At 39.9% G+C, this 72,089-nt stretch overlaps 1 protein-coding gene across 1 annotated transcript; it reads right to left on the bottom strand.

The window, feature by feature from the left end:
* Nucleotides 1–15,629: 15,629 nt before the first annotated feature.
* Nucleotides 15,630–38,399, bottom strand: gabra1 (gamma-aminobutyric acid type A receptor subunit alpha1). Its single transcript, XM_040150563.1, has 9 exons — nt 38,309–38,399; nt 34,194–34,306; nt 33,028–33,095; nt 31,228–31,448; nt 29,515–29,597; nt 28,210–28,353; nt 27,111–27,263; nt 16,726–16,928; nt 15,630–15,950 (listed from the first exon to the last, which is right to left on the bottom strand). Exons 1-9 carry the CDS (start codon nt 38,386–38,388, stop codon nt 15,630–15,632), a joined length of 1,386 nt encoding a protein of 461 aa, XP_040006497.1. The 5' UTR covers nt 38,389–38,399.
* Nucleotides 38,400–72,089: the final 33,690 nt, after the last annotated feature.

Raw genomic sequence — 72,089 nt, forward strand, 5'->3', positions numbered from 1 at the left:
AATGCCGCCAGTAGCTTGCAAAACAAGGCTGACAGCAGAATTCTCTATGACAGCATAATAGGTTTGTCTGACTTCCAAATAAATAGTCTCTGACATGGTCAGTTGTCCTTATAGGGGAATCTCTATTTTAGCTTAATATCCCACAGTATAAAAGAAAAAGGAAGACTATGTTTGGTCGCTTGTCCTCACGTCATATGTTTGCTTGTTTTTTAAGAATTCTAAACACACGGATGCCGGTACTTTTCCCACAAACCTTGTGTTCACCTGTGTTTGAGTCAAAATCATTGGATCACACACAAAAAAAGCAGACAATTGTCTCGGGGCCCCAGACTCTCAAGGTGGTCCCAAGGCTTCAGGTTCAACCTGTGTCTATTAGTTCGTAGTAATTTGATCGATTGTTAATTTTATTATTATTATTGAATTCCCCAAAAAAGCACAACAAAGATGAAAAGAATAAAAAAAAAACCCTTTCTGGATCCAGGATATAAAAACTCTGTTACACTTTGGAGACACATAAGAGGTCATTGTGACAGTGAACAGAATCACAAACTTTCTAGTATTGATTTGATATGTGATAATGGCCAACTACTGAATGCAACACTCACATTGTGTGAGACAGAGAGATACTCTCTTTGTGTTTGGTTCATCCCAATATTCTGCGCTGTCTCTCTCTCTTTCTCTCTCTCTCTCTCTCTCTCTCTCTCTCTCTCTCTCTCTCTCCCCCTCTCTCTCTCCATCTCCCTCGCTCTCTTGCCCCTTCTCTCTGTGCCACTCTCCCTGTCCTCAAGACAGACAAAATGTCAGAACCTCACGGGAGAGGAGACATTTCATGGTTTTGAACAGCTCTTTCACCAACCCGCTCCGCATGTACCTTTTCTCCAGCCCAGTGTGTCGGACTTGAGCACAAAAATAGGGTAGAGAGAGAGAGAGAGAAAGAGATATATACACTGTGGACAGATAAAGAGAGAGAAAGAAGTGAAAAGACACATATTGTCTAGTTGATATCAAAGAACCCTCTTAAGAACCCTGTGGATTTTTGTGTATCTCCGTTTAGTGAATATTTTTCAAATGTGGAGAGATAAGTTGCATATATATATGTAACTCTGAATGTGATTATGTAGTTAGTTGGGTGTTTGCATCAGACAGCCAGAAAAACCAACCAAATATTGCAACACCTCCCCCTGCTGGATCTACTGCAGTGAGATGAGCATATGAATAATGGAGGCGCTCGCTCTCTCTATTTCTCCCAATCTCATTTTTTCAGTCCCTTACTCTCTTACCCTCCTAAGCTTACTCATTTTTCTCACTTGGATATCTCTTCTTTTTCTCCAGGTGTTTTTAACTGCACCACCGCTCCACTTTCTATCTATCTATCTATCTATCATCTATCTATCTATCTATCTATAAATAACCCCATCCCTGTTGTTATTTACATAGTGGGCGGGATCAGGATGCCAGATGACACAATGTGAAACAATAATGGGTGGATGACGAGGGAAAATGCATTGCCTGAGGGTGGAACAAATGTCAATAATAACAAATTACATCAGCAAAAGTGTGTGTGTGTGTGTGTGTGTGTGTGTGTGTGTGTGTGTGTGTGTGTGTGTGTGTGTGTGTGTGTGTGTGTGTGTGTGTTTGCTTTTGTGTGTGTGAGAGTGAAGTGGTTACACACAAAAAAACACTAATTGTTCCTTAATGAGTTTGAAAGACGTGGCAGTGTTTATGGTAACCACACAATTATATACTAGATCAAATTATGATAGATATTGGTTTTATTGGTCCTCAAGGAGTCTGTCTGTGTGTGTTTGAGGTACTATGGGTCCATGTGCAGTATGTACAGTGTACATGCAAAGAGCACAGTTTGGTATGGATGCTGTCTTGTTTCTCTGCTTTCCAAAACGAGCAGAGAAAGAATACAATCATTTGAAATCATACAGCTCTTCAGTGTTTGAGGATGAAATCTGTGGGGATTTTATGAGAGAGAGCACCCCGGGCATATCCTCATGTAATAAATTGTTAGCCAAAAACAATAGTACTACATCTCTATTTGATAAAAGGACGACATGTTCCCCCAATTTTTTTCCTCTATAGCTCACTGTATCTTGAAATCTCAGAATCTCAGAACAACTTCAAACAGTGTAGTTGCCCAGGAGAGCTGATCTAAAAAAAGAATCAGATGTAGCTAATGATATGACTTGCCCCTGTATGATTGGGGCAAGTCTCAAGACCTTGAGGGTAAGTCCAAGTAAAGTCACTAGTCTTCAATGTTGACCATTAAAATGGCATGCCATTATAACATTGTCCTGTCAAGCCTGTGACGATAGTGCTTTCATATAGTTGAGACCAGTCATGGCGGAAGATTGTGGCTGGGGGAGTTAAGGGAGAGCTTCATAAAATACAATGAAATAAAGTAATAATATGATACAATAATGGTAAATGTATTTAAATTATAATGCATGTTGTACTAGCATAAAAGGTGGGCAAAGCTACACCAAGCATTTTCAAATGCATCATAAAACACAACACATTACATTAGGTTCACCATTAACACTATTTTCCTTGTAGTTATAGTGCAGGATCAGGAACTGCACAGCTTTCACTACACAGCAATCATATTCAGTGCAACGGATCCAACCCTGGACAATGCACACTGGATTCTGCTGGACTACTGCCACAGCTGCAAGACTGGGTCACACTGCGCTGACTAACTGTCGTCATAGTTCAGAATTATAACCAATGGTCAAAAAAGAAAACATACCAGAACACTGATCTGGCACACACATATATAATAACAATGCACAGGAATGATCACATCATTTTTTACTTGGAAGAGCATGTGGTTACAAAGTTCCTCGTGCTGACAACTGACTGCTAACAGTTAGTTAATAGAAATGTGTAGTCACTGCTCACAAGATGACAATCTCCCTGATTTGTGATTAGCTGTAAAATGGTCTGTAACCGTGCAGTGTTCAGCCCTTCAGTTCTCTCACCCTCACCCTGGTTTTATTGGGACAACAAATCCAACTGTTCAGACAAACCACAGCCACACCTCCGGTTGACAGCTAAAACGTCTTTCTCACCAACCATATCTGTTAATGCTTAGCCAATACTACCCATCTCTCTCTACAGAACATGGGGTCATCTGGGGTTCTTTTTCAATAAAACGCATTTATACAATTACAATATTTATATATGTTTAACACAAATTAACCTTGTTAGACTCAACATAAATACATACAATGTTCCTGTTCAAACAAGGTTCATGTCAAGTTGAGTCTTTAGGCAGTCAAACGTCAAGTCAGTCAAGTCTCACAGCATTCAAGTCCGAGTCAAGTCTCAGGTTTTTGTGACTTCAAGCCCAAGTCTGAAATCTACAGCTCGGATTATGTTTTTTCACATTTATCTTTTTTAAGTCCTTGGTGACAAGCTGCAATTTTTAGCTGCAGCTCAATATCTTTTGATCAAACCATATTACAACTGCTATTTGGCCTGTTAAGAAGCATGCTGGTGGAGAGCACCATAGGTTTTGTGTTGCTTGTAGTCTGACCATTTGCCTTCCCCACAAATTGTGTTTAACCTACTAACTGTTGATGGATGCTTTAGAGTCCCATGAATCTGTGAGATATGTGTCGATTCAGAGTACACAGTCTGTCAAGATTTGATTTATGGCACAACACAGTGTAATATGTGCTGCCTACCGTACACAGAGCAGAAGATTGAGAGCCAACACATACATCTAAAGATAAAAGAAATAGAAAATAGAAAAGAATAGTGGAAAGGTAAGCGGAAAAGCATGGTAAATCTGGTTTTCTGGACATGATTCTTGTCATAATTGCATTGCAGAAGCATGATGTATCTTAACTATACATCCAATTAATGTTTCACACTGTGCCTACTTGGTCAAACACTGTGTTATTCTCTAAGTTCTTTATTAATGTATGCTCTTGAGAATGGCAATGGGCTTAAGGGGAAATTATATTTTGTACCTGTACAAGCCAATACATCTGTTAAGGCTGTAGCCAGCACTGTGTCATACTTTTAGGAAGTCAATTTTGCAGGGCTATCCCCAGTGGAAAACAGGGTAAACCTCCTTTTGAAAGTCCAGATTGAAAATATCTGGAAAAAGAAAATGTGATAGAAAAAATGTCATGCTCTTGTGATTGAGTTTGATACAGCTTTTGCCCTCTGAGTGGCTATTTATCCTTTACTGAATAGATGGTTTCAAAGGGACATGTCATGGTAACAAGACACGATTGAATGACAATGTGTGGCTGAGCAGAAGTCAGCTTCATAGCCTTTTGAACTGCAGAGCTTGTTAGAAAAATGCATAGCAGCTATTGGCTTTGACAAAGAACATCTGGAAAGCCTTGGAGAGAGAAGGAAAACTGGAATGGCAACAGATGGAGAGAAAGGAAAAGATAAAAGGGGGACGAAAGAATATTACAAGAGAAAGATGAACACAAGTGATCCCTTCAGAATCCCTGAAGGGTGAAACAGTGCTAAGGATGAACAGGGCACAAGACAAAGAAGAACCGTATCCAGGTTATGCTTGTGCTGACTGTGGTAAATGTCGGTTTACGCTGTGATTTATGGGGCGGGGAAGGAGAGGAACACAGCTTTAGGCGGAACACACACCATCCCAGAACACATGAACATAGTATGTAAACAATGGCATTCATACACAATAAACACACAACATAGATACAAAATCATACCATGTAACTGGCCAAGGTGAAGTTGTAAATCCGTTATGTTTATCACCTTTGTAGCTACCTGTGGGCAAATGTGTGTGTGCCTGGTGCTCAGCCGGCCTTCTAGCAGTGACAGGTGCAGTACTGTAGCTGTATTGGGTCAATACTATACAAGCCTGCCGGAGCTTACATTAATACAAGACAGCTGACAGCACACACATTCTGATAATACCCTGCAAATAGAGTAATTTCCAAACAAAAAATGGTTCCAAATAGCCCCGCACTGAACCAAGCAAACATATTGTCCATATTGGATCCAAGAGTATTTATGCTTTGACCTTCAAGAATTAGGCAGTGTTTACTGACTGTGTAGCCAACTAGCTTACTGCAGCAAAACTAAAGCCGGGGCCATTGTTTGGAATAAAAGATTTCAAAACCACAAACAGGTCAAATTTGTTCCGCATAAATCTAGTCGTATCACTACAAAAAGTGGATTGTATGATGCAGATGGGGTCATTGAATCCACACGCACTTCCATACAGCTGTACAAAAGGAGAAAGTGCAGTGCCAATAGAAGTGTTACAATTTGTAATTTTAATGAGTGTACCTATTTAGTTGGTGCAGCTTGAAGGGTTCTGCATACCACAGTTACGGTATGGAATTATTAAAGTTCCATTATTTCACAAGAGCAAAACTAATTTTATTCTAGCACTGGTAAAAAAAAAAATAACAAGGGGCTCCATATGACTCTATATGATATGTCTGTGACCCTTATTAACTGGTGGGGTTGAAGTGCTGTTTCTGTAAGCAGTCAGAAAACTAGTTAATTCATAAAATGCCCTCACTTGCAAATGAATGGAACAGGATGCATTTGGTGATGTACTGTAAGCCAAATAAATTACCCCTCTGTTGTCTGCTATTAAATATAACCATGGATTGCAACAAGCTTAAGGCATCTCTTGATTCAGGATGCTTGGCTGGCTAGTGGAACATGCAAATGTAATCCAATGATGGTAAAACAGCAACTTTTAATTATGTTACATAACTTCCATTATATAAAATAACCCTACAAACAAATTGATTGTGTATCCCACAAAAAAGGAAAGCAATTTTGTAGATTACAAAGCCCCTTTTGTCTCATTAAAGTCCATTGTGCATATTCAGAGGTGGAGGAGGAGGATGTAGTTTGTGATTTGGAAGAAGCAGATATGTAATTAAAACATTTAAAAAATAGGAAGTAGGCAGTTGAGAAGAAAAAGTTTAGGGAAGTCTATGAAGGCAGGTGAGATGAAAGCAAATGTGAACAGTCAACAGGGCAAAGCTGATTAGAGACTAGCTCAGACCATGATCAAACATCAAAAATAATTACAATATATTTTTCAGAAGAGCTTCTTTCAGTGTTTTATTTTCAGGTGCCTTACAGTTTTATCATACTGGATGTAATACAAGTGGCTTTATACTCTATTACATCTCTGCTCTCTTTTCTCCAACCCCTAATTAATTTGTGGGGTTTTCTGTGCCCTTCCCTCGACTCATTTTCAGTGTCATCTTTTTCTCCTTCCCGGATGATTTTTTTCTCTCTACTGACTCCTCCCATATAACTATATCCCCACGCACTGTCCCTCTTCTACTTTACTTTCCACTTTAATTAACCTTGCATTTTCCATTTGCCTCCTATTGTCTTTTTGCCTCCCATTTTCCTCATTCTTACCTTCTTCTCTGACATTTTCTGCCTCTGGACCTTGACTCAGCCTTGTCGATATTTTCTTCCTTTTCATCAATTTATCATCTCACATGCCCCTGCATTACCAGCTTCAAAACAACATGAGAGACAAGGACAAAACTGTGGACATAATGCATAAGAGTCTCTCTAGTCCAAGAAAGTAAATTTAAATATGAAGATAGAAAGGGAGAAGACAAAAGAAGAGGTTTGTGTTCTAATGAGAGCTGCGGGAGGAAAGACAATACGCTGATGATATCATGATGGCCTAGAGAAAATGCCCCATTCTTAGGCCAACCATCACCCAGTCTTTCCTCTGGACTGACGAGTCCTGCCTTTGGCTGCTTCCACCATCATTAGCAGATGCCTACTGTTCTGCAGCATTCAACCATGACTTAATGACGAACTCATTTAGATAAACCTGTCACTTTAGAGGCTCTGCAAATGTTATGTTATATGACTAACATTATCTTTATTGCAAAGAAAAACAGCTTATGGGCTAAAGTCTGCATCGCTTTGCCTAGAGAAGAATTTTTAGAAGTTTAGAAAGTCATTTTCTTTGTTCTATGCAACATTATGGCTGCAAATGGTAACATCCCCCAAGAGGGACTTCATTTTTGTGGTATTTGCATTGAATCACATTTAAGGTTGATACTGTCGTCATATGTGGCTGCTTTGTTTCTTGGTAATTTGTGGAAATCTCATGCAGTGCGACAGAGCTCCTCAGGGAAACTGGGCCATTGTCCAGTGAGGCTGAAATGAACAAAGCAGAGTTCTGGAGTTCAGTTTGGGGTTGAATGTCAAGAACAGAAAACACAGCACAGGAAGTCAAATCAGGAACATTTGATGGATGTGATAATTTCACTTCTCACGCTGTAGAAATGTTGCTTTTCCTTGGTGAAGTAGTTTTTTTTTTTTATAGTAACACCAGCCAGGAGTTTTCCATCCTCATGGAGTACAGTCAGTGATAGAAAATTCTCCCTGCAGCAATACGGAAAAGCATTTATTTGGGTATCATATGTCCTAGTATTTGAAAAAAGAACAAATTACAGACTTGCAAGAAGTATCATAAGAAGTTTTCAGACCCTTTGCTTAAATATTTACGAAACAATATTTTTCTATTAAAAATTGATCAATTGGCCATGTGTAATTGGAGGAATCACTCAAAGTAATGAACCCAAAGAGAATTATCAACTCTGCTCTGCAGTTCCCATTGGCTCTACAAAGTATTTTAGTGCCTTTCAGCTCATGTTTTGGTTGTAGAGCCTAGAGCTTCACTTTTATGGTTGACTCCCACTGCTTTCATCAACCCGAGTTCCAGCCGGCAGATGTTTTCAGTGAAAGGGCTCTGATAAAACCACTGCACACTACAAAGTTACTAACAAGCTGGTAGTGGAGAATTTTGCAGATAAAGAGCCAGACATTTGCCTCAACAAGTGGTGGAAAACAAAACTGAGCTAAAAGGAGAGTAAATATTGGACTTGTACTCATTGGGTGGAAAGAAACAGGACTCCAAATGAATGGTAATGCTTGCCCTGTGTCTGCTGGATGTGGTGAAATTTTTGTCACAACAACTTTGTAAGATGATAATACCTGGCAAAAAAAACAAAACAAAAAACAAAAACATACTCTATATATGTAACTACATTGTTACTAACATAAAAATGAAACGCCTCAAGTACCTCAAAATTCTACTTAAGTACAGTACTTGACTTAATGTACTTTGTTACATTCCATCTCTGTAAAGTTACAACACATGGAAAGACAAACCAAAAATCTGTAAAGAGTTCCTCCTTATACCAGCCTGTCTCACTGAGTCACCATAAAAAGGTCACTAAAACGGCCTGTTGTGTCATAATACTACCTCACATTACTGCCTAACATTTTGCTGTTATGAACTGAACATTTAATTTTTATCCTAGACTCTATTCAGGAAGAGCTTTTGACGGTGGCTGGAATTCACAGTGCAATAGGCTGCCTTTATTCCAACCTAATATGGACTCCTTAAGCTCTGTTGAGAAAAAGAGATAACTGATTTTAATTATTATAAAATAACCACCCTGAGGAAAAAAAAAAAAAAACCTATTAGGGTGAGGGAGTTTCTATTTTACATAAACATTTTGCGGCACATGTGCACATAAAAAATTTTGTAAAAAAATAAAAAACAATGCTGTCCTTGGGCACAGAACCTTTATAACTGAAGCATTTACTTTCAGTGGATGCAGAACGTAAAGTAATTATCTTTTGCTTGAAATTGTGTTTTCCTCACTGTTTACGTATTCATTTATTCATTTCAACTGAATGAGAAAAACAAATCACAGATCCTGATACCTGGCCAAGTAATCTGCAGAGTCTTCCAAAGGGTAATTGGGGAAAGAGAGACAGCAGGCAATGGAAGAGAGTGAGATGCTGAAGCAAAGAGACAGAAAAACGAGCAACCAGGGAGAGAACTAATAGAAATCTCAGGAGATGTGTGTCCCTGATGTGGCTAGAGCTTGAGAATTTAGAGCCTGGAGAATTGGATGTGGCACAAGGTACCTGGAATGTGTGTTAGAAAGACAGAGTAACTCCTCGCTCCCCTTTGGCCGATCTGAAGCCTCTGTGTGGAGAATGTTAACTTACATGAGACAGAGATTTACATGAGAAATTTCACAATTATGTTTATATTATTTATTTTGTTTGCAGTACTAGGCTAAAGGCAACACTCATTTCCCCCTCTTAATCAACAAAATTCCATGAAGGAATCACGTAACGTGCTAATTGCCTGTAGGGTGGCTCTGAAAAGTTTGTAGCTTGGTCCTTCATAGAAGTCACTGCTTTTATTCAGCTTTGTTTAACTATAGATTCCAAAGTAAAATATAACCCCCCCCCAAAAAAAAGCTTCTCCACTGTGGTGCATGTGATTAATATCTCACAAACGACTGTCACTTCCCTAGCTAGCTGTCAGCTAGCGAGCCCATCATTATTGGATTGGGTGGTCATTATTTTTTGGCTTTTTCGTAGCCATTAACAAAAAGCTTCAGGTCAGTTACCACCACCTACTGGACCAGAGTAGAGCCTACTCAGATTTGCATTAAGCCATGGGAAAGCAAGAGATCAGTGCAATCAGATTTGTGATCAGGCCACCAGAGATGCATATATATGTGGCTAAAACTAAACAAAAGTGTAATAAATTGCATTTGCATTCTACCTGGATAGGAGAAATGATGAGTGTTAACTGGGCCTACAGTATGAAAATCTGCATGAGAAACCTACCAAGTCCCTTTTACATTACAACCATTGGAAGCTGCTTTATTTAAGATGTTGTTTTTTAATCTGAGCATGTATCAGCATTCTGAGTTGGATTATTTTATGTTAAAAAGTGTGACCACTGGTAAGCATTTTTCTGATTTCCTTTTTTTTTGTGCAGCTATCGCTACATTTTGACGGAATTGTAATCTCATGTGTATAATGAAAGGATTGGTTGAATTTACATTCATTCCTGCAAAAACATGATTCATGGAAAGACTTTCAATGCCCCTCTGAATGGAGTTTCAAGGTAAAGTAGGAGACGAGGAGAAAGACTCTCGCCTTAAAAGGGGAAGGTGTGTTTGCACTAGTTACAATAGTCAGCCACACAATGCTTTTATGAAATTCAAATATGCCAAAAATTGCATATCAAGAGAAAAACATCTACTGCATATATATTTGAGGCAGAAACTATTGGAATACAATTTGTCCTGTCCCTAAGACTGAATCGGACATGCCCCCCCACTCCCCACCCAATCCAAATCAATGCCCATGAGGGAATAAGTGAGACAGAGGGAGGAGGAGGAGGAGATCCAGGCAGAGAGAAAGAGAAAAAGCCTCCGCTCTCTGCTCTTCTGCCAGCGAGAAGCAGCTTTATTACATAACGGTCTCAGGGCTTGGCAGCTCACATGCTTTTAAGGAAGAAGCGCACGTTCCCCTGCACCTGAAGTCTCATGGCGGGGTGGCAGGGGATGAGACGGGGATGAGGTGGAGGCCTTAGAGCCGAGGCGGCAAGAAAAGAGGGGTATGAGTGAGGAGAAAAGTGATGAGGAACAAAATACAGATGTCAGTTCAGAGATGGTTGGACTGCCTTTTTCGTGGCTTGAAGACAGGAATCAGCCAATTACTGTAATTGAAACCAATGACTACGACTCTGACTGCCACTAATGATAATAATTATAATAATAAAGCTTTGATATGTTCTGCTTTTTTTAATGCATGTTCTGTATTGGCTGGAACTTTTTGGCAGAAAATTACTGGTGCATAGGAAATAACATTTTTACAACAAATGCCTGCGACAGGGAGCTGCAACAGCAATTTAAAAAAATAAAAATAAAAAAGGCCTTACAATACTGTTTGACTGCCGAGCAATCTCTGGAAGTTTGAAACAAGAACTACCCAATAATGCTTAGTTTGGAGAAAATAAAAACAGATCAAAAGAAAGCAAATACTTAGTGTGACTGACTTACAGAAAAAAAACAAAACACTGATGTAGCATAATGCATTAGAATGTAGTCGGAAAACCAACTGCACTGATTTTTAAAAAATTGGTTGTTTCACTAATACTGGGTGTGGCCCAGTAGCCTAACTGTGAAGGCACAAACCACATAACCGCAATGTCCGCAATTTGACTCCGAGCCGTTGCACGTCATACCCTTCTCTCTCTCCCCCAGTGTTTCCTGTCTGTGTATCTTGACTCCTGCTGTCAAATAAAGGAAGAAAAAAAAAAAATCTTTAAAAATTTGGATGGAGGAAATGCTGCTAGGCTTAGGGGTGTGGGGTTAACGTTTAAAGTCTGGAACGTTGTCCTGTGTATTCGTGAGTATCAACAACAAGGGCTCTGACATGTGCAGTACATCTAACCCAACATCCATGGGGGCAGACTTCAGACTTTAGACTGTACTTTGACTCACTGTTACTTCAGGCTTAATGCTAACGTCAGCAGGCTAGCATGCTAAAAATGACAAGACTGTACATGTTGATGTTAAGCAGGTATGATGTTTACCATGTTCGCCGTATTAGTTTAGTGTGTTAGCATGCTAGCATTTGCTAATTAGTAATACACACAGAGTACAGCAGAGGCTGATGGGAATATCATTAGTTATTCAGGTATTTAGTCATTAACCAATGATGACACCAGATGAAAACTTAAGTGATTACAGTTCATCCTGAGGGGGAGATCAGTACCAAATTTCAAAAAATATGGTGTCCTGTCTTAAAAACACAAAAGTGACACACGTTCTAAAGAATGACACTTTTTTTAAACACTTCATATTACATATGATTTCAACTTTTGCTACTTGTGATGTAAACTTCAACCAGACCCAACAAAGATCTGTGCCTTTGTCTTTGTCTGGTAATCCACAGCACAGGGACAGAGGGATAGCCATGGTTTTCATTTGTTTTCTTTTTATTTAAAGACTAATGCAGAGAATCAGATTCTACAGGGCCATATCATAACCAAAAGAAACAAAAGAAAACATTTACAGAAGGTTCACCATTTCATCTACATCCGTCAGAACCTTTTGTAAGTATCACTGAACTACTAACACATTCCTGTGTACAGCATGTAGTGTGTTTGTGTGCATTTTGAAAGTGTATGCATGTCTATGTTGATGTCCATATGTATACAGTTTCACTCTAATTTCTCTTACCCTAATCAACCTTTGTGCTTTAGAAAATTAGTTGTTTTTTTTTTACATTTCAGTGAAAATCAGAACATATTTTGCTTGATAAAAATACAAGAAAAAAACAAACTCCAGTAGGTATCTAGGAATAACCAAAAACTCAGTGTTGTAAAGCAAGTGCTGCTGAGATCTGCAATGGACCTTGCATCAAACATAATGAAATAAATGACTGATGTGCCTACAAATGTGATATTTACATGTATGCTCTGCATATGAGTGTGAAGGTTAAAGTTGGAAGCTCATGATTGCACTGTGCCTCGTATTTCACATTCCCTCTCTCTGGAGCATTACGTGTAGCAAAACCAGACCTGGCTCAAAAATATTTGTAAACGGTCTAGAGCATTTGTTTGATCCTGCTTGGAGTACAAGATGGGGGCTTATTCCATACATTCCCAGCAGGCAAGTGTACAAAATTCACTTTTCTCTTGTCAAAGTCAAAACTCTCTGGCGCTCCCCGTAATATCATTGAGCTTTGGAAAGCAAAATAGACAAAAAGGATCCTTTTAGCAAAATAACATTTCACCTGCCTCCATTGTTGTAATGACAAACAAGCTCAAGGAGTGAACAGATATATTGTTAACAAGGTGATCTTGTTACAGTTTTGCTCCTGTTTTTTTTTTCCAGTTCAGTCAGTTTATTGCATGTCTCTGGAGAAAAAGTGCAATCAACAATGAAAGCCATTTTCCCTTCACCCACCAACAAAAATCCAATGCGCAAACAAAAGAGATAATCCACTGTTTTCTTTGATGTCACCCTGTATAGCCATGGTTAAAAAAAAGAGCTAATGGTATGTACAGCTGATATAAAAGCCAAGCTTTTTTTTAAAATGTATTTTTGTATAATAGCTTGAGAATCTGAAACACAATGGTCAGGGAGAGAAGGTCAATGATGTGGTTCAAAGCTGTCCTTGCATAGCACAAAGCTGACTACGTAAATGTAATGTTTTTGTTCTTCTAAATGTGCAAAATGCATAACAATAGGTTGATAATACAAACAATATTCATCATCATCTTAGCTAATATCTTCATTAATAGAATCAAATACTGTATGCATTATGTATTTTACATATGTATATATATTTTTTCTTCATGATAATAAACATACATACAATAGTTTAGAATTCAAATATCTTTATACAACTCTTCACCCTGAACTTTGCAGTTCCTTGACCCTCTGCTTGTAGGTTAAGTGGCTGTGAACAGTAGACTGCTCGCAAAGACGTCTGCCATTAAGGGTTAGGTTTAGTATGGGTCATAATGATAATGCAAATAATAACAATAGCAACAACCACCAATGTTAGGTTTATTTCCCTCTGGCAATAGTGTGATCTCTTCACCTCAGCGCACAAACACACAGAGAGCTCTTACATGCCCTGTTCAGTGCCCTGTAAAACATATTCAAAGAAAGCACACCCAAAACCTATAATGCAATACAATGTCCCCCCACTCTCCAACAAGAAATGTGGAGATTTTGTGAAACAAAGTTAGAGTGGGACCCAAAGGCTTCGGAACGCCAGATGGACGCGCAATGCAATGTTATCTTTGACAAATCTAAATAATTCCTAGATTTCTATGTACAGCATACAGATGAAACTACAAGTAGGAGGGGTCAATGTAAAGCTACAATGGATATCACTCCCAGACTGAGTGTCAGGTTCAGGTCCTAAGAAAAGCCCTTGCTAATTAATATTGCTACATTAACTTAATTTAAAATGGACTGTTCAGAAACCTTAACGTGCCACATCAGAAAAGAAGCATTTACCTAAAGTGTGTGTCTTTTCTAAGTTAAAAGAAAAAAGAGCAAGCAATGTTCAAGACAAAAACAAAAGCATTCTTTTCACATTTGCGTTAGTTTCTGTTGGTTTTTCTCGGAAGAGGGATTGACATCATGCTACAAAAATATATTCATCTTCATCACTATCATAGAACTACAAGACAAGTCCTCTGTGCGAAACACAGCGCCGGCTAAAGTAAGATTACAGTGCCACTCCAACTCAACGTCTCCTTTCTCTCTTTGTCTCTTTCTGTCTCTGTCCCTGTCTCTCGCTGTTGCTCACCAACAAGCAGCAACAAATGAGTCCAAACGGGCATGTGATACTGAAGGCAGTGTAGCTGGTACTTTCTGAGTGTTATGTCTCAATTTTCAGCTGAAGGGAGATGGGGACTATGGCAAACAGGGTCAGGGGACACAGTGGGATGGAAAATACAGACGCGCCATCGATCAACAAAGTAATAGCCATCACAGCCTCATCTCTGAAACTGGAAAAGGCACTTCTCCTCCTTCTCAATGTGCCCCACCTGTCTTTAAGTGATGCTAACTGTACTCTGTTACAAATGGCGTTTTGGCAAACGAGGCCCCATCATAAATAATCAAAAGATCAAAAAACAAATTAAGTAAATAATGAGTATTTTAATTCTAAATGTAAAATGCACTCCAGGATTTGAGATGATTTTTACATTCTTACTCATAACTAGTCAATCTCAGTTTACACCGTTGATGTTGTTGCTGTTGTTGCTGTTGTTGCCGTCAGTGTGTACACAAACACACAGTTGAACAATATTTTACTTCATTGTGAAAGCAGCTTTGAATGGAACACTAACTTGGTGAGAAACAGTCACTTAAGCGTGAAATTAGACCAGTATATACTCTTTTTGTAGAAAGTATCATAAACAAAAACAAAAATAAATTAAATAAAAAAAGTTCACTTTTCCATGTATTCAATAAACATACCGTTTAGTTACATTTTGCAAAGCTTAAACATAATATTGACATCTCTAACACTTGATAATATTTACAATGCTGTGAACGGAAATTAATTTTTTCAATGCTGAACACAGATATGATTGAATTTTTGTATTTTTTCAACCCCTAAATAAATGGTGTGTCCGCTGAGACATGTTTTATTGCTATTGCAGAAACCCTAACATATTTTGAAGAATGACATAATTAATCTCATAAAACATCTACAGAGAATGGAAGATATTTTGACAGAGACTGAGCGTAGCATTTTGCTGCTGATATCAAATAAACTAAGCCATTAGTTAATGTTGATCTGTATTTTAAATAAACAAAAATAAATAACAAGATGCCTTGCCCATGCATATACACAAGTGGTTTTTTACCTTGTCTGTGATACCATGTTTAAATAAAATAGAAAAAAAAAAAAATCATAAGAAAATAAACATAGAAACAAAAGCCCCTTAACAAGTTTGGGCTATGTGCAGTTGTAGAATAGCATTCTCTTGGCTATATATTTATATTAGCATTTTCTTAGTAGCATCATCCCAGACCTGAACAACACCCTTTCAAAAGTCTGTATTGTTATCAATCTTTTTTTCTCTGTTTTGTTTTTTCAAAATCTTCAAAATTTAGGTAAACATAGAAGCAATGCAACAACGGGGAACTCAAACCAGCATGGACACCATGTTTGTCTGAAAATAAACACCCTTTTCTTTTTTTTAGGAGGAATAAGAAAGAAAATGAAATAATTACAGGTATAATTTAAAAGGAATGAAACATTGATTAGTGTGGATTGACCCCCTGCAGTTTGGGCTTCTTATTCAAGTAGGTTGCCCAGTAGACCAAGTTAAAGGTTCCAAAGAGCAGAGGGAAGGCTATTCTGGCAATCCTGTCTATCTTGCTCACACTGTTAAAGGTTTTCTTGGCCTCTGGAGGCTTGGGCTTTGGCTCCTCCTTGGGCTCAGTTGGGGGTGGCGGTGCGCTTTTGGCAATAGTGGCCAATCCAGGGTCCCTGGCAATATTGGGGGCGAAGGCTGTAGCAGTGGCAGCTGGGTAGGCTGTAGTGTTGTTCTTCTTGAGGAGGGACTCCTTCTTCTTCTTTTGCTGATTTTGTTTGTTGGGGAAAGTATTGGGAAAAGTAAAAAGGATAAAGAGTTCACGTTACAGATATTATCAAGTCTTTGACCGTGACATCCATTACTGTACACAATGCTTGTTTAAAGCTACATTTTGTATCTCTTGCACAATTACTTATGTGAATGTGTCATTCAGCAGCCTGGTGAACGTTCAGTAAAAATTTGGATATTAGGTGGAGAAATGTTAATGCCTCACATCTACATATTTCCAAATAGAAGCATTAAACCCAGCAATCTAAAAATTAATATTGGGCTCTATTTATTTCAAAACAGTTGGAGATTATAGAGTACTGTGTTGCTAACTGCAGCATAGAGACAAGTGGAGCAGAAAGCACAGGATGAACACTAAACTATTAATGTTCATGTCATGTAATTCAAATGGCATTTTCTATGAGATGCGCTGGCGACGACAACTAAGTGTTCCCTGCCCGGCCTTGCTAACTTAGCAGTTAAGTGCTAACTGTCCTGGTGCAAAATGAATAATATTTTTAAACAGATGTCCATATATGTAATTTTTTAATTCTATTTTCAGTGACTGGCGTCTGGCCTGATTAAGATTCTTTCCATTTCCTGGAAACATGGATTTGCCCTCATTCTGATAGCCTTTAATGCAGTCATGTGCTAGATCATCATCTAAGAAGCCATATTACGTAATAGCCTTTGTTTGGTTTCTCTATCTTTATATCATTGTAGGGACTCATTAGGACTAATGAGTAAGTAATCATAAAAAGGGATTCAAATACCTTCTCTGGCACCACACTTTTTCCATCCCAGGCGTAACCCCTCTTGGTGAAGTAGTTGACTGTGGCAAACTCAATGAGGGCCGAGAAGACAAATGCATAGCAGACAGCGATGAACCAATCCATAGCTGTGGCGTAGGCCACTTTTGGGAGAGAGTTTCTGGCACTGATACTGAGTGTGGTCATGGTCAGGACAGTGGTCACTCCTGCAGGGAGACACACAGGCAAGATCAATGTGTAATTCCAATCAAATCCCAGATCATGTAGTTACTATTATTACTCACATGTGTACCATAAATGTATGAAAAAAAAATATGTGAAGTATGCCAATGCTCCACTCCAAATAAAGTCATCTAACACCCCTTATTAAATCAAAAATTTCTAGACGAGTGATGTGGCATGAAATTGAATTTACTGTTGATATAAGCTAACATAGAAGGAACCAGTAAATTCTAAATATTTGCTCAAATCGAGCATTGTAAAGGTACCATGATATGGGGACATCATATTGTGGATGGAAAGTCATTTTTTTTATTCTTAAATCAAATGAGCGTGCAGTTCTTTCACGTGAATCTCTGTGAACAGCTGATAAAGTCTTGTAGCTTGTGCTTTTAATAAACTGAGAAAGGTAGAGATCTCCACAGATGCAGCTGAAAGATGCAGTTGGCCTCAGAGATACTGCTGCTTATTAATAGCAGGAAAAATAGGCTTTCTTTCTAAATTTGACCTGCACACCAATGCCCAAGCATCAGCAATAAAATGAACAATAGCAAAGCAGTATTTGTGGTTTGGTCCAAAGTGCCTCATATAAGGAGTGCATGTCAGCCCTGGAAAATCAAATCACTAATCTACAACATTAAAAGCTAAAAGCTAGGACACTGCATGGAGAAGGAGAGGAACTGGGTCAGAGCATATCTAACGACGCGGTGCTCATCACAGAACAGGCTAATGCATATGTTAACACCCCAAATAACATCAGCCCAAGGAGCAAACATCCACCAATTCAGCCTGGGCTGTCATGAAGGGAGGTGAAGAACAGCTGGCTTGAAGAAGAATTATAAAATATTTAGAGAGGACCCTCCCACACACATGCTGTATGTTGAGAGTGATATGTATGCACAAACACACATGTACATGATACCCCAATATACACACTTTTATGTTTAAAAGATCCACAAAAACGTGATCTCATCCACTTCTTAAAATCCTCTTTAAGATTAACTTTAAGCTTCACAAAATCATAATCTTGCCTGAATGGTCTTTTTGGAAATTGTTCCTTAATTCTGAGCAAACTTCTGAACTTCGAATTACGCAATCTGTTATAATGACTTTTCATCTCTACAGAGGGAAAAAAAAAACGAAAATAAAAAACCTCAAAGTCAAAATAATACTAAAGAAATTGAAGGAAAATGGTCTTTTGATTAAAATATGAGGGGAAAAAAAAGACAGTAGACAAAAGAACAGGAACAGCCTACACAATACTGAAAAAAAACTACCTCTGTGAAGAATATTGTTCAGTATTTGCAATGACTGTTACAGAGTTGTTCATTCAACTCAGTGGTAGGTTATGGGGTCATTGCTTAGCCGAAGCAATTATACAGTTAAGCATCTTTCAGTCAGTACTGGTGATGATCTATTTATTACCACTGTTCCTCTTTGCCAGTGTAATTTTCTTGACATTATTAGGATTTTTCAGACTTTTCTTTACTTCACAGTTCCTCAGTTTTGTAGTGTTTGTGACTACTTTACCATCAGTTCACGCAGCGACTCTCCAGCCTCTAAAAGCCCTTCCAATGAAACTGCTAAATACTTCGAATTGGTGGTTAATTTAATATGACTAATTTTATAGCTGACCCTGTGATTTACAGACCATTGCATTTGAAGAGAGTTCATAATGACATATGTCAAAGAAAGTGGACTTGCATTAGCAAGAAGGGATGCTTGCCACAAGGTGACTCTCTTATATTTGCTCAGAAAAATTATCAACAATAGTTTAAAAAAAAAAAAAAACTATTCAGTCTACTAAAAAACTATTCTAACTGTTTTCTCTCACAGCCTAAAGAAAATAAGCCTCAAAAGTTAGTGTTTGCATTGGATTACATTACATTGTATAATGTTCCTGTTATTGCGTCCACCCCCTCCACTCTGCAAAAGCAGCTGATACCAACTTATTACGTGTCCTAAAATGTTACTGTTTCCCCTCAGAATCATGAATTCTTCTTCTTCCTTCTCAGCTCTGATGAAGTGTTAAGTGATGAATCATGGACTCCTCATCCTCCCACTCCCTTTTCACATGATTTTGGCATTGCTGACTCTGGTGCTGTGACATGAAGCATAAAGGATGATTGTTCTGTTCTCATTAGTCAGAACCAAATAAATGATTGGTCATTACCCATAACTGAACAAGACACCTCTGATGGCTTTACTGGATCTGCATGGTAGGTACAAAGGGTGCATGGTCATACATTCCGGGTGTTCATTATGGCTTCAGGGGAATAACAACTAAGTGGGTCAAAGTTATTTATTCTGAAATAATTTATTGTTGAAATTTGCATTGCATGTTCTTTTATAAAATGTCCCAGATAGATAGTTAGTGTAATTAGATTAAAAAAAGGGCAAACAGGAATGATCAAGAGTAGCACCTGCCTCATCATCACACATGGTATGATTGGACTTGGCAGAAGCACAACTTGAACAAATGAAAAACAAATGATAGCTTCACATGAAAGTGACATTATTCAATTCCAATTTCATGTAGGATAAGTGCATAAGTGATGTACACAGATAGACAGGAGAACATGAAGGATAGAGGTAGCCATAGTTAAATTCAGACACTGAGATTGAAAGCATAAAAGCCATTTTTATGCCGAAGTAAGTCTATTAATACTGTTATGTAATGTTATAAAATCCACACATGACCATGTTCTGCACCTCATCCACTGCTAAGTAGGGCACTGAATGGTTTGTTGATACATTGTTATGGGAATGCAGGGCAGCAGATGACATGAAAATATTAAGTGATGCTTATTTATGTATTCATACCCTTCCTTTTCAACCCAGAATTATGTTCCTATACAGCTAATTTGTACTGACTAAGTAATGCTTTCAGGAAATGTATGCTGCCTTTTTAGAATATGTCAGCAAAATGTTAATATTATCCTGTTCAGTGACAAGATTTGTCATTTGTTTCCCTTTAAGGAGTAAAAAACACACACATCCTACCAAGAAAAAAAAATCGTTCTAATGCAGAATGCTGTTCACATTTTGTTTTAGTTTGATCATTTGTGTTCCCTACAATATATGTGATAAGTGAACAGATGATATCATTTTAAGTTTGAGAACAGTGTCTTGAGATGTCCAGTGGTGTGCAACGTTAACATCAAGGTGTCACCTATGAGATGGGTGCCAGAACATTCTCCATTGGAGAACAGCCAGTGTAAAGTGATTCTGCCAGTAATCATGTGTACTTATGGCCTCTGCGGGTGCTGGAGAAGAAAAAAAAAGCAACACCCTCACATTCATTGCTTCTGTACTGAGAGCTAAAGAGGCAAGATGGAGGGAAGAAAGCTGGATAATCATTCAAAGGGACGGCCCTTATGGGGAACAACTGGATGATCCAAATACATGTGTGGGGGGAGGATGAAGGACCGTATGCATATTTGGAGAAACTACGTGGGGTGCAGCAGTAGGAAGGGATGAAGGAAGGTAGTGGAATGTGGATGGAAAAATGGGTGGCAACACAGTGGTGTCAATCTGTCAGGTATTTTGTTTGCCAGTAAATCAGTTAATTTTGTGGGGGAGGATGAAGGCAGCACCACTGGGTATTACACAAGTCCTCACAAAAGCGTCCCAATGCTTGGAATCATATATACTTTACTGTGTTTGACAAGCTCTGTTGTCATGGAAACAGGTCTTCCAACTCCTCCAACGGCTCAATACCACAAGAGAAAAAGAAAGAAAGAAAAAAAAGAGAAAAATTTTTTCTCTTAAAATTTCGCTAAGCGTTGGTTCGATTTGTTGTGTGCACAAAAATAATGTGTTTACAATCATCTGCATGTATGTGTGTAAAGGTGTGTGTTTGCTTGTGCTAACACAGTGGACAGCCAGGTATGCCTTTCCCACCTCCAGAAAGAACGATTCCCCTTTGTGTCTGTTTAGTGACAGGTCTACTTAAGAATCATTTAGAACACAGTTGATTCATTAGAACGTGATGCCAGAGCTGGTTTTCAATGACTCCATTTGACATGTTGTAACTAATAGACTTGAAGCTTTGAAGGCGGTTAATGAACAAAGTCAGTGATCTGGAAAGTTCTAACTGGATTAATGGTGGAGTAACTCAATTCTGGGGAGTCCCTTCAACTCAATTTAGCTCAGTGTGCACAAGCAATGACACTTTATATGTATGATACATATCTTATAAAAAGGTTTTTACCTCTGTTTGCAGACTCACTTTCAAATACAAACATACAGGGTAATGGAAAAAAAAAAAGTCAAAATATAGAGAAAGATGGTGACAGAAAGCAAATTTGGAAAAACTAAATTAGAGATTTAAGGTGATGAGATGAGATGATGACAGGGTGCCTACAGGAACATTACAATCAAAATGTGGGAGGGTCAAAAGTACATTGTGAAGCGGCATGCTTGCTCACTCAAAGAACACTTAGTCCTTTGCATGTGACCTAAACCCTGTATGTAGGCTGGGTGCTAAAGAAGGCCTTACGATGAAGTTGCCATCAATGAACTGTTTTTACAAACCATTAGTAATGAACTGTTTTTACAAACCATTAGTAATGAACTGTTTTTACAAACCATGTAGTGATGGTTTGTGCCATGTGGCACACATCACTACACCTGAACAAGGACAGTACAGCTAATACTTGCCACACATTTGCAAAATGCTAACGCTATGATCAAATAAAGTTACTTAAAGTACTTAAACGTATTTTTTGGAAGACGGGGTTGCCTGCATTTTTATCCTAGATCATGTTTGGTATTTGTGCTTTTATAGGAACATGTACATGATCAGCTGGATCTTACACTAATTAATTAGTCAGGGTACCAGCGTTGTATCTTGTAAAGACTGTTGGATGAACATGATTGTCGTATAGGGAGTTGTCAAACAACTTTTTATTTTCCCTCAACCAGTCCCAGGAGTGAAGCTTTCTTTGTTGGATGTCTATCAACATCTCCAATGTGCTGTGGCTGCTCATTTATTCATGCCTTATCCATAACTGAAGCCTCAGGAGGGGCCTGACTCGGAAACATATTACCTTCAGCATCACTACGTCACCTTTGATTTACATAAATGAAAAAATAAATTGACATGTTGATTGGTGGGTGAAGTACATGACAGTACCAGCACCACACCTGTGAAATTTGTGCCACACACACACACACACACACACACACACACACACACTCACTCACTCAGTCACTCACACAAAAACACACGCATGCACACACACACACACACACACACACGCATGCACACACACACACACACACACACACACACACACACACAGTGCATAGCAACACTACCTACGGTGTTGTGAGCTAGTAATCATGAAATTATGAGCACCCACTAGCACACAACCAGCAAAGTGCACATATAGTGAACAAACACATGCATTTACTCCTACACAACCAAACTCCAGTACACACACACACACACACACACACACACACACACACACACACACACACACACACACACACACACACACAAGGTGTCATTCCTTAATGAGCAAATACATTAAACAGCATCATGGGAGAACCAATAAATACCCAGCCAATCGCTCTTAAAGAGGAGAGAAGGAAGCGAGCTAATCTTCTGAGCACTGCTGTCCCTGACAGCTTAGAGACAGAGAGGGGGGGGATGGGTGGAAGAAATAGAGAGCACCATATCAGCATCATCATCGGTTTTTATTTGGACTGCAAATAAATAAATTGCCAACAGTTTTCCTCTACAACAAACTAGCTATAAACTAATCAGCCTCTTAATCGGCACAATGATAAATAAGATAACTCTACCCACTGCTGTGTTTTTAAATTGCCTATTCATCTACAGGGCAGGCTTTAGGAAAAAGATTTAGTGCAGAAGCTGTGCTTCATAGTTAAATAATGAAATTTAAACAGTATTTTCAATGCTGTATTTGTTAATGTTAATGCGGTTTCTGTGTCAACTTTGGACATTTGTGTTGGAAACTTAAACCTGATCACATCTATAGTAATAAGACAACCCGTATAGTATTGGTAGTTAGTTTATTCGTAGTATCGGTATACCATTTGATACATTGTTATTCTGTTCAGAAAGTAAAACACGGAGAAACCAAGCTGTGAATAGCTGTCCGCAGAAGGAATGACTAAAGCATATTTGTGCAGTTTAGTCATTCCTCCTTCAGTAAATATAATATTAAAACACCATATTTTCTTTTAGGGTTTTTTTTTTCTCCTTTGGTTTTTTGCACTCCTAGAGTCCTCTTCGGACATGGAATAGGTAACATTGTTGACTTCATCTGTGTATCTGTTAAAACAATGGCTTTTTGTCATGCGGACATAGGCGTCTTATGTAAATGTTCCTGACGGCTTCATTTCGGGCATGGAAGGACATTTAAGGAAAGAGCCAAAAATGCTTACACATTATTTGGCAACCGCCAGGCAAAAGGAAGCGGTGATACCACTGCAGGACAGTGGTGAAGTGAAAAATAATGATAGGAAGGAAGGAAGGAATAAATGTTTTTTTGCTCTCTCAACTTATTTTGCCTCTGAAGATTTAATTAATGACCGTTGTGGGTATGAGTGATGCGTATTCCTATTTCTCACAGTGAATCACCATGATAAAAATTTGCCATTAATTTCATCATTTATTAAAGTATCCTGCTGCTTACTTTAGAATATCCGACAGAGCACACGCATTGACTGACAAGTGATTAAGTTGGGACTCCTTTTTAATTCTTGTTTGCCCTAATTTGCACGTGAAGCTTTTCGCTGAATATTCATTCATTCATTCATGCAGATGACATTAGGAGGGGGCACTGGTCTGGTTATCATTTTGGTTGTGTGGTTTATTAAACCAATTTTATTTTCTTTGTGCATAACAGGTAATAATTAAATGATGAATTTATTACAGTACTCTTAATAAAGTGGAACCATGTGCATTTATTTATTGTTTATCTCTTTGTGTATTTAATCTTGTTTTAAGGTTGCCTTTGTGTTAAAACGACTGCGTTCAATTTAGACTCATGCTGTGTTCGAAATGTTAATAGGTCAGACATTATTCACACATGAGACAGACTGTAAAATTGCAGTCACATGTATATGATGAGGTGCATTTCTGAAAGGGACCTAATACTACAGTACACCACGTGTTATTTGCCTTCATCAGCATTCTGAAAATGTTCCTGCCAAGCCATCAGCTGCCTGTTTCACAGTTCTGACACATGTCTGCCTCACATCAGAGCCATTCAGCGTTCAAAGCACAATTCACAAGTGCGGCTCTGTAAATACAGCAATGTAAAGTTGCAACAGGACAAACGGAAACAGAAGTGTTGAGACACATTTCCCCCTGTGCACAGTAAACGTTAGGGCACTGATATATAGTCCATAGTGGACATTAACCTCTATCTAACATGAACACTGAATACTGCCTGGTAGCTTGTTATTTAGTTTGCATTTTGCATGTGATTCATCAAGATAAACACATATGTCTATAAGAGCTTCTGTGACAAGACAGCTCAGTGTACCCTTTCATCCTATAACTGCTAGACACATGTACAATGGCTTGATATACAACATAAATCTTTGATTTAGATGATAGCCAAAGGATTAAGATGGCAATGAAAGCTCCTGCTTGTCTGATACGTCTTTTTAATGATTCATTTACAGCGGTATTGACATCGTAACCTCTTTGAAGAACAGGCTCATTCATCTGCTGTCTCAGATGATGCATATTAATCACATGAATGACCTACCTAGTATACTGGGAAGTTGCAGCGTTGCTCTGTGTCTTCATGAAAGCATGTACATGTGTTTATTTAGCTTTCTTTGTGTGTGTGTGTGTGTGTGTGTGTGTGTCTGTGTGCCAGCGCACATGTAACCTCATGAAGCAGAAACCAGCAATGATAGCATGAGGGACACACACATGCCCTAGATAGTTGTTTGAACCTAATCTAGGCCATCCTCATTTCCCCTCGACACGTGACAAGCACCGCAGGTAGCAAGCTTGGTTACACACACACACACGCACACACAGACACACACATGAAGATACTCACAACTCGCACAAACAGACATCAAAACATTACAGAAGGAAAAGAAAAAACCTGCTGGAGATAGCAGAGCTGCAAAATCTGGTGCCTTTATAATGTTTCTGGGAAAGCTCTTTAAGTTGTTGGCCAGGGGAGACACTGACATCCATGAGAAGAACAAGGAGAAAGAGAGAGAGAGAGAGAGAGAGAGAGAAAGAGAGGAAAAAGAAGAAGAAAGAGTGGGGTGAGGTAACTCAAGGACATTCTGCCTGCTGCTGTGCTTTGCTGCTACAGAGCATGCTGCAGACTAGCAAAAGCTTTCCTTTTGGGCGGTATTATGTAAGACCTTAGTGTGACAGACAGACAGATACACACCAGATACACACTCACACAGACATACGCAGACACATACAAACACTCACGTACACATGCCCAGACACATGCACACAGCACACAGAGATCGACACGCAGTGACAAACACACACGCAAAGATAGACACACAGTGACAAGCACATCACACACAGGCAGGCACGAACACACACATTTGTAGACACACGTTCAGAGCACGTAAATCTAAATTCACACTGAGCCTTGTGCTTGAAATTCTACTGCAGCCAGCCACAACTGATTAAAGCTCTTGTTCACCTCATTGGTGCAGAGACAGAACAAAATAGAATAAAAATATTGTACAATGAATTTTGGACCGAATATGCGATTGTTTAATCCGTCTTTTTAAGTTTAGTCTTAGTATCCTTTAAAGGAATTGCTCAACATTTTGGCAAAAACGCTTATTAGCTTTTCTTTCATGAGACTTAGATGAGAAGATTGACGCCCCTCTGTCATCACTCTCAGGTTGCCAGGCAACCAGCATCTTGTCCTTTTATCGTTTGTCTTTGTGTACAGATCAAACACACAAGATACAACATGTTAATTAGTGATATTTAGAGGGCTTGGTATTCTTGAGCCCTGGTCAGAGCCAGGCTACCTGTTTCTCCCTGCTTCTAATCCATAATGCTCGGGTAGTCTCCTCCTGGCTCCAGCTCTTATCCAACTCTCATCTAAGAAAGCAATTGCAAGTAATTCCCAAAATTCCTTTTATATTCATGCTTTTTGTCCATAAAAGAAAATCTTTCTCCAGTGATGTCAAGTAAACCATCACAGTCTATGCTGTTCTTTGACTGTTTATCGGAAAGTCCTCAAACTCAGTCAACATACTCCAGTAGCATGAGGCAACGGACCAGAGGACTCCCACTTTTTTTTTTTTTTGAGAAGCAGCCTCCCTCACACTGAAGTACTTTCTTGTATAGCAAATTTAAATGTGTCGTCGCGATGTAGCAAATACCGACAGCATAAACATTTTTTTTAAAATCTTTTTTGGCATAACACAATAAAGCTGCGCCCCAGGGTTATTCCACTGTATGTGGAAAAGCTTTGTGTCTCACAGTTGCCTCTGCTAAATCCAAAGCCAAGTGTCAGATGTATTTCATTTTGCAATTCAATCAGATGGTGTTACAGTCATATGTCTTTGGATCACAAATCCAAATACACTCTGAGGACAGCATTTTATAACCATTTATAATGTGTGTCTGTATTTAGTGAATATGTAACAATGTATTGTGCTGGTAAAAGAAATTGCTGCAAAGTGTAATACCACCTCATAATTACATAACAAGGGGTTAAACAGCTTTTAAATCACAATATAATATTCTTTTAAAATGTGTCATACTTATTAGGATAAAAAATATCATATAACTCAACATTTTCAGTCATTTAGCAAATGTGTTATTGCATTATTATTTGTATCAATGACGATAAGCTATATGACAGATACACCTCTCCGCATAAGCCAGCCCAGTTCAACAGCGACTCAAACTTCAGCCTCCAGGATGGCCATACAATTGAATCAATACCTCCCTAAAACGATTTAATAAAAAACTGACCATCATAACCTTCATGAAGGTAGGATTTATTGTAGGACTGATATTACACTGCAGTAGTTTTAGCAAGGTGTACCTAATAAACTGCCAACTGAGTGTATATTCCACATTGATTTTCCAAGAACAGATTTGAGACCTTCTGGTGGTGAGTTCATTTCTCGGCCCATTGGATGTTTAGAAGAGAAGAGAGCAGACGACTCACCGAAGACAGTCCTGGCAGGGACGGACTCTCTGTTGAGCCAGAAAGACACTTGGGAGAGGATGACGGTCATGATGCAGGGTAGATATGTCTGGATCACAAAGTAACCAATTTTCCTCTTCAGGTGGAAGTGGGTTGTCATCACAACATACTCTCCTGCAGTCAGCAAACAAGTCGGAAAGTCAGAAAGAATGCACAGATCAACTTTATCCCTTAAAATATACATTTAGGACATCTATCGTACCTGTCCCTATATTGTAAAGGTTTACATTTTCTGTTGTGTTTCGGCCTTCAGCGTTATTGTAGTTGAGATTTATTTGCACAGTCATGGGTTTCATTTGTCAACCAACTCAATACCCAGACATGATCCATTTCATCAGCGCATTCAGGCCCAGTCGCAGAGAGAATGCGACGGTCACAAGAACGGCATTGGGGTTTAATCTGTTCATGACAATATGTTGATTTTTGAGGTTTTCCAGAGACATAAATAACTGGATCAAATAAAAATAGACAAATAGAGTGATGCATTTATGTATCAACAATGCTTATTCAATCAAGCTTGGAGATGCAGTGTCTTGGGAGTTTGTTGCTAATAAAGCAAAGCGTGGATTGGGGGATAGGGCTGTCTAAAGCATTACTTTCTGCCTGCAGCTAGTGTTACTGCAAACAGGTCACCCATTTTATGCTGTCACTAATTTTTGCCAGTATCAATGGACCAAAAAGAGGAGGTGGAAAAAAGACGTGATGGCCAGTAGGGAAATTATGAATCTGGGACATTTGTCTGTCGTTTGTAAAGCAACAAACCAGTGCCGCTGATAATACAGCTGAACTGCTGCAGTTGTCAAAATTTGCAGTTTCCGACCATTACTTTCTGTAGTGATGAAGGATGAATGAGACTGAGGATTTTTTTTAGTGAATAATGAGAAGCACTATGTAACTATTTATGCACTGAGCTCAAATCTTGCTTAGCTGACTTGATTAGGTAATGCAGTGTGAAATTATAAATGTCAAATTGTTGCAGTCAAAACTTCCTTCAAAACATTTATTTATTTCACAGTAAACTGAATAATTGAGAGCACGTGGTAACCATGCAGAACCTTACCTGTGCTGGACTGCACCACACCAGAATCCACACTCTGTCCCATCAGATCATACTGGTTTAATCTCGACCCATCCTCTGCCACCACCACAGACTGGGCAGCCCCCCTGGTCCACACATACACCACCTCTGCTCGAGTGTAGGCATCTGGCAAGGACGGACAGAGTGAACGGTTATGAATTATTTTGCTGCTGGTTGTCTGTCGTCATGTGTTGGCCTGCAGGTATATTTTTGGAGCTGCTAGGGATGCCAGGTGAAAAACAAAAAAAAACTGAAATTAGGGCTCCCACTAAACTCCTCTAATTTTGTCTTACCTCAACTCATTTTGTCTCATTTTTGTCTTCTCTCATCTTGTCTAGTCTGCTCTCGTCAAATTTCTTCCTGTCTTGTCTCATTTGCTTTTTAAGCACATTATTTTAAGCACCCTTTCTTTCACCTTGTTAGAGTGTCTGCTAGACTCATCCCCTCTTTTTTTATCCAATCTTTTTTTTCCTATCTAAACTCACCATGGCTCATATTTTCTTGTTTCTTGTCAAACAGTGCTTTTCTCATTTTCTCATGTGATGCCGTGTCATGTCACGTGATGTCATTCCTCAACTTTAAGAAAACGAACAAACAACATCCCAACAGGACAACGTGACCTTAAAACAGCCAAGTCAGTCTTTCCTTCCCTCCGGCCGCCCAACCTGTCAAAGCTGCGGTGTGGCTCGACCACTGCAGAGGAAAGGATGGCTTGACTGCAGACTGCAGCATAAGGAAAAGAGCTCATCACTGAAATATTTAGGGAGTGAGTTCAATTTAAAGGGGGTTGAGGCTCGGTCCTCTCACTCACTCTGTACAGATCTCTGAAGAATGGCACAGAGACACCGTGACGTTCACTTCTCTGTTTCACATTTGCTGTATTTTTAAATACCCCACCATTCTCTATTCTTTTCTCCACGCTTCATCATTCTATCTCTTGTTATGTCTTCTCAAGGATGATACAGGGTAGAGGTAGCTGTCAGTGGTGAGCAGCTGGTGTGATGCTCTGGAAATCTTACAGAGAGTTACAGAGGTCTGTGTGCTGCACGCCTGCCAGGGTCTTGCAGGGTCCTGCAGGGCCTGGCAGGGTTGAATGGGGGGCCTTGGAAGCCAGTTACTCTGGGAGAACAGCTGTTACCACACTGTCATCCCTTATCAGGGACGGGTGCTGGGGTCGTGGTTCCAGTTGGATGAGGTAGTGACAGCGTGTCAGAGAGGCATGTGTGTGTGTCTGTGTGGTGTGCTCATGAGCATTTACGTGCATGTATAGAGTAAGAGGCCACTTACAGCTGCCAAACTTCAGGGGACAAGCATGGGCATCCATAGGGAAGTCTTCCAGGTGCATGGGGCATTCTGCTCTTACTGTAAGCCTAGAGCGATTAACACAAACATGGACAACGAATCAGAAAAAAAGAGCAGCAAGGAAAATAAGGAAAAACAGAGCATGTGGCAAAGCTGGGAAGAAAGACAGCATGGTGACAGTACTTGTGGAAGGGCTAGGGAGCGGACTGGAGGAACTGAGGCACAAGAAGCATGAGTACAGTGAGGCACCAGAAACGTGTGATGTACTATTTTTTTCCAGTATCTCAGCACCAAATACAGTGAAACCAACAGAAATGCTCCGGTTCCCTGAGCTGTGGGTTCCTATTTCCTGACAGCTTGATGAAAAACAGCATGTCAGGCCACCCGTGACACACTAATCTCCCATCCATCCCTCATCTCGCTCATCTGTGACAGCAATATGGGCTCCGCCACTAACCCCTCCCCCTGCTAGTAAACATGCTAAGACAAATGTTTTATGATCCTTGCCTTAGACATCTCACCGTTGTATCACTCTATGTTGTGCATCAAGGTTTGTGCTGCCTTTAAGGGTTTTATTTACCAACCGTCTGCTGAAGGCTTCTGAGGTGCTATGCGTGGTTCTAAACTCAGCTCAGCTAGTAGTACACCTTATCTTTCTGCTTGCAACTGTCAGGTAGTATCCCCAGTGTGATTAATCATGACAGGATAAAACAATTTTATTTTTCCCGGTGAACACTACAATGGAAGAATGACAAATTGTAATGGAAATGTGTGTGTATGTGATGCGCAAGACTTATAAATGGCTGACCATAATCTCTAAATAACAATAAAATGGATAAAAAATATATACATAAAAGTCGAATTTTAGTAGTGTAGTAAATCATTTTTGTGGAAAAGAACAACATATGTAACACTATAAAGTGGAATGTGTATTCAATGCGACAGACGGATGGTTCTTTATTTATACAGTACATTAAAAGAGAAATGTTTTCTATTATATCTCTCTTAACAACAAATTCCATTACCAAAAAAAAAAAAAAAAAAAGAACCAAAATGTACAATAAATTGAAAAATAATCAAAAACACAGCAATAAACGCTACCATCGGACTCTGTTACATGTTCCTTCATTACCATGAACATGGGCACTGTAATTTATGATGAGTCAATCCTACATACACTGTTCTGGTACCTTAAGCACTTATTGGTAAACCAAATGTATATTAATCCGGAGATGAAAAGTTTAGGTAATATCTGTTAAAAAACTACAGTGCCCAGCTGTTTTAGGAAATCACAGAGAAACTATTAGTGATGTGTTTTTAAAGATTTACAAACAAACGGTCTTGGGGCTAAGTGCTACAAGAGACAGACTAATGTATTGCTGGTTTTGGTCGTTTCATGGGACTTGTTGTCAATTTGTAAAACTGAATAAATCCAGTCTTATCCTTTGAACCAAAAGCATTGAAACTGTCACTAGCCATGTTTCCTTGCTTTCTTTAGTTTATTCATAAAATTATATCAATCACCCTCAGTTCAGATAATATAGATCCAGTGTACCCTTAGCCCTTCCTCCTTTTCAGCAAATGATGTGCGCTGATATTAAAATGACACAAGGTCTCCGCTTTTTCTGCAATTTCAAAAACATTTTAACATTTCGAAAATCCTTTATTGCATCGGCGTAGTAGAACACGACAGCCTACCTCATGGTATACAGCAGCGTGCCTTCCTCTGTAATTCGCAGCAGCTTGTTTGGCATGGTCATGTTGTGGGCCACCGACTTCTTGCCATTGTGGAAGAAGGTATCAGGGGTCCAGATCTTGCTGGCCATCAGGTTGTTGAGACGCAGTACAGCCATGGGGCCCTTGAACTTTAATCTTTCATCCTTCCAGCTCTGTCTGAAGAAGACATCAATGGTGTACTCCTACAGGTGGATGGTGAGAAGCAGAGCATAAGAGAAGTCAATGAAGAATGAGACAGAAAAAAAGAGAAAGCCAGACCCTCACCCTGTAGCAGTTTTCTACTTATATCTCCTGCTTTGGGGAGGATGCTGAGTAATCCAACCTTATTTCTCCTTTTCACCTTTTCCGTGTTCTATCATTTTCCCTCATTTCTTCCTTGTGTCACTTTGACTTTCTTATGGTGTTCTTGGCCTAGTTTCCCTGCTGGTAACTGTCTCTTCATGTTAAAGGCTTTGTCAAGGAAGATCTAGTGGATTGAGGTTCATGGTTTTCTGGCGGGTATCTTTTCTAACAGAATGCCTCCATTGTTAGAGTATAGTAATTGGTCTCTATGTTACAGAGTAATACAGTATCAGAGGTTGCATTTACATTCTCTTACATTTTATTATTTACATAATTAGGGTCTGTTCAGTTTAATGCGCTATTTGCATATGGAGGATCATTTGGTGTTTGGTCATTTGGTGTTGCATTGTTAGGTAAGTACCAAAAATGACCATTGTTAGGATTTATCTTTGGGGAACCTTCTTTGCTCTGTAATCGAAATTACACTTGACACAAAAAGGAAGCATTGGACACAAAATTAGTTTCATTTTGAAGGCAGCTTATGACTATAGCTCAGAGCAGATTTTAATGGTTCCACATGACTGCCCGGCAGAATAAAAGGAGCCAGTAAAAATTACTGTGCAGCCTGTTTTTTTTTTTTTCTCTTTCACCCCCTTTCCACCCGACCCGCATAAGATAATTAGTTTGAGCTGAAACAGAGCTTCAAGGTAATAGTAGTGGATAGAAGGCTGGAGATACAGAAAATGTTCTTCAGCTCTTCCTTCTAGCCTTAACACAGAAGCAAAACGGTCCTGGCTTACATGTCAGCCAGTGCAATTAGCTGCGATTATGTCAAGTAGAGTACACACACTTCATGTGCATATAACAGGAGTCTTTTTTTTTTTTCAAGTGGTAAAAGGAAGGCAGTGAGACATTCGGATGAGTGTAATTGGTTTCTGATGCATGGGGCAAAGATCAGATGCACGTGTGTGATAAGCCCACAGCTTTTTTAGGTAGCATACTGTAAGAAGAATAAAGGAAATCATGAAAATGATCTGGACATGTGTATTGAACCTGGAAATCCACGTTTCCTAGCTCCAGATTTTTCAGCAGAGACAGATTGTCATGTGGACAGTTCAGAAAAAGTAATACTCCTTACACAAGCTAAACAAACAAATATTTGACGCTTTTTTTTAGTATTTCGCAACAAATAAACTGAATTTGGGGTGAGAGTTCACAGCATACTTCGACATGCACAGAAAAGTCACATGCAGTCATATTTACAAGTAGGGATAGCTTTTATTTAGAGTGGGATTATGGACCATGCACCAGAAAATAAGTTTCAGACAGCTGACAGTTTTATTAACACATCAGGATTTAATGAAATGAATCAAATTAATAAATATTTTACAGCTTTCAGACCCCTATCTTCTAAGCAGCGAGGTTAGAAGACGGGGGTGAGGGTGGGAGTGACATTTACAGAAACGAAAAGAGTCTTACCATGTCATGGTCCGAAACTGGCCCAATACTAGTCACGAAAATGTCAGTCTTGACTTCAGTTACACGCTCTGTTGAAGCAGGAAATTGCCAGAGTGAGAGACTATCAGTGGCATTCATTAGGCCCTAACTACCTGTTAATGCAAGACCACCTGGCATAGCATCTGATCCATTCAGTCTATTCAGCATTATTTTTAACACTTAGACACGTCCACACACACGTTAGGGGTAACCCCCCCCCCCCTCCAAAAAAACCCAAAACAAACAAACAATAAAAAAAAACCCACCACCATAAAAATGCCCATTTTGGATGTCGATAACCATTTCTGCTGGTATTGGTTTCAGTGTCAGCTCCATTACCCGGACAGCGGTTCAATCTCTTAATAAATTTGCACATTGCTGTATTACTGAAAATATGCCACTCTGGTCCTATAATACTGATAGCCAAAATGGGTCCACTGGGGATTCATTTGTAGGGGGTAGTGGAAGCAATGTGTGTGTCTGTGAGAGGGCTCATTCCTTGTGATTCTCAGACTGAAATATGACAGCATGATTTATGAATGATACCCATCATAATCCATAATTTCTTCCCCTCGGCTGCTGAACTTCTTGCAGGCCTGGTTTTATTCGCCTGTCTGTTTGATGCCTGCTGCATCACACTGTGCGATCCTCAGTGTCCTTCACACAACAGTTCTCACATTATATGTCACTCTTTTCTCTTTTACTCTTTCTTTCTTTCTCCTCATCTGTTTCGCTCATTTTCCATTTCTGGATTTGTCTCTTACTCTCCTAGCAATTTTGTTTCTCTCTCTGACAATGGACAGTTGACAACATAAAATAGGTGTCCGTACAATAAAATGATCTACTATATATTGCAACTATTTGCTTTATTACATTTCATAGTTTCACAAATGCACAAAAGGTGGAGAATGAGTCGCCAATTTTTTTTTATTTATCAAAAAAAAAAATCTGACACTGAAAGCAATCCCGCCTCCATAAGATTTAGTCATATGGATATCATTCTTTTTAATCAAGTGGATAGTAAGCTATTTGATGAGTCATTTGCATGATATTTGCATAATTGCAAAATTAAAAAACAAAAAAACAAAAAACGATTAAAACGGTCACCATGAAAGCGAAAATAAATTCAATGACTTTGGTTGACTGACCTCCTAGTCCTGGCCTGAGGCGATTGTCATAGCCATCCAGAAGGCTGTCTAAGATCTTGGTGAACACTGTAGTGTTATCTTTCTGTTCATCTGTCATGCCGTTCTGCCCAGAGCTGGCAAAGCAAAGAAGAAGATTTAAAGTCACAGCTAGAGTCCAAAACCACAGTCTAAACTGCCAAAAGAGTAAGAACAAACTCTGAACATGAATCATATATATCAAAGACAAAAAAGAGGATCTCTACTCTGTAGATAGCAAAACACCTCTGGTGAAGTGCATGGGCAGCACAGAAGGTATCATGAATCACATGGTCACAAAAAATGGACAAGAAAACTTTGTTAAATCCTGTACGACGATGTTGTTGCCAATTTACAATCCACAGTGTGTGACCATGAGGTTTTAGGTCATACTGATATGAGATGGATAGATTGGTCGGAAGTGGACTGGAAAGGAAAATATCCAATCAACCCAAGTTATCCATTTGGAAAACCTTTATTTTATTAACAACATGTTTGTAAGTGTTAAAGTTATTTTCATCACTGGGATGTAAAACTGGGCATGCAGACAGCATGTGCATATGCATACACACACACACACCCCCACACGTAGAAATAATCTCACAGAGAAAGAATAGAGATATAATAATACATTATTTATACCTTAATATGGTCTTTTAGACCACAAAGGCCTTGCTGAATGTGCTGTTTGAACAACATGAAACAAAATGCTTAGAGCAATGCCGAATTGTGAGAGCAGAGTTTGCAGCATCTCTATGCATAAATATTTCAACACACTCATAATCAGGAACGCAGCCCCTAATTACTTTGTGGATCATAAAGGCAAGATTTGATAGGAGTGTTTAGAGAGTATGTGTGTGCATCTGTGTGTTTGCATACCTAATAAATAATAATAAATGCACGTATGTACTGTAGGCTCAGGGTCTGTGTACATGTGCAAGCCTGTATACCTATTCATGCATATGTTTGCATGTGTGATAGTGCTGATAATACCCCGCTGGAAGTCTTAACAAGATATTGAATGCCACTCAGCAATCACCCGCTCCCTCTTTTTATACTGCCAATAGCGTTGGGTTTGATTGCACACTAAATAAACAGCAAGTGTTTGGAAACAAGCTCTGCTAGCTGAATGACTCCAAGGAGAGGAAGAGGTCATCAAGATTAGTTAGCAGGGACCTGGAACGGGAGTGAACTTAAGTAGGAGGGAGAGTGGCGTCTGGAGGAGCATGCGAGAAAAGCTCTGAAGAGAAGACAAAGAAGAGAAAAAAAGATGGAGGTAACAGCGATGAAGGAGGGGGAGATAAAAGGCGTAAAAGCAAGGTTGAGAAAAAGGGTAGGATTCTGTTAAATACTGTAGGGTACTGTTGAAACTGGGGATTGGTATTTTACAGAGACGCAGGTCACATTCAGAAATGTGGGCCTGAGGCAGATCCTAGTTCTGAATGTGAGGTGCTAAATATTTTTGCTTTCTAAATAAGGACGCTCCATCCCCGTCACACATGGATTTGTATAAAGGGGTTAATGCAGATCTCTCTGACTCCAGTTTCTCTTAATTCGCAAGCTCTCCTCTATCTACCACTACAGAAAATCTCGGAAACCCATAGACAGCAATGAAACTGTAGAAACTGTGATGACCACTTTTGTTTTGCGTTGGTCTTGGAGGTAACAGCTTCGGAGTACTCAAAGTCATAACAATAACTAATCTGTGTTGTTCTAAGACGCCAATTATGTATAAATACAGGAAGCATAAATTGCATCCATTGGATGTCAGCTGATGCGAAAATAAAACACAACCTCCTTTTTCCGCCCTTCTTAATATTCCTATTTTCAACATTTATGTAGGCATTTCCAATTTGCCCAATCAGAGCAAGACAATTAAACGGTTTTTGGTCCACCCCAAGGGATAAAGTCATTGTCACCAACACAGAAAACAAGCCAAGATGTCCCTTAGCTCTTTCAAGTTAGCCAATAATTAAAAAGATACAAGGAAAAAAACCCATCCTTACAAGTCAATAATAATTAGTGGAAGTAATGGTGGAAAATTTTAGGAATGGATCTATAAAGGCTCCGTCATTGTCCTTGCATTTCTTGAAAAGTCAGATAACTTATTTTTGCACATAGGTATAAATTTAAGAGAGACGTTTTTTTTTTGACAGTGTGTATGGGAAACGTGGGTGGTGTGGGAGGTTAGGGTTGCGAGCCATTGGAAGAGAGAAGAAAATGGAGAGGAAAAAGGTGCTGTGGAAGAATACACATGTTTATCAGCCAGGGGCCACTTCCTCATAAAACATTGTACACCATCCCCATCTACAGGTCATCTGAACAGCAACAGTGCCGTTTACGTTCACTCTGCCAATGTCTCTCTATCCCTCTCTCTCTTTCCTTCTCTCTCATCACTCGGATAACCAATTATAAGGCAATTTCTTTTGTTGGCACCATACTGTAAAAGAGTGCTAGGTCTTCCTGATTAGCGTGCTGGTTGAAATCCCTCTGTATTTGACTTCAAAAAGGGAACTGGATTATACTGTACATCTTTGGATGATAATTGCTTTGCAGTTTGCGGTGACAGTTCCACGGAAAAGTAATCAGTCCTTTTACAGTTTCTCTCATGTGCTCAGTGTGCAGCACATCAAACCCACAATATCAGACCCTCCATTTCCTAGTCAGTAACTCTCAAACCGAAGCTACAGCTGTGATTAATCGGTTAGATCAAATCAGTGTGCAATAATGACGTAGTGCAGCTCATCATATATTTAAAAACAGGACGCACTCCATCTGTGCTCTGCGTGTGTTCAGGGTGTGTAAGCTGAAACGTGGACTTGTATGCTGTGCGGATGTGCGTTTTTGTGGTGCAGCTGTTGTCACAGAGAGAGAAGCAAGCTGGACCATCTCAAGACATCACCATTGAAGTCAACTGCTTGTGACAGTTCTACTGAATTATTCAACCGTGCAGAAAAGCCCGATCCCCTCAGTTTCCCCAGGATTCTCGAGAAGAACCACAATAGGATGAGAGCTCAAATGATCTCATGCATGAGATCATGATTTATTTGTAATTGGGAATTTTCAACTGGACTATATGTCCATGTAGCATTCTGTGTAAAAATGATTAATCAGGTCAGTGAAGTCAGATTATGATGTTTCGAGATATGCTAAACGTGAATGGCTGCCCAGCATTTGAATCATGTGGGAATTAATGCAATTGCGGTCACATGACAGTGGGTCTTATTGCTGTCATTTCTTATCCAATCATTCCCATTCCTCCTCTTTCTGTTTGTCTGCTTCTCGTTTAGGTGACATCTGACACCTGTGTGTTGACACTGAGAAGTGTGTCTTGTACATCGATCCTACTGGCCCCCGCAGCCACTCGTCAAAAAACATGTGCACAAATCTGTGCCGAATATCGTGCTGCAACACACATCATCTACTGTACAAAGCCCAGGACTGAACACTGGGAACGCAGATGTTTTCTCACAGGGCTAGTGAACCAAAAAATGTGTAACACAATGGTAATGTGGATAGTGGCTATTTTGGCTCCTCATCTCCTCTCCTCTCTCTGTATTGCACTTCTTATTACCTCTACGCAATTATAGGCATGGAGGTGTCCTGTGGGGATGCCCCAGTTACAACCACATTGAATATGCTCTGTAAGAGTGTAAACCCAATAAGCCAAGCAATAGGCAAGCAGACAAAATATCACCCTGGTTGCCTTATTGGCTGGCTGACTGACTGATTTACTGACATGTGTTTTAGCCAGTAGACCATTTGGCAATCACCAAGACTAGCATTAAAAGATCACTGTCCTTTTCAACAAAACTGCATTTAATATTTTGCCCAATGTGGTGTGGTCTTCACCGTTTGTCCCCGAAATGTCACTTTATGTAATTCACGTGTCCCAGTAATACTTTGATCATATAGGCAATACTTGGACCTACAATACTGAGCATGCTGAGCATTTGTCTCAAACTCTACATAATGCTCTAAACCGATCAGTGTGCATGATATGTGCAGATTACTGTGGCTTTCCATATATTTAAAATTATCCAACGATCCAGTGCAATACACAGGTACATTTGCATTTGTGAATTAAAATTTGTTCTTACCTTTTCCCCCCAAGTACGCCGTTGGCGACAAGCAAGCAAGCCCACAGACACAGAAAGGCCGTCCTGCTCCGTCCACACATAGTTGCAATATGAGGACCTTTCACTGCTGGAGGTCAAAGAGGGAGAGCATGAACATCAACCAAGTCATTTGAGCCAGTGGTCCACCATTCACCCAACATTTCGTCACATCAAGTGTCAATAAACATGTAGATGTGCTAAAACAACAACAGCCGACATGGGGTTGCGGGCTCTGAGGGAGACCTTGTTCCTTTAGAGATGCTTTATGTGCGGTTTTTTGGTTCTGGTTGTTGCCATTTCTCAAAGATTCGCTGCCAGCACATGAATCAAACCAAATGGCCCTGCCACATGCATTGGGCCATCACATGCCACTTGACACACGCACCCCTCAGAGATTTTACAGCATCATTCTGAATTAGCTGTCACATTGACAGGGACATATTTCACACCCTGACTATGTGGGAGACCGAATTTAAATAGCCTCCCAGCGTGTCGGTGATCCAAAAAAAAAAAGAAGGGACCCAGTGTAAAAACGACTTTCATAACTGACACTAGGTACGCACGCATACGGCGTGGCTGCAGCTGTAGCGCATAATAATTAAGAAGAAATAACAAGGCATCACAGCATCGACCATATAACACCCTATGTGAGCTCGTAGCACCTGTGCACAGCCTCCTCTAATACCCTGCAATGTGAAACGCGGCGGTACCGCAATATCAAACCAAATCCCCTAAAATAAGAGCATTTGCTTCCTCCTTAATCATCCAGCTATGATGTCAGCCGGGTCATAAAGTATGTAAGCAATAGTCTGCGCTATTGTGCAGGCAAAACACAATGCTCAGATTCACGGTGCATTTTTGGAAGCATAATCGATGTGTCCACGAGAGGACCAATTACTTACTTATAGAAAAAAGAAAAAAGAAAAAAAAAGCGCTAAACCACTATTTCACAAACGAGCACTGAATTCTGCCACTGAAACACAGCCCACATAGAAGACGATACCCCTGCTACTTGCTTGTGATGTTCCAAGGTGCACTGTAAGCGGATGGGAGTCGGGGGACAAACAATGCTCTGTTAAAATAGAATGAAAAAAATTAAAATAAAAATAAATCCTTTGGTGGACAAGGATTTGATAAAAGCGGGGATGATGCAGATTAACGACTGGAGGAGAAAATCCCGCAGGGAGCACACTTTCTAAGTTATTCAGAGGAAATGTCACCCTCTCCTCCACAATATGTGAATATGTTGGAGCTGGACGGGAATTTCGCATGCGACTGGCATCCCCGCGAGCTTGGTCTAAATACAGGCATGGCGATCCAATTCGTGCGCGGCGGAGTAATTAAGCAAATGTGCGTCGAGGCTCGCCTCATTCGGAGCGCTGTCCGTGGTGCCGAAGCCAGCCAGCCAGCCTGCCTGCCTGCCTGCCTGCCTGCCTGCCTGCTTCCCGTGTAAAGACACCGAACGGCCCCGGTTCGCCGTGAAATAGCCCTCGAACGCTCTTTATTTCGACGGCAAACCCCCCCCCCCTGCTCCCCAAATAAAACTCGTCTTGGATTCTAGCAGTGTCCAGCAACACGAAAACCATCCCTTCTAAACCCCGGCGTTACTCCCCTCTCTCCCCTTCTTCTTGGCTGATGAAAAGGCGATGGAAATGGAGAAAATCACTTACAGCAGATGGGTCGGGGAAATATTCGGCGTCCGCCGCCTATATCCTCAAACTTTTGTGAATATCTTTTCTAGCCGGACTGAATGAGGGGAGAAAAAAAAAAAAAAAAAAAAAAAAATCCTCTGTGATCTCAGATCTGACGAATTCTAGCTTGAGGCTGGAGAAGCGGCTGCTGACGATATGCGCAGGTCTCTCTCACTGTTCATTGGTGGTGCTGTAGTGAGTTGAACTCTCTCAGTCTGTCAGCAACCAAAAAAAAAAAAAGGAAAAAAAAAATTGTTCTACTACACTGACAAAATGTGGACTGTGTGCCGAGGTCTCTATCCGGAATAGCTTCGCTTTCCTGCTTTATCGGCCGTGCCTGTGATTAAAGCGCATGGCACACAGGCTGTGTCCGAGCGCGGACCATCTTATTTTAGAATAGGCTGTACCAACCTAATATAAAGACCAGCCCGCCCATTTTATATGCAGCACAATTTAACTTCCACTGCTGTCGCCCTAATCTCTTTTCAGTGGCCGCTAAATAAAAATCCTCTTACATTTTCAACCGGGATCCCTTGTTTCTTTTTTGTTTTTTTGGGTTTTTTTTTGGTTTGTTTTTTTTTGTTACCCCATCGCGCTTTCTCTCCCTCTCTCCCCCCTGACTCCTACGTGATGATTTCCAGGGGGATAAAATAGACGTTTATCAAAAAGACCGCCCCGGCGACCAAAGCAGCTACGGCATGTCATGGACGAGAGTAGCGGTCCTAAAACGCACAGTAAGTACTTTAAGGTGAAGCGAAACAAGAATTGGACACGAACCGGATCACACGGCTCGAACACACGCGCGCGCGCGCACGCACGCACGCACGCAAGCAAGCGGGGGAAAAGACACCTCGGAAATGTTTAAAAGAAAATCGTGTTCCCTTCGCCGGCTCGCGCTGATGAGACGAGCCTCTCGCGGCAATAAGATCCCCCTCGAGTCACTCACCGTCTCCTAAAAGCCCACGTTTCGCATCGAGACAGCAGCGCTGTGTCTCTGTTTACGGCCAGATATTCTGCTGCCACAGCCGCGCCGCGCTCCAGACTGAGCCCAGAACGGCGAGGAGCGCTGAGCTGCGTGCATCTGCAAGGGAGGAAAAAAAAGAAAAAAAAAAAAAAAAAATGGGCTGATGATACCCGGCGTATATTTTTGTAGTCATCTGCGTATTTCAAGTTAAACTACAAATCAGGGGACATTTTCGTTACCAAGGACTACAGCGGGAGGCACGAGAGGAAGACAAGGGCATTCTTAGGGGTAGTTGATATCATATCAGTGTAATTCACGACGGCATAAGCCTCTTATGAATCCCAGCTGTTGATTTGGGAAGGCTTGGGAAGACAGAGGAGCAACTCGTTTTTCGCCCTCAGTTTTGACGGGGGGGGGGGGTTTATTTTCATCAGAGCAGGCAGAGTGAGCTGGCAGTGTAGTCACGTCAGTCTGGTCTGCAGTGCAACGTTTCCTCAGTGTGTGTGCGTGCGTGTATGTGTGTGTGTGTGTGTGTGTGTGTGTGTTGCTTCCTCACGCTTGGTTAAAGTAGTGCATGTGCGCGATTAGTTAGGAGGGACGACAGCATGAGCTTATATGCACCTCTGTATCCAATAGAAGATCTACCTATGTGTCTATCCATCTGAGAAAATTATCCAAATATTTGACAAGCACTTCCATCCACTCTTTCTCTCCCTCTTCTCGCGCTCTGTTCAGATTTCGTCCTCATAACCTGATGCTGCAGGTGCACGCGCATATATACATAATATATCATAACCAGAAAAAAAAAAAGAAAGAAAAAAACTCAACACCCCCACCGAGCTCCTTCCGTGGAATTAATGCTATTGTAATGCAAGTGGAGTATCATCTCAAGCCGCTTCCCTTCTCCCAAAGCTAGACGCCACCGCCGCATGTGACTCGATTTGCCTGTCAGCGCGCGCGCGCATAACCAACACGTGCACGCGTGCGTGTCGTGTTGACGCGCACGCCGGCGACGGATTGTGGAGAGGGGAGAAGTGCGACTCCGGTTCTCCTCCTTCTCACGTTTTGATAACCTGCCTTTCCGCCGAAAAAAGAAGGGGGGGATTTCTTCGGGGGCAACGATAGATATCATCTGCAAAACAAGTGACCAATTAAGCCGAATTTCCAGTGTCACCTCTCTAACAAATAACGGCAATCAAAGGAGACTTGCGTCCTAACGTACAGCTCCATCTCTGGGCAGGTGATGGGAACGGATAGTGAAGAGAGGTGTGCGTGTAGGCGCGCGCGCGCCCGTGTGTGTGTGTGTGTGTGTGTGTCTGTAGGACTAAACGGAGAGAGATGGATGACGGTAATTTAGGTGAGATATGTGCAGGTTATGGGGAAATAATCGCTCGCTGTGAACAGTGCTTTTGAATGTTCAAAAAAGGGATATTGATGAACTACGCCCCCCCCCCCCCTTCTCTGTTTGTCATGGTGATCTTTGGGCTGACAATTTGTTTCATTTCACAAAAACCTAACGTGCCAACGGGGGTAAATTGACATTCAGAAGCAACGTGTGGCGGGGGCCCCTCTTGTACCAGTTTATTTGTAGGCATTAAGGAGCATTTCAAAAAGCTGAAAAGCTGATAAAACCAGGACAGGTGGGAGAGGGTTTTTTCAGCCTGCTCTTCACAGCGGAGGAATGTCTTAATTTGGCATGTGATGCCACTCAATTGGAGATTCCTGAGGCTCCGTGAGTCTCTACGCTCATGGACTCCTCCCGGGGCACGTTTTAGCTCTGGTTAGGTCAGGGCTGCTCCACGATTAAGAGATGACTCAAGACCACTCTCTGTCCAGTAGGCAACAGCAGGCAGGGCTCCCCTCTGGCTGCGTCCGACTGAGGCTATAGCAGGAGGGAGAGAGAGATAAACCCAAGTGCGGTACTTCAATTCAATTATGGCAGTAAGGCTTGATTTGCGCTTGCCTTTTTAGCCCCCTGTGCTGGTGCATTTCACAGTGCCAGTGGGTTGAAGCTCTGCTACTGCTCTGGCTCTTGAGCTCGAGAATTAGTGTCTGCTGCCTAACAGTGTCTCATTTCGCCCCTGTCCAGCTCCCAGTGTCAGTTCATCTTTTATCCCCTCAATCTGGATGGAGCAGGCTAATTGGGAAATTTCCACATGTGCGGGTGAATATGCTCAGTGAGGTCTTATACACATCTAGTACCAAGAGGAGGAGAAACATTTAGGGTCGCAGTATGGCGGGGGGTTGAGGAAGATCCTCAGGGCCTTTGACTGACAGGGGCCCTAAAATATTATTTGAACATTTTATTTACACTGTACTAATAAAACTGATGGTTTCCTTTTGTTTTCTTTTTTAGTCTTTGAGTGGTGGAATTTAACCTGTTAACTTAGTCCATAGTGAAATAGGCTACTTTTGTTCCCTTAACGTCAGTTACTTAGTTAAAATTCCTAAAAGTTTTTACATTTTGCTCCTCCTTTAGCTGACATTTAATCAATGCAGGTGAACTTTTGGCAAGCTATTCATACTAATTTAGTTGTCCCTGCCCCTGCCCGGTGCCAGGGCCTAACAGATGCAGCCTCGGGCTCAGCCACCCTGTCTCCGCATCCACATACTCCTACCAATGAACCAGCCCTACTCCCAACTGAAGAAGGAGGTGAGCAGCATTGTGTTGAATGACTTGTCCGTTGGCATTATTGCACGGAGTCCGTGTTGAAATAATACCTTCAAGTCATATGGCCGAGGTATGTCTCCACGGCTTTAATGCAGACTGCAATATGGTTTCTTATAGAGCTTGATATGGGGGGCATCAGTCTTCCATCAAACAGTGAATTCCACCGTATGTAGAATGTCGCATGCGTGTCTGCATTGTGTTATATTTTCAGGGTTGCAAGGCCTGTGGTGGTTGGTGGGTGGGGCCCAATGTGATATCTTCTCATGGGGCCCAAAACCCCTGGTGGCGCCACTGGAACCACCCACTGTAAATCAAAGCCGGTGTTACTGCAGAGCTTATCCAACAAACAAGAATGAAGGAAGACTGGTACCAGAGTTGACCAGAATGCACTGACAGAAGATGATGCTGTCAAATTGCTGAGTGCCCTTCTAGCAGTTTTACTGGTGGGCACAAAAGCTATGATCTGTAGTTCCCATTTTGCAGAGCATTAAGAATGACTTGCCTCAATCACTCGTCTTGAGGAATAAATCAGGCTGTTGTGGAAGACAAAAGAGTGCTTCCCCTCTGTGAGCTGCTCTCTGCAATCAGCCATAGGCTTGGATCTTCTCTGAGTCACGGTTTCAGGCCAAGTCCAGTGTGACACATTCTGTACAAACACATACGGACTGCGTGTGCACACCACACATAAATTTAACTGAATAGACTATGTTTACACAAATACAAACAGAGATTCTTACAGCATCGATGATTAAGATCAATCAGCAGTGTGATCAATTGAATCGTAAATTAATATTTTTATAAAATGGGTATGTGTTTTATTTGAACAGAGTGAAAATACTTGAGCTAGACATTCTTACAAAGGGACAAAAGGATTGGCGTAGTTACTGACAAAAAAATCTTGGTCAATTTGGACTCTCAACAATTTAGTGTTAAGAAACATGTTAAATGAATTAAAGTGCATTGAAATACAGCTTAGCATATATTAGACAAATTGGGAATTCTTGTTCCATCAAAGCTGCCAACATACCACATTTATTAATCACTTGATCCTCTCCCACAAGTTGTATTATTCTACTGCCTACCAGCATGCTGGAGAAACCAGTCATTACTGATGTTGAACATTCAACAGCACTGGAAGATATAAATAACTTTAGTAACTTCAGATTTAGGTGTTGTTTACTTGGTTATTAAAAGATCCCACACCCATGGTTAAAGGTTTGGTGGCAGGTATTGCAGATTGCACTTTTAAAATCATAAATGAAAAGTCACTTCTGTGTCACAACTGCAGTACTGCACTGCACTGGAGAAATTATCTTTTGGGTTGTGTCAGTTACAGATTTTTCTCAAATGTCAGTCTGGTACATAAAATTTTGAATAACCTGTTTGCTCCTCTGTTATGTGACTTTATCTCTCTTTGGGCAGAAAAGATAATAAAAGATTCTATTATACACTTTAGTCATACTGCATTCGGGAAGTCAGGTTTTTTCTTTTTGAGCCAGTGCCCAGTGGAATTCTCTGAGAGAAGATGACATACAATGGGGTCCAAAAGTCTATGACCACTTTCCCATCCACTTGAATCTGACACACATATACAGACATATCAGAGCTATTCATACTGTACCTGTACACAATCAAGGAAGTGTAACCCTACTGTGGGCTGTGGCTAATAAGTGGGTTATAGTTTTTGTTGGATAAATCAACACCAATCTGCTAAGACAGTCACGCAACTGCACTGTCTGAGGATCACATTAGGCTCGCCACCTCTACTGTTTCACTTTCTGCATCTGCCAGTTATTGCTACACTCACATCTATTCCCTGTCAAATTGACAGTAAAAAGGTAAGGGGACATGAATAAGTAATCTAAATTTTACATATAAACGATAATAGTTATGATGCAGTAAGTGATAATAAAATTACAATTATTGGAGTAATAGAAGTAAAACTCAATACTCAGACTATCTAAATAAATTTCCTGACTAAAAATATACAATTTACCAGTTTATATTGTACAGCTTAATTACACAACATAGGTGACTAGGGTAAACTCAAGTAATTAGAGTAAACCAAGATTAATCTGCTCAGTAACTACAGTACTTTTACAAAAGGTTAAGCAAATATACAGTATGAGTGAAAAGGCACATATAAGCAAATCCTGAGTGTATGTACATTAACAGATATAAATGCATATGCATAAAGGTTGTGTGCAAACATTCATTTATATCCCACACATGTACACTATGGTAAAGGCTTGTGAATTAGCAACTAGCACACACACACCCCCCTCCGTTTGCTTACACACGCACGAACACTTACACATGCACAACATTATACAGGACAAAATAGGGAGGTAAATCCAAAGCTAAAGCTAGAGATAGTCTGTAAATCTCTGCAGGCAACTGCTTTATGCAGCCAGATGATCTCTTCACACTCAAATACTCATGATTGCCAGTGAAACACTATGATTTATAAATACCAAGTGAATGAATATCAGAAGAAGTAAACTGCTCAGCTACATGTTTAGAATACATATGCAGTATGTGCTAACCTGAGATAAAGAATTCAGAGGCCCCTCTGTTGCATCTTTGTACCAACATGTACATGTATCATTGATTTTCTTTAAGCTAAGACACCCGATGGACTTCTTTGTCATACTTTAATGTGCAGTATGTGAACTGTGTAGGTGTTCGTAAATGCTCTTTACTTGCAATAAGCTTTTACTTTTCAGTCTTTTCACACATTCACACCCTTTAAAGTTTATTTTTTATCAACAATAAATACCATAACATTCTGAATCTTGGTAATAATCTATAATTCATGTTAGTATACAGTAACTAACAGCTATACTGTATGTAGAGGAATAGCAGACATTAACGCCATGGAGACTAACCGCCACTTTTTGCAAACTAATAGGAATCCAAATAAATTTTAAATGATAAAGAGGGCAATTTTTTTTTTCATTTTATTTTTCATTATTTATTTTTTTCAACTACTACGTCTTCAGACAATTCAGCATCTTTTTATCTGACACATTCAGTGCTTTCTGCTGCAAGGTCAAATATTACATCTCGTCTTCATGTTACACAAATCAGTAGTTGTCCACTCACGGTGAAATTCTACCACAGTGTCCTATGATGCCAACACAGTATATGGCTGGACCGCCTATGGTCAATGCAAAATTGACGACGTAGTTGAAAACTTTTGCGGAAAACAGCTGTAAACAACTACATTCAATGGAAAGTGGCTAAAGCCTGCTCAAAAAGTCACTAAATGTCTCCAGATGACTTAATATGCAAATTAGCATATTCATGACGTCATCGTGTCATATTTGCATTGTGTCTAGTGTCAGCGGGTTTCAGCCCTTTATCTGTTTGCTTCTTTCCTACTAACTGTGCTCATATATGCAATATTTTAATACAGCTCAATTCCCAATAAAGCTGTTCTCATTTACATCATTTTATGTTTCTGTTTTCAGAAGATGGAATGGAAGAATGAATTAGTGACTGAAATGCGGCCCATTAAGACCTCATGTTAAGCAGCAGTCACTTCCAAGCCATTTCCAAGCTGCTGCTCTGCACTGCTAAAATCTTGATTTTATAACCAGGACAGCATTTGTCCAAAAAGTATCTAGATTTGTTGCTAGTTGCGTTTTTGAAAAAAAACTCCCCAAATGGGTGTGAAAACTCTGCAAATCTACTGACAAAGGTGTTAAGTCTAAACACTGCCTGTGAATGCCCCCGGATGACACAACAACTGTTTGCACCGATTCATTTTGAAAGAGCAACTGCCAATAGGGAAACTTCAACAGTCAGCCAGCAGACCGATGGTGTAACTTCATCACTCAGTCACGCCGCATTCGGCTGACCAAAGGTGTAACTGTATCAGTCAGCCAGTCGATGCCAGACATTTGCGTTTATAGGGCTGGCCCTGCTATTGCGGTCCAGCCAAAAAGCGAGTTGCCTATTTTGATGCAGCACACCAAAATACAGCAACAGATACGTTTTTCTTTTCATTTAATTCAAGTACTCAAAAGAGCTGTTTGCTTTTTTCGGTTTTCTTCATGTTGTGCTTGTTTGATCAGCTCCTAAATAAACATCTCTTCTATATATGGATTTGTTGGGGTTTTTCCCATTCACTTCAATAAAGTTTCTTGGAGCCAGCCTCTAGTGGCCATTAGAGAAAGTGCTTCTGTAGAGCAGAAGCTGCGGTGCTTGCTGCTTTCTGTGATGAGCTTTATGTATCCCTCATATGCTTCTGCTATAGAAAATAAATGAATTCTACTGATATCTGAATTTTTCTGTGTTTTTTCTTGCCTCTCTTTTGGTTTCTCTGTCTCCTCTTGCTTGGTTCATATACATAGTGGTTCATCATTACATTTCCCCTCTCAAAAGCACACTGCTTTTGAATACACACTAAACATACACATACAAACAGTGCTGTGGATGCAAGCGAACAGGGCCACAGAGCGGAGGCACAGCAGCAGCAGCAGCACTCTCACTTGTCAGTTTACATAACACTGATTATAACCCTGAGATTTAACCAACCAACGCACAACTGTTTAGTTTGGCCTGGGCATTAAAATCTCACTGACCATCTGTTCCACTGTTTAGTTGCTTTCCTTCAAATACTTTTCCTGGACACTAATTCTATCGAGTGAAACTGTGCACTACTGCCACTCATGCCTCAGACAGCAAAATAATCTATGCCAGATATTTTTTTAAATAGTCTTTTAGCCCAGAATGTTGTCTCTTTACTTCTAATTAGATTTAAAAAAAAAAAAAATAAATAAATTACTGTTTATTTTGCTCATATTTATCTTTGTACTGTTTATTATTTCAGTGCTATTTATGATGTGACTTTACTCTTTTGTTCAAGTGTTTTCTTGTTTCTGTTTACTAATTTTCTCCAAGCAATCTTCTTAAGCTACTAGACATCCTTTGCATAACTAATATACATATCATTAATAAAATAAATAGATATGGAAATAAAAATCATGGGAGCTTTTTTGAAACGGCTTTGAAAATTAGAGTGAATAAATAATATGTATATTCCTTTGCACTTTGCACAATATCAGCAACAGTATTTAACCGTCAAACAATGCAATTTACAAATCCATTGTTCTTGGAGATTGAAGCAACTTGATAGACCTACGGAACAAATTAACTATAAAGAGACAGACTACTACATTAATTGTTTTAATGTCAAAATTAATTTGCAGGACAGATATGCAATACATCAGGGGCTCTGTGAGCTATGGAGAGGTTACCAGGTTTGTATTCACAAACTGATTAGAAAGTTACAAGTTGTCGATATTGGGATATCAAAGATAAAGAAGGAATACTTTGGCAGGTACAATGTCCCAATTAAAAATTGGTGGACATGTAGACGTATCTGCAGACTAATCATAAATTGACTTAATGATTGATTGATGGCCGAGAAATAAACATTTGGATCGGGAATGGAAAATAACTATTTTAATATTTTTATGTTTTTTTTTCCGCAGAATATTTTGTATGTCATTTGGTTTACTTTTTATCGGATCATTGTTGGAGTTTGTGATGAAAGACAGACTTTCATAAGAATGAATGCTTCTCTTCTCTTTTCTTCTCTCCTCTCCTCTCCTCTCCTCTCCTCTCCTCTCCTCTCCTCTCCTCTCCTCTTCTCTCCTCTTCTCTTCTCTTCTCTTTTCTTCTCTCCTCTCCTCTCCTCTCCTCTCCTCTCCTCTCCTCTCCTCTTCTCTTCTCTCCTCTCCTCTCCTCTTTTCTTCTCTCCTCTCCTCTTCTCTTCTCTTCTCTTCTCTTCCCTTCCCTTATGTTTACATTTGACATGCTTTTGTAATGCTTGCTTCCACATCTGTATCTCAGTCTTACAAGTTGAGCCTTAAGAAGTCCACACAGATCACAACATAGATGGTTGAATGAATTTTTCTAATATATGATGGTAATTTCACAACTGCTACACTGAACAACAGGTTTTATTGAGTAATGTATTACAGTGACATCTACATGTTCATTCCACCAGCAGAACCTGTTTGGGACGTTTTCCGCATGCGCATTGTGGATAATCCTGCAATATTTGATGGGTGACTAGCAATAGCTAGTTACAGACAAGTTCAACCGCCCGAGATCAGTTATAATATTGCACACATTATTATACACATGTGATGACGCCTGTATTTGTACTAACAGTTTTTCCTCCCTAAGTGTTAAGAGGCAGAAAATTACACCATGGTTTAAGATAAGTTGTGTTACTGCCCTGGCCCACCTCACAATTATAAGATAATCTGATTCGGCTGATCTGTGGTTATGTCAGTGAAGATCACATGAATGTTGTATTCAATGAGTCCTCTGTCATTATGACTCAACCTCCTCTGCAATGGACCTTGCTTCCATACTGTCCTCCCTTTGTCCGATATTTCCCGAGTGCAGTTTACAAGTTAGAGTACTGACAGTAATGGATCATAAACTCTCGTCCCTCTCCAGATGCGTTGGATAAAGTGCAGTGTAGCACAATTAACTATCGCAATTATATGGAATGACAGTTCCTCTCAAACATGTCACTGATCCCAAAATAAAAACAGAGTGCGAAAGATATATAGACAGAGGGAGAGAGGGAAGGATGTTCTCTGATTGTTAGCACAAGGTAATGAAACACTGAAAAGGTGACATTATCAACATGTGGGCTGAGAGATTCAGTGAGACAGTTGCTGCCTCTATTTCTGGTGGTGTAGGAGTATTTGTGTATGTGTGTGTGTGTGTGTGTGCGCGCATTTGTGTCTTTGTGATTGAGAGAGAAACCAGTGGTGTCAGATTGTGTATGCATGTGTGTGTGTGTGTGTGTGAAAGAGAGAAAGTGACAGAATATTAAAAAAAAACAGATAGAGGGAGGGAATGGAGGAAAAAGAAAAGATTTTCACACATATCTTACCTCATTAGAGCACATCACTCAGTCATTCAGCAAAACTGTGAATTTGTATGTAGGTGTTTTTTTGGGTTGAAGCCACGAAAAGTTGCTCTCCTATTCCCACAACACATCCGAGACTGAAAATATTTCTTTTTGACTCGTTTCATTATTATTAATGCCTAAAGAGTTATTGTTAGTATACCTCAATATGTCAAATGATGAGATATGTTGAACAATGCCCTGCTTTACATACTCTCATATCATATGAAGACAGCATACACTGCAAAAACATCAATTTCTACAATGAATTTAGCATCTTCTTTTCCGAAGATCACTGTACTTTGCTGAATAGCTTTGAAACAAGCGCAGATTTCATTCCCTATTGACATCACTGATACCACACGTTAAAATATATGGAATCAGTGAAACCTGCTTATACATAGCTTGGGTTAACTCATGAAAGACACATTTTTACAATACTGATTCATTTAAATGTATACTCTTTGTAAAATCAAATCAGTTGTATATGCTGTATTCAAAAAAATGCTCTAGTATACAGTAAGTACCAAAGCAAAGGCAGAAAGTGATAAAGTAATAAATGTGGATAATTTAATTAATGTAATGCAGTGGTTACCAATCTGGGCCTGAAAAGCGTCTGAAAGACTGGTTACCAAAGAGTGTTACAGGTGATCATTAGAGACGGTCAGTCAAGAAAAAAAAGCAGGACAATAGAGACTCAGATGTACATAGGAATTAGAGAACATTGACGTCCTAATCACTGGGAAAACCTCCAGATAATTGATTTTCTGGCTTCTGTTTTGCCATACTTCAGACATCATCACTTTCATCTCTTGTTGGCATGAGCAAATCCAACAGACACAGACCTAAAATGACCCCTCCTTGATCAGAGTCTAGGAGGAACACGAGTGTAAAAACCGGATGGCTATTTTTGTTTTCGCTCTTTTAGCACTGCTACCGCTCAGTATTCAATAGGGGGAGTGACGGAGCAACAAGATAGACAGAGAGGGAGAGAGAGACAGACAGCCATATTTGGAATAACTGCAAAACAAGTATTTGTGTCTCAGCTTGTCACTGGTCAAATGCAGCTGCTGCCCTTAGCAGCCCTTCTAACACATTGTTAAAGTGAGGCAAAACAGTGTATAGTTGAGGGGGGAAAATTCATACACAACACAAAGATTTTTGCATAAAGGTAAGAAAAACCACAAAGAACAGGATCATTAGACTGATGTGCACCAAAGTTATAGAGTAACTGGTTTTAATTGACATACATTTTTATTGATACGGTAGTTCCTTTCAGTTTCACTATAGAGACTGCAAATATTCAAAAATGAACCAACGGTGCTCTTCTAAAATCTATGCTGTCAGTTACAGCTACTACTGCTATCGTCACTGCTGCTTCTCTTCATGTAACATTAAAAAACCACCCTAGCATCCAGCTGTAGGCTCTGAGTCTACATTCCCCTGATGTGGAAGTCATTATTGTTGCTCCACAATCCCTGGTGGGTTGTTTCCTTGTGGGGAGTGATGAGCTCAGAGACGTCAAATATCAACACTGCACGTTTTCTATTTTCACATAATTAAACCATTTCATTTGCGGTTTGCTAAAGAGTCTGGTAATCTATTGCAACAAAAGCTGCTTTACTTGTGATAGGTACTGGTTGGTTAGATTATGAAAGTCTCTGAAAGCCCCAGTGAGGTGGTGGCTTTCGTATCTGAGATGTCTGTATGGATGGTCAACAAACAGTGATATCATCATGTCATGCAACAGGCATCAATAAAATGGCTTCGGTGAAATGTTGTGATTTTGGGATAAATCCAGTCTCTAAATAACCAAAAGCAATGGTGTTAATTAAACATCTCAGAAAACTACCATCCCCATGAATCAATAACAAAGAGTGCAGCATGAGATTCAGGCGAAATGAAAACCAGTCTCAGACATTTGCTTTTGGCTGATTCCTCTAAGCCCCTGTAGACAAAAACCTTAGTGACTGGCACGAGCACCATCGCCTCCTGTCATAAAGAGCTGCCGTCATCCATGACCCTCAGCCATGCAACTGTTTTGAAAAGGAGAAACAGGAGTGATGTAGCTGTGTTTCAGATAAACAGCTTGCGGGATGTACTGTACTGTATATTGATGAGGCACACTACGGTAGCCCTAATTGTAGAGACTTTAAAAGCTAGTGAAACGTGTTATATGAAGTAAATGTACACCTATTCCTTGCATATAAATTACACCTTTTGCTCCCTAATTTCAGTTTATGAGAAAGCCAGGCCTGACCTGCTGTTGACCTAGTTGCAGGCATTTGGAATCATAATGTACAAACAACCAGTCTCCTCACAAATGCCCCCTTTTTGCATATGCCAGTTATATAGAGGCGTCAAAAATAAATGGAGACTGTTAAATGAACACTAAAAACTCCTCATAGCCGCTATAAATGATTTCCTCATTGCGCACACACACTGCAGTCCCTATTTCAGTTTTGAGATGCTTTACATCTATAATAGTTATGCAAACAAGATTGTTTTTTCACTGTTCTGTAAGAAAGATGCGAGTCAATAAGTTCTGCTGCGACATAGAAACGCAGAGCTGCACAGTAAAGACGCACACTATGTATGAACACAAAAGTATATAGACATGTTCATTCTTCGCACGTCTACAACTTCTGCTAACACAAATGCACCCTCAGTGACACATACACACACACCCACCCACATAATGCACAATGGCCCTCCAGCCTTGTGCTCGGTGTTATCATCCATGCTACGTCGGTCACATCCAAGGTCAAGTGCTGTGTAATGAAGATTGATGTTGGTGTGATGTGGACCTAAATTGACGGCAACATTGTGGGCGTGTGTGGTCGTCTGTGTTTTATCTGTAAACATGCATGACGAAAAAGTGGAAAGTGAGAGGGAAACACAGACGTGCGTAAGCAGCCCGTTGGAGTTTTGATATTGTAAAGAAACTAAATTAAATTCAGATCACATGTCATGTATCTGTCAACGGTGCTTGCAGCTGTACGTTTAGGCCGCCCTCCCGAACGCTTTTCACCAAGCCTCCTTTCAGCCCTTATGATTGATGAAAAGCACAAGACCACATTGGTGAGGGAGAGGTGACCACTGGAGCTTACAAAGGTAATAAGGTGTGTAGGTGGTTGAGATAGCTGCAGTGGATGTATTAGTGCCTCGTACAGTAGAATGTAGGTTCACATTCTCTTAATCATCAATCCTATTTTGGATAAAGCACTCTAGCTGAGAGGACCGTACAGGTTATGACACTTTGAGAGTCGGTCCCGTGGCCTTTATGTATTCAGAAGCTTGTCACCCTTTGATGATGAGAATGAAAGGGGGTTACTTTGCAGGCTCTCAGTGAGCAAACGTCCTAGCCCTTGCTCCTCAAAGTAAGGAGAACTATTTAAACTATCTGACAAGATGCTGTCGGTGATATTGAGGAATTTATTAGCGTATGTAAAGCACATAAAGCCACCCTTCATCGAGACTCTGAATAACGGACCATATTATCATTTCTGTAGGGTATTACTTTAAGGCTCTTGTGGCCACCATTTTTTCAACATGTGGTTAGACTAAAACAGCCATATACTAAAAAGTTAGACACTCGGGGCAAGAAATCACGTTTTTGTAGCTGCTAATTTTTTTTTTTCTACTATCAAGCTCGACAGCTCACACTTATATTTTCCAAGGACACTATGGCAATATCTTTAATGAACTGATGAGCAGTATGAAGCTGCAGGAAGTTACAATTTATTTTTCTGTGGGATATAACATACTTTGGCTGTTTGACTGTTTTATTATTTTTTTCGTGACTTTCTGTATTTTAAAAGTCCAATTTTCATGCATGCACAGTACAAATGAATAAGCTGTAAGTGTGGAATTTCTGGTAATTCTGAAATGGCTCTAGATTCCCGAGTCTGAGGCACAGATTTTGTCTGTGTCTCTGTCTCAGTGGTGTCAGACTCTAAGACAAAGTCCCTGCCATACCATTGGTTGTTATGATACTCTGATCTGGTGTGTTCATTGAGCCTTGGTAGAATGATATAACATTAAACTCAGTGTAATTCTTTACAGAATAAATCACACTTACCTTGTTTGTTTTGTTGATTTCATCTCCTTATACTGACTTTAAAAAAATGTGCCTGCCAGTACTGTATTGTACCAGTTTCTATGAGCAAAGTAGTTTGGAACAACAATATGGGGATTTGTGTTTTTTTTTTCTAAAATTAATTAACTATTAAAATTGGCATGTATATCCAGACTTGATCTTAAGTCACAAATTTTTAACCTTATTAAAATGCATAATCTCATAACTGTGGCTGAACCTATGACTGCTATGAATTGGTTTGAAAAATCGATGGGTTTTTTTTTAAAGGCTTGACTAGGGTCGGTGTGGAGGTGATACTCTGATATTCATTGATATGTTTGATGAGCTTCAAACATAATATAGTTAAGCATGGCCATTTTTTTTTTTTGTGTGTTTGTGTGTGTTTTTATATTGAGAGACTAATCAATTCTAGTCAGAATGCATGAGGCTTTTTGAAATAGGAATTGTTGTTACTTTGTCAGTTAGAACAATGTGCGTTTCAGCAACTCTTGTACCTGTGAAAAAATGTGTATTCCCTTTTCAGAGGGTGATTGACTCACCATATATCACATGGACCCTGAAGCCAGCACTGTAATCCTCCCCAATTTTGTCCCTGTGTCCCATGTGTTTCCTGCACCTGTGGCATTTCTCAAGCTCCAATTTGGAATTGTCACATTAATGCCTTTTCTGACCTCCAGGTCCGAGACATCAATCTCTGAAGAGGGAATAGATTTGTGTTGGACACCTGGAGCCATTCACTTTGCTAAGATGACCTGTCCACTTTATGATGATGGCACTTGTGTTAAAGTGGGTGGTAAATTCCAAGACACTGGGGTTAGTTTAGGTTCTGAGTTGACGGTCAATGCTTGTCTGAGGCAGTGTTGTTGGAATCTTTCTTTGCTACTGTATGGTCATGGTTATGGTGTTTAAAATTTGCTAAGGAGTGTTTGGTTTCGGTATTTATTTCGCGTTTTTCTTCTTTATCAAGCAAAAGCAAGTTAAGAAACAAAGGATCCTCCGCCAGACTAAACTCAGGTCATGCGTGTTTTCTACTTCCTACCCCTCTGACACTGCTGTAACATGGTAGGGATTTACCCTTGTATCTACTTCTGAATGGACATCGCTTGAAAGGTGGTATTTATTTCCATGTTGGCATGCAGCTGATGTTTGCCCAGAGCTCTTGGTTCAGTGTCTTGCTTAATGACAAGTGCGACAGAGGAGATCAACATTGGCTGCTGAGGTTTGGTCAGAGTTTAAGCTCTTCATTTTCTGGAGACAGAGCTGCTCTGGAGGTTAATTATCAATAAATACAACCAAATAACTAAAGTTCCTTTGACATGACCTGTGTCCCAATTCCATACTACACACTAATTCAAAATCTGTGTTGAGTTTGTGTTCGCACCTTTGAGTGACAAAGTTGCTCAAAAGAGTCAGTAAACTTACTAAAAAAACACCGTTGATGTAAGGTATTGTCCTAAGATCCAATCCTTACACGTCATATCTTTATGTTGACCTACAGTACATCCCAGCTCCTTGACCATTAAGTTCATCACTAAAAAAAAATCAACTAGAATTTCACTTTATGCTGAATATATAAAACCTGTGACCTTTTTATTTACCAGGTAGTCTGTCTATGTTAAATTGCCTGGAAATAATCATTTTCATGGGTACGTCGTGAGATTTGGTGGGACGACCGCTGTGCTTCCGAGGGCTCTTATGGGAAGAGGAATGTATTCTTTTGTGTGGGTTGAGTGTCAGGCCTAGAATACTATATGTGCTGATGTGAAATATGTCAACGCAACACTGGCCTGAAGGTTCTCCTTGGAGAAGGTATTTACTTGAGCACTGTCAGCATATTGGACCAGACTGTAAATTGGTTGATGTAAAATACAGCCACGCAAGTCCTGAGGTGTATTTCTATGGGAAGCAATCTCTGACGAGCAGGCCATCCATGCTGGGAAAACAGAGAACAGAGGGGTTGGACTTCATGAGGTACAGCATCACCATCATCATCAGCATTGTTATTTTTGTTTGCAAATCCATGCACTACATCCATATACTCGTTTTTTTTTGGTCACGCATCTCTGCCCTAATCAGTTTCCGTTATCATTATATTATTATATTATCATTATATCGCTTCCTTCTGCTCAGCACACTGACCATGTTCACATGCCTCCCTTTCTCTGGCCACCCCTTCTTTTCGCGTTTAAAACCATCCATCCATCTATCCTGCATACACCCATCCAGCCATTATCCATGCATCCATCCATCCATCCATTTATTCACCCATAGATATTTATCTATGCATCCAGCCAATCCCTTATCTTCCTCTCGCAGTGTCCATTACATCCCTCATCCCTTATCCTGAGTTCACCTGTACTCTTATATGTCTCTCATCCCTTCTGCTTCCTCCTTCAGTCTCCTTGCTAATTACTCTTGTTCCAAATCACTCTTTGCTTAGCCCGCTGCCTTACTGAAGTACTCTGGCTCCGTTATTTGTTTCCTATTCTTCACCCATCACGTGTCTCCTTCACACCATGTTTCAGTCCCTTCCTGCTTTTTTTCTTTTGATTTCACAGGAGCATAATTTTTTTATGCCTTTCCCCCACAAAAAGACTGATTTTTCAGTTTCCTTTCTCCATTTTGATTTTGGTCTCTTGCGACTCTTACAACCACTTTCCCATAATGCCTCCTGTCCTCTTCCTCCTCCTCCTCCTCCTCAATTCTTCCTTAACCCCACTCCCCACAACCTTAGCTCTGCTCCAGCCTTGATCCTTTTGCCCCACATTCCCTTGCCTCATTGCAGGCCAGATTTCGCCTTCTTCCCCTTCTCCCATGTCTGTTACTTACTTCCTTTACCTTCACTGTTATTCTCTCCTCCTCTGTCCTCCTTTTTCCTCCTGCATTTGTTCCCTTCGCCCCTGTTCCCTACCTCTTCCCTACCTTTTTCACGCCAATGCCAGCCTCTCTTGCTTTCTTTAATGATCATGTAGCTCTCCCGCATTCCCCTTCTCTTCCCTCTGTGTGCTGTCGTTTTTCTTCAATCTGACATGCCCCCTAGTGTGCGATCCAGAGTCTCATTTGGGGTAGGTGGATTATTTACAGATTTTATTTCCATGGAATATTAGTAGAGGAGCAAATTTTAAATCTGAAACTTAAATCTACAAATAAATTAGGACTATAACTAAACGTATAAAGGGGATCATTGCTTTATGAGCTCATCATTACATAAAGTCTTTAAGCGATCTAACCTAGTTGGGGGATGATTCATAAATGAAGACACGAAAAGGACTGTTTTATAAAATTAGTGTCGATTATTGTAAAAATATTATCACAAAAGGTTTTGATATGCTGTTTCTGCCAGAATATCAAGCCACATTATGCCACAGCCTGTTACACAGTAGGAAAAGATTATGACACAGGCAATATATTGCCAAGAAAGAAAGCTGTTTAATTAATGTGAAAAAAATCAATTTTACTCATACTGTAAACTCAGCAGGGATTATTTAGGTTTGCTTTCAGCTTGGTCATGCAAAACCACCCACCAGTGGGAAATACACAGCTTTTACATGAGATCAACTTCATAGCCTGCAGCAAATACTCAGGAATCAGTGATGTTATTGTTTGAGTTTAACTCATTGACATACACCACAGTAACATTTTTCATGCATAAACTTAAATCATTTTGAGTCTACAAGGTCCTTAGACTTACTGCTATTCAGAAGCATATTATCATTTTGTTTCCATAGGTGACAGTCAAGAACAATTTAGCAATCTTTTTTTCGAATGTATCAGTGGTTGTACAAGAAAACAAAACTGTATAATTCAGTTGTATGTGTGTGTGTTTTTTGTTTGTTTTTTGTGTAGCTTGTAAAAACAAACAAAACCTTATGTTTAATTTTTCTTTACATTGGTGTTTTTGGAACATTGTTCCACTGCTTTTATGAAGCATACTGTGGCATGCTGAATAAAGGAAATCATAGATACTCAGGTGTTGCATTATTGTTGGTAGAAGTGTATAGACAGGAGCCCCTCACAGATTCTTATCATAACCACAATCTTAACCTTTACCAGGTATGCACCATTACACAGCTCCGGGGTCGAGTTCCAGGCAGTGGTACTTCCAACTTGTTTGTGGATTTGCATTGTGGGAGATCAGGGCAGTGTCAGGCACTGCAAGTTTATAGGGAACTACAAAGTTCCAAAATAAGAGAAAATTAGTACAAAAAACAAAACTAAAAATGTTTAAAAACTACTGAACCTAAATCTAAATAGCACTTTTGCCTAAAACTCTGATATATAACTGCAGTGTTTTTGACTGTACAGAGAGAAGGAAGGGTGTGGGAGCTTCTGAACTAGAGTTACTGAACCTTCAATGCGATCTCATGGGATTGTGTTTAAATAGCACGCCACTTTCGGGGAAATCTTGCGTGTCATTTCTACGCATTTTAGGCTTTTCGCATAAAATTGAATGCCATATAATCCCACGTGTCATTTAACGCTATTTTGGTTAGGGTTGGGTTAGAGTTTGGAAGAGGGGTAGGGTCTAGTCAGTAGAGAATTGATGTGGCGTAAAATCACACACGTAAAGCAAAAAATGTGTAGTGATAACAAGCGAAATAACTTAGGGAAATTGGTGTGTTATTCATACCCCATTTGGTGAGACCAGGCTGGAGCCTTGGTGAAACTGTTTTGGCGTGTCTACATAGGAAGTGTTTCTGCCACGTTTTTCAGTTGACAGTTTCGTATCTGACGGAACAGATACGCGTCTATTTTAATCAACCCAGCTGTCTACACAGGCCCTGTAATGGCTCGGATTTCAATCACGTAGAAATGTGACCAAAATCTGTATTTTTATGCTTCAAGTCCATTTTCTTCCATTTAAAAAAAAAGTTATTTGTATGTGGACGTAGTTAAATGGCAACCATTAAACTAGGTAAATGTTTAAGAAATAATTATTTGTGCCTTTGCCCACTGAACTGCATACACATCTGTCAAGATGAAGGTACCACCCATTCAAGTCTATGTACTGTATATCTATGTATATAATCAATCAATGATATAGTGTTATGGGAAGACTGAAGCTCCTTACACCGATCAGCTAAAACATTAAAACCAGTTACCGCTTTTAAAATGGCTGATCAGTGTACTTACGACCCACAGTTACGTTTTATTGTTTGGCGACTTGTAGCCGCTGAAATAATTATGACAGGAGCAAATGAGGAAGTCAGGTGATGTAGTCTCAAGAGGGACCAAGTCCACATTAGAAGGAAGAGGAGGTTGGGGTGGATTGGTGGGGTTCACAAAACAGGACTTTGAATCAGGACACCACTGTTCATTTCCTGATTGAAACCAATAGTTGTCGGTGTTTCTTTTAACCGTGACCATTCCAAAACCTTAACTGTGTTTATTCTTGTAACCATGATGATGAAGGTCCTCTAACCTTAAGGAAGTACTTATTTATACCCACAGCATGATCTTTTCCTAAACCTAACCAAGTAGTTTTTGTGCCTAAACCTAACCAGACCATGGCTGTTACATAAGCTCAACCGTTTGTTTATTATTGTAACCCTAATGATGAAGGTCCGGTATGCCTGCTGCTGGAGGGACACTATTTCAAGAGACGCTCCTATGGGTTGTATCAGTGGGTAGGGACAGACGACCTGCAGTATATGGTCACTCAGGTTGAAGGACTTGTTGACTCTGGGGCATGTTTGGGTGTTATACCTAGGGCTACTTTAATGATTAATCCTCCTGATAAAAAATGCATCATTATTTTGCGCATGATTTTTTCCACTGCATGACATAAATCTTTAAGCACGGAGTCACAAATAGCTATACTGTTTACAAAAAAGGCACAGTAAGTTCCTCAAACAGCTGAGCGCTGTCGATTTTAGTAAACATTACTCAAAGAGGAGTAAACAGTGTGTTGTTTGGGTGCTAATTTAAGTTGCATTATTATGTGCTTGTGGGTATTTACGGCATCAGGACGGTGTAAGTGGGACTGACTCAAAATACACTACAAGTGTTTGTGTGCATGGAAATGAAGGGACATGTCACGCAGTGCAACGATGTGGCCCACTGATGGGATTTCAGTGGTTTTTCAACAACAATGGAGCTCTGTGGAGAGTGCAGTAAACTATCAGGCTTTGGCTACACAGGGAATACATCCTGGTAGGATCAGTTCATTGTTTGTTTTGGTCTTTTCTTGGAATTTGCTGACCCTAATAAAAATATAGAATATCTCCAGACTAATCATTTAATCATCATAATACAGTGATGACCCTAAGTCGTTGTTTTGTGCCTCTACTGTGCCTGATCTGCAGTGGCCTTGGGAGTACGTGAATCAGTGGCCTACTATGTTTTATATTTTGGACACACTGCAAATTATTATATCTGACATTTTTTTTCCTGAGATTTTTGTTAGGAAATCAAGAGGCGCTGAAAGTGTACGGGCAGACAAGCAACCCATTCAACCAAAGCAACCAGTGCCTTGACCCTGTGACACAACTGTCTGGTTAGGGCTCATCTTTCACTTGGAAGTTTGTTTTTCAGTAAGATGTGCGTTAGGCATAGTTTACTCAGATATTTCGGATCGACTGCCATTTTGATCTCATTCTCTCGTTGTAATGTATTTGTAAAGAACAATGGAATGATTGCGGTGATGAAAAAATGTTTCTCCTCAAACTGTCAGGTTTTGGTTTTCACATTTCCCAGAATCCCTGAGCCAAAACCATCCAACCAAGAATGTATAAATCCGTCTATCCACTCATCTATACCCTTCTCATCCCATCATCCACCCACCCTCCACTCAGCCAGCTATAGCTAGCCATCTGTTATTTTCTTAACTATTTCCCTTGCTCCCTTCTCTCCCTCTCTCTCTCCCTCTCCCTCTCTTCCAAAGCCCAACCATGATATGACTGCCCCGCTCCAGTGAGCAGTGTGCTTCTTCCCAGACATCCTGACGGAGAGAGACAACCTTGGCAGAAGACTTTATGTAAGCAGTTCATTAGCTTCTCGGCTCAGGACCCCCCCCACACTCACATGATAATCAGAATGGCTGCCATGGCGAGAAATAACTCAGAAAATATCCATTTGACATACAGACTGAAAACACTCCAGCCGGACGTGTTATGCAACTGTGACCCGGGTCTCTTTGTGCTGCAGGAGTGAAGGCACTGTGGGGCAGAGAAGCCGCTACAGAGCCTTTTGAAAAGGACTATATTTCACTGCCCTTTTAAACTGTCACTTTATGCACAAGAGACCCATCCTAAACTCGGGCTTGGGGAAACGAGCACTGTGTTATGTTAACACTTAATGCCACAGCAGAGGGTTGTTACTGTACCTCACCTGTCACTTGCAATGGTAAGCAGTGGAGCAGTTGTGGTTGAATGAAGTGTATGTCACTGAAACTGCCTGTGTTATGGGATTGGTTAGTGACTCGGGGTGCACTTACTGTGGCAGTCTGTGCTGTAAAAACACGTACTACTCTTTATGTTTAGAAATGCATTTTGTACAGATAAACTCTGTTCTTTATCGAAAATTGAAAAATGAATACGTTATTGTTTTGGAAAAAGTCATCATAACGGATGAACGGAAGATTTCTTATCTCATAACTTACAGTTTTAGAGCTAAAAGTTAAACTTACCCAAATACTTTTTCTATCACGGTGATCTAATGTGGACTATTTGTTTGTATCAGACTCTGTTTAGAGAAGTTGTTATATGAAAATAGGGTTTTAGAGGGGGAGCTGAAACAAATGTTTCATTTTCTCAGCTTGTACGGCTTCTTTAGTGATTGGTAAGTAAAAGAGGGAATAGCGTGAATAATTTAAGGTGATGTATTCAAAATTTAAAACATTTATTATCTAAATAGAACATAAATTTTCACAATGTGTGCCACCAATAAACATTAGAAGCGAAACTGGCAATTGCCAGATTTATGGCAAACAAAATAATAAAAATTATGTTTACCTGTTTATCAGCCACTATGTACCCTTGAACCAAGAGCTACTAAATCACATTATGACCACTGCCACAGAATAGGTCCGTTGGGCACTGGGACTGTACGTTAAGATTTTTACATCACCCCTGGATTCCAGGTAAGTAAACTAAATGGTAATTATAGTTGATATGTTACTTAATGTGAGATTAGTTGCCTTACTGTTCATCATAATTAAACCAATTTGGCTACATGATTCTGAGTTGCATAACCAGGCGTGATTTGGTGCAGCGGCTGAAGACTCAGAGAGGGATTGCTATTTGTGTTTCAACCTAAGTGTATGACATAAAATCTCACCTGCCACACCGATAAACTCTTTTTTTTATGCACAGCTGATTTGGACTTTTGCACAAAGTAATATATAGAGACGAAACTTTAATTGTCTTGGTTACAGTTCGGCTAATTGTGAAATGTAGGATGCTGCAGATTCTGCTAGGATGCAGAACAGAAGATCAGAAGACTGTGTAGTCTAATGAAGTTCTCCGATAATATCCAATCACTAATCATTCACCAGATCAACATGTATTGTGTTTTTTTTTTATTTAAATAGTCCTTGTAACTGAAGAAAATAAAGCCCTGATAAGCAGACAGGATTGGTGACCTTTATGCCACATGGCACAAAAAAACACTGCCCCCTGCTCCTCCCAAAAAGTCACACTACCCTCATTCAGCAAAAATGCAAAATACAATACTCCAAGATTGTCTGACCTTTCCTTTTACAGAAAAGCAAGCACTATTTGTTTGGTGTATCTAATAATAACTAATGCAGTGAATACTGGCTGGGAATGTCCTCTTTTGCTGTTTTTGCATTTTATGGACACATTCTTCAGAATTGGATTCAAGTGAAACCGAATAGCATCGAATGTTGCTGCTCAAGTGAAGACAAAGATTCTGTATGACTGTAAAAACAGCAGCTGGTATGAGGTGTGGGAGAACCGACTCAAAGTTAGCTGAGGAACAGATGGACCAGCTGGTCTCTTCTGGTGGGTTACCATGGTAATGTGGATTTGACCTTATTTGTGTCTAATATTTCTACTGCCCCACCACCACACGCCACCAAATCCTTTCTTTAATTAGATAGGCATACATGTCCATTTTTATACACACTTGTACTCACATGGATATCCACTTAAACACCCATTACTTAACCATCAACAAAAAACTCACATATTTATATCCATTTGCCCACAAACATATGTACACACCTATTTCCATTTGAATCAGGCAGCACCTGCTGTGCTTGGAGTTGCGGTTGCCTCTTCTCATTCACTTTGCTTTCTAAACCCAGGGGAGGTCTCCTGTGTTCCTCATTAGCATATGTTCTGTCCACAGCATGTAGCCTGTCATCAATCTTCCACTTAAGATATGCAAACTTGGAACATAAAAGGAGAAGATAAGAATCAGAAAAAGAAGACTGTGGGTCAGGTTTACAGTATAGTTTATGCTTAGTACATTAGTACATTTGTGTTCTTGTAAATTTCCCTGAATTTATTTAAAAACATTCCTTTTTTTTATACTACTTCTGTTTCATGTAGTCCTCATGATTTGGTGGCTACGTGTACAGAAAGGGGATGAGCTGCTTGCAATGAAAAACTGGTTAGAGTGTCACCTCTGTCCAGGTTGCCACAGTATGTATTGCTGCAATACATGCTAATGCTTCTGTGTCCACTACAGCTTGTGATTTAAGCTGATAAAGCGAGTGTATTTGCATAGCCTGCACTACTATTACTGTTGTTATACAGCGGACTTTCAGACACCTTAAGCCGGAGATGTTTAACTTTGTTAACCTTCCTGCTTTACTGGCTGCTGAACTCTCTCTTCCCTGCATCAGCCTGCTCCTTGCTCCACCCATTCTCAAAACGTCTTCTTTATAATCGATACCACAATGCCCCCACCAAAAAAATGTAATGCTAAAAACATTGATTCAACTATTTCAGTGGAGTTTTAACTGCTAAGAAGGCAGGTTTTCTTGTCAATAACACTTTTTTCCCTCTTGCGTGCATGGAGCCAAGAAGCCTTATTGGTATATGGATATGCTTTAATGCTAAAATCGTGGTGCCCAATATATCGCTGGGTGCTATAAATTAATTGTATAGCTGTTTATGTACTATAAGTGCTGGGCAGATTAGCAGATGTGTTTTTATCAACTTATTTTTCTCTCTTTTTTGTCATGCTGGGCTTGTTAATATACTTGTACCGAGGTAAAAACAAATAGAAAAAATATATGTAAACCATTACACTCTGATCTGTTACTCAAGACGTATCATCTTGTTTCTTATTTCATGTTATGTGGATTAATGGCCAAGTGCATTCACGGTACTGTCCATCTCCAGTATAATCTAGATGTTGAGGTCACACCAAGCTGCTTAATAAAAGTGGTTCCTCTGTAAGTACAGATCGGCTTTTCCCATCACCCAGTATGTAGCTCCTCTCTCTCTCTCTCTCTCTCTCTCTCTCTCTCTCTCTCTCTCGTTTCTCTCTCACAGTCACATTCTCTCTCTCCCCTGCTGTAATCCTCACAATGGATGTCTTTTGCCTAAACTGCAGTGTCAGGAGTAGCCCTAGCGCTTCACACTATGATTGGATGTGGAATTTAGGTCTACCAGTTTGTGGACAGGAACAGTTAATACATACATCACTGGGCGCCTGAGCAACCAGCAGTGCTGTTTAGTTGTGTACTGGGCGCATCAATAATGTTTGAATACAAATAAGCCATTTAGAGGTACAGGTGAATATTTTCAACAAACGCAGGTGGTGGACAAATTAAGAAGGATGCCTGAATACAATCCTTTACAATAGCTCTGCAATGCCAGCACTGCAAAGTTTAATTACAATGATTAATATTTAATTATTCAGTTATTAGACTGTATCAGAGACTTGCTGGATCAACTCTGTGGTCAATTTGTGGGCCACGGTTTGTGGTAGTGCTGTAATGGATTGCCTCTTATCGTTAGTTGTTGCTTTAAATTTGTCCACCAATATCTACTGTATGTGTCAGTTAGGTCAATATGTATGTGTCAGTGAGATGGTTATTTAATTTAAAATGATGACTAATAAACCACATGGTGACAACATCTTTTCCTGATAAAACTACTGCAGTAACACTTGAGTAATAAAGGAAATGAATAAAAAGATGAAAACAAACATTTAATAGTGATTCTACCAATAGTAGTACTAGTGCTACTGTCCTTGAGGATCAATAAAAGTAATCAGGGTTAAATGGCCCCATCCTCAGTACCTCTGTGATTTTGCTCATTCAAAGACCAACATGGGAGTCAGCCATCAGCACAGTTTTGGGTGGCATTTGACACATTGTCAATATGACCTGGCCCTGTTCACACATTCTGTACATATTCAAAGTGGCAGGCTCTCCCTTGGCTTAAGTTATATCATAGAGAATTTGGGAGCCTTTGATCGTGGGAATCAGCTTTTCCTCCATTTCTTTTGGAGTCGTATTACATAGTTGAGTTGGAGCATAGAACAACTGCGGTCCCTTCTTGGTTGTCACCAGGTTGTTGCTACCATGCATCAGAGGAGATTTGTGTAAAGTTGAACCTTTCTTAACTTCAGTCTTGAGTCTTGAGTCTCGGTGGCTGGCACCAGGATGCTATTTCAAGGTTCAATGGACAATGAATGGCGTCCTGTGGGGCCTCAAGTGTGTGTCTGTATGAATGAACAAGGAGTAAGACATATGTCATGTTAGGATCACAATATAACTAAATTATTATTTTCTACAACCTCCATTTCAAATTTTGAACATTCTGTTCTGTTAATGTAGTATAAGTTGAAGTTGAATTCTGGTACAGCTTTGCCCACTAGCAACGTGAATTACGCAGGCAGCACTAGAAAAGCACGAATACCATTGTTGATTTTAATCCTGACAAACAAACCTGACATATTTGCCAGGTACTAAAGATCTAACAAGAATTTTTTTTAATAGCACAAGCTACACTCGGACTGTTGAGGGGAGGTGAGTCCCTGTAATGTCAGTGTGTTTAAAGACTTTTGCCATAATGTGATTTATACAATCTAAAACACAAGCACATATATTGGGTCGCCCATGTCCAACAACCCAACTGACATTATCCTTCTGCCACCTCCTCTAGCTTGTCAGTTGTCTCTCAACAGCGAGTATTTTAGGCTCAGTTCATTACATTTTACAAAAAAATCTCTTCTCACTATATTGTAGTCATGACATTTAGATGTATTGAAGGATTTTGTATTTGCATTTTTGATTCCTCTTTGCACCTACAGTGCTTCTCTTCCACTCAAAATGCCATTTACAGGCATTTTGAGTGGATTGTGGACTGAAACGGAGAAGAGAGTTTTGTTACTGTGTTTCGTGTGTAGTCTGAAACCAACAAAGAAAAAGGGTGTTCAGAGCCAAGATTTGTTCATCTGTAATGCCTTGCATAAATAAGATGGTTTTGATTAGAATTCAGTTGGCTAGTCGCCCAGGCCTCAGAACCGCATCTGTTAATCTCTGTTCATAAAAACTTTTCATACAAATTGAAGCAACTTAATTATGAAACTATAGCCTTCAATTCAAATACATTTGTTTAACTCTGTAACCAAGTGCTATTTTGTTACCCTGGCATACACAGGCTATTAGTGATACTTTAGGTTTAATTAATTGACATAGGGACTTGCTAATGTGATATTTGTGAATCGTACTGTCAGAGTGAAATGTATGAAACATGAAACTACAGGGAGCCAATAAATTAAGACTTCCCTCATCTTCTCTACGACAGTCCTTCAGTCCTTCAGAGTCTTGTGCAAAAGGTGTTTGTGAATGTGGTGAGAAACACTACAAGAACCAAAATAACAAGACTGAATGTTGATGAGAACTATTGAGTGTTGGGAAATATGGCTAGGATGTGAGTAACACAAGTAAAGAAACAGATGTGTTCTCATGAGTAATTTGTTGGAGGAGAGAACAAGCTTGATGCAGCAGTTGAGATGCAACCTTTCACCTGCGAGCGTGGGATACCCAGCCATTTGTACCCTGTCATCTGCTCTGCAAGCTCCAGCTGACCTCTTGCAATAAGAAAAAAATGGTTGCTATGGTATCAAGAGGGATTTTAATGATATGCTTGGAGATGTTGCTATAGCGAGACCAGTGTATTGCTGTCAAATAGTGCACCATATCTCCTTGCCTACATGGCAATAGGTTGTTTGAATTGCTAAAAGTGAAACAAAGTCTTTTCTTTCATTGGGGCCCAGGTGGTTGTGCATGTTGCTTTTCCATTTGGTATGGATATTGCACAGAACACCATTTAACCAAGAATATATGCTGATCACACCAAATGATTTTGGGAATATATATATTTCAACACTGGTTTTATTATAGATTGTTATACTTATTTTAGTTTTTCTTTTTTTTTTTCTTTTTTTCAAATCAGCACACACAGAAATTATATATAATGTAATGTAACACATAATATAATAATCATACAGGTGTTTCTTATAATTTAAGATCTTGTATAACTGCTGAACTTAATAAATAGGGATAGTATTTAAATAAAAATTATGCAATTTGGTACAATGAGCTCTTCTGAATTTTTTCAACTGTCCCCCCCACATTTACTAAATGCTAGACGCAGGAAACTGGACTTGCTTGAGATTCTTGAAGATGTTTCACCTCTCATCCAAAAGGCTTCTTCAGTTGAACAGAATGAAAGGCAGAACAAAGAATACCTACTGTGACAACATGAGAACCCCAGACTAATGTATTCATTGATTCACATGGTATAAGAAACTAGCATGGAGCTGGATCTCGTTTTAACCTTTCTGAGGATTTTGATATTTTCTGAGTTCAAATTTGACCTGATCAAATAAATTTGTAATTTGCAGTGCAGTGTATTTTAGCAATTGTGTTTGAAGAGAACAATAGACAAACGTTATCATTGTAATCCATTCAAAGACTGTTTTTTAACTTATATTGAAATAGTAATTGAGGCTCCCACTACCCCGTATGGTGTTTCCGTTCCAGGAGTGTGTGGAGTGCTGGAGTGTATTGAGGGAGGTCGTTTGTCACCGACTCTGTGGTTATTTTTAACCATCCCCCATGTGCACATCTAATCAGAACAGGATGTTCCTCATCAAATTAACCAGGAAATATATTTTCATGAAATGAGACTGGGTCTGTACATACACCCTACCATGATGTAGCTGACTAAGGTCAATTACACAGGAGGGTTACTGGGGTTGAAGGCAGATCAGAGTTGAGTTTTGCAATTTCTCCACTAATGGCTTAAAATCAGAAGAGGTTAAGGCTATAAATTACTTTATAACGGGGCAATAACCCAGTCATATTTTAAATTAATGAAAAGTCTAACGAAATTCCTGACTACTCTGATAGACAGCCCCTCTTCACGGGGGGAAAACACGCTCATTTGATTTTGGAATTATAGTGGCCTAATCTGAACAAATTTGAAGTTTAAATATGATACTGAAATTCATTTAAATAAAACAAATATACAGCAAACTTAATGCTAAATTAATATTCTGTTCACCACATCATACATCATCATGGCTTGCCAATTTACCAAGAGGTTTCTTAGATTTTAGTATTTTTATTGGCATATTTCATCACAACCGTTTATAAATTTCAGTAGCTGTTGGAAAAATTCTCTCACTCTGAAAGCTGGCTCGGGGTCTTTATAGAGGTGGCTGTCCAGTTGCACCCTATACTGTAACATCACCTACTGTAGGCTGTAATATTCTCCAGTATCTCTCCAGTATATCTCAGTGAGTTTTGTCCCCTCGACTGGCAAACATATCAGTCATGGACCGTGTTGCTTTAGAAAGACATTTTTGAGCGTCTAACCTGTAGCCTAAACCATTCCCCCTCTATGTCTGTCACAGCGCTCTGATAACACATTGTTGACAGATGTACTATTAACATTTTCTAATTGTTTTGGGACTCCAAATTGACTTCTGACTCTGCTGAATTTCCCACAAACAAAGCGGAACAGGCAGCCTTATATGGCAATTTTACGGACACTGATTATGGAAACATGCACCTCCTCAAGAACAGCTGGTTTTCACCTATGAACAAGCCTCACTTTCAGGAATTTTAGGACAAGAATATGAAAAATATTCACTTATAGGGCCCATGGCTGATGTATTAGCAGTGTTCTCCTCTTGCGGTACCCTAAGATAAGTACAATTTCCATGTTTGTGAAGTAAACAGGTAAAAAAGAAAAGAAAAAAAAAAAACCGTCACCAATCTAAAGAGCAATCTCTCCCTGTTCAAGATGATGATTTGCAACAAGCGACAGTTAGAAAGTCCCCTCCAGCTATGATGAGCTTCTTCAGACCTCATTTACATTTCACACAGCGACACGTTGCATAATATCACTAAACACTGAGGATTTTCTCCTTGGGTCGATAAGAGACTGACTGCAAAAGGACCACAAAAGCCTCACTGGATCAATGCTCTCCAGGCCCAAATTTTTCCATATATTCAACAGCTGAAATGTGATATGCCTGGTGATAGTGCCATTCAAGGTACTCCATATCAAGTGAAACCTCCTAACCATTGTTTCATATACCGTACTGCTACTGAGCGGCAAATGGAATTGGAGATATTTGTGCATGACACCACATTACTTCCTTCAGAGGAAGAGGAGATGGAACGAAATGAAATGAGATTCAGTCGGCAGCTCCACACAAAACCCTATCACTAGTGTTTCTGTGGCTTTGTCACAGAGAGTGAGACAGAAAGACGTCTGAGTATGTTTCCCATCTGTGTGACACTTAGCATCCCCAGGTTATTGGCTGGTTTGTGCCGTCATGTTTCTTCTCGAACACCAGCTTGGCGTGTCAGGCACGAGAGAGCTGGAGTTCTGCATGTGCCCCTTTTATTTATTAATCTTTTTTCTGAATCCCCTACCCCCCCCTCTTCCTACTTATTATTTCCCACTTTTTCTGGTTTTCTTCACTATCCACTTCATATTTTATTCCGGACTTTCCCCTCACCTCTCCATCTTTGCATATTTCCTCTCACCTTCCTCTTTCTGATTCCTCTCTGCCCCCTCCCTCTCTCCCTCCTTCTGTCTCTCTATCTTCTTCTCTCCTGGGTTGACAGTGTGGAAAGTTGATGAATCAGACTGCATGTGACAGTCTGGCATTTGAGTGAATCCGATGTGGTTAATATGGCGTCCGCTGACAGCGCTCTAGAAATCGTTAATAGTGGGGGAGCACTAAGACGCAGCTACAGTTTGGCCCAGCTGCCCTCACTCCGCTGATAGTGTGTCTGTGTAGGGGGGAGCATATGTTTTGTTGTGCGTGTGTGTGTGTGTGCATATTTGTGTGTGTATAAACAGTTTTTCCTGGCGGTCAAAGGTCAGCAAAATAAGCCGCCTTCCTTTGTCTCTGCCTACACGTATCATCCTTGCTCTAACAGCTATTCCTTCATATCACCATGACTGTGAAAGCCAAGCAGCTTCACTGGGTGAATTTAAATCACACATACACACTGGTCTTGCAAGAAACAAAGTACAGTAGGTACTCACAAAATTCACATTATATAATAATTTACTGTGGATAAGATAATTTCTAAAAAGGTGGGCAACTTTAGATGTTTGTGAGTCTAAACTTTATTTACCACAGCAAAAAACTTTAACAACTTTTGCATGCCAAAAAAACACTTGGTCTGCCTTCCTCTTTCTTATTCAGGCTTGGTAAAATTGAATTCCATGAAATGTTATCTTTTATTTAGATTATGTGAAAAACAAATTACTAATTAAAAAGAATGTTTTTCCCCTGGTGAAACACAATATGAACTTATTTCCCCGTTATTTTCTTGAATTAAATTAAATAATCACACAAGAGGAGGTCCTGCATATTGAATATCAATAAACCTTGAGGCCAAAATTTATGCAAAAAATAACTGAGATAACTGGGGATATTGTAGTTCATGGTTGTTTGAAATAGTCACATACAAAGATTCTTTTGTTACACTGTTTAGCTGTGTAAATGTATCTAAGCACTGATTACTCAACTCAGATTCATTGTACATGTAATAAATTTGGTGATTATTGCTGAGTTGTGAGTACTTGTCAGTTTTTATATTAGAATAAATCTATGTGCCGTGAGCATCCATGTACATCCTTACATATAAACACACCAAGATATTTATACATGTCGGTCTATGTGTAACAGAGTGTGCTCAAACTGTGATTTTCTCTCTGCGCGTGTAAAAACATATGGTGAGTCAGTGTGTAGGAGTTGAGCGCCAGTGTGTCTGTGGGAGGAGGGAGAGTGGAAAGGTGGTGATGGAGAGGAGAGAGGATTCAGGTTGTGCACCAATAGGTGGCACTCTACCCTTTGGTGATTGGCTATGGTGACCGAGACTAAGACGGGTCTGGAGGCACATGAGTTTGCATCCGAACGGAACAGGAAGTTGAATTAT

This window comes from Xiphias gladius, chromosome 17, assembly GCF_016859285.1.
Source record: "Xiphias gladius isolate SHS-SW01 ecotype Sanya breed wild chromosome 17, ASM1685928v1, whole genome shotgun sequence".
Lineage (NCBI taxonomy): Eukaryota > Metazoa > Chordata > Actinopteri > Istiophoriformes > Xiphiidae > Xiphias > Xiphias gladius.

What these genes read in the sequence shown, in the direction of transcription:
- gabra1 (XM_040150563.1), bottom strand. Translation starts at nt 38,388, where the DNA reads ATGTGTGGACGGAGCAGGACGGCCTTTCTGTGTCTGTGGGCTTGCTTG. An exon ending in ACGCTGCTGTATACCATGAG is followed by an intron (nt 29,598 to 31,227) that starts GTAGGCTGTCGT and finishes TAATCGCTCTAG; the next exon opens with GCTTACAGTAAGAGCAGAAT. An exon ending in TCCCCTGAAGTTTGGCAGCT is followed by an intron (nt 28,354 to 29,514) that starts GTAAGTGGCCTC and finishes CGTCCTTGCCAG; the next exon opens with ATGCCTACACTCGAGCAGAG.